The sequence below is a fragment of the Diorhabda sublineata genome, chromosome 9, assembly GCF_026230105.1.
Source record: "Diorhabda sublineata isolate icDioSubl1.1 chromosome 9, icDioSubl1.1, whole genome shotgun sequence".
Lineage (NCBI taxonomy): Eukaryota > Metazoa > Arthropoda > Insecta > Coleoptera > Chrysomelidae > Diorhabda > Diorhabda sublineata.
Genome location: NC_079482.1, coordinates 11,721,802 through 11,781,305, shown reverse-complemented (window position 1 = coordinate 11,781,305; position 59,504 = coordinate 11,721,802). Strand labels below are relative to the sequence as shown.

General features: G+C 30.7%; 2 protein-coding genes across 2 annotated transcripts; one reads left to right on the top strand and one right to left on the bottom strand.

Annotated features, from left to right (window-relative positions):
• Positions 1–15,425: 15,425 nt before the first annotated feature.
• LOC130449065 (glutamate--cysteine ligase regulatory subunit) lies at positions 15,426–43,328 on the bottom strand. Its single transcript, XM_056786718.1, has 4 exons — positions 42,732–43,328; positions 16,616–16,817; positions 16,130–16,450; positions 15,426–15,908 (listed from the first exon to the last, which is right to left on the bottom strand). Exons 1-4 carry the CDS (start codon positions 42,837–42,839, stop codon positions 15,769–15,771), a joined length of 771 nt encoding a protein of 256 aa, XP_056642696.1. The 5' UTR covers positions 42,840–43,328; the 3' UTR covers positions 15,426–15,768.
• A 7,999-nt stretch (positions 43,329–51,327) lies between these two features.
• Positions 51,328–52,128, top strand: LOC130449009 (uncharacterized). The gene is made up of 2 exons (XM_056786641.1): positions 51,328–51,421; positions 51,515–52,128. The coding sequence occupies exons 1-2, from the start codon at positions 51,328–51,330 to the stop codon at positions 52,126–52,128; spliced, it is 708 nt and encodes a 235-aa protein (XP_056642619.1).
• The last annotated feature ends 7,376 nt before the right edge of the window (positions 52,129–59,504 follow it).

The window sequence follows — 59,504 nt, the reverse complement described above, 5'->3', positions numbered from 1 at the left end:
TAGGAGAAAACCAATAAACGAATACATACAAAACACAAAAACCACGGCAGACGAATGGGAAAGACATTTTGAAAAACTTTATAGTTCAACACAAGCTAACGTATCAGCACAGGAATTACCCTACGAAGATGAAAACATCAATGAAATACAAAATAGGATTTTCTCCCTGCATAAAATACAACAAATGATAGCCAGGATAAAGAACAGAAAAGCCCCAGACATCGACGAAATAACAAACGAAATGATCAAATATGGAGGCGACACACTGTATGATGAACTACAATCCCTCTTCAATAAAATACTAGAGGTCAAAAATGTACCATTTGAATGGAAAGAAAGTATTCTGATACGGATTTTCAAAAAGGGAGAAAAAACCGATCCCCAAAATTATCGAGGCATTAGCTTGATGAGTACGGTTCTGAAACTATTCACTAAAATCTTAGCAGAAGAAGTAATGTCTACCGGAATATGTGAAGAACAGCAAGGTTTCAGAAACAACAGATTTGCTATAGATGCTATATTTATAATGCGCCCAATAACTGAAAAAGCCATAGAGTTTAATAAGGCAGCCTTTATGTGCTTCATTGATCTCACCGAAGCGTTTGATAAGATACGCTTAACTGATGTTATAACTCTATTAAAAAAAAGGAACATACATTCACCCCAATATAATAAGAGTTATCGAAAAACTTAACACTGATAATTATACCTTTGTGAGAACAGCAAACAAATTAGGCAATAAAATACCTGTGGCAACTGGTATCAGACAAGGGGATAGCCTAAGCCCAATCCTGTTCAATATCATAATGGACGAAATCATCAACGAAGTAAAGAAAGCCGGGAGAGGATACCGAATGAGAGACAAAGAGATAAAAATAATATGCTATGCTGATGACGCAGTAATCATCTCGGAAGACGAAGATAACCTACAGAAGTTCCTATATAAATTCTAACAAATAGCGAACACGTACAACATGCACATATACATACCCACAAAAAAAAAAAACAAAATCTCTCACAATATCTAAAGAACCGAGAAGATGTAAACTAGCGATCTACGATCAGAGTATAGTACAAGTGATGTCAAATATCTAGGGACAAACGTAACAAGCGATAGATATCTAAAGAAAGAAGTAAAAGCACTAACAACGAAGGCAACATCAGGATACCTTAGAGATTTAATTTGGCGAAATAAATTCATGAGCACAAAATGTAAAATTAGAATATATAAAACTTGCGTAAGGCCGGTCATGACATATGCGATAGAAACTAGAGCGGAGAACACAACCACTAAACGGCTCCTAAGAACAACAGAAATGCGAACTCTGAGATCAATAACAGGATATACGTTACTCGATCGGAAGAGAAATGAAGAAATAAGGGACATGTGCGATATTCAGGATGTAGTAAGATGGGCAAGGAGCCGCAGAAGATAATGGAGAGACCATGTTGACAGAATGCCAAATGAACGGTTAGCAAAAATTGCAAAGGATAAGAAATCAGACACAACTCGACCTCTTGTAAGGTGGTATGAAAGCTGGTCCTCAGCATCCCAACTACTCCTAGCAAACCCTTGAAGAAAATACAGGACCTGTCCTAATGTAAGAAGAAGATATTATATATACAGGTTGATTCATTAAAAATGTCCAATCTGTAGATTCTAGACCTCAGAATATGATGATTCTGCTCAACATGCCTTATGCAAATATTGCTAGCTTTCGAGATACGGGGTGTTCAAAGTTTACATTTAAATTTTGATTTTCGCAATAATTTTTTATGTTTTTACAATTTCTCTTTGAAAATTAACAATTTTACGTTTTTTGGCATGAGGTATCATAATTTGCAATTTAACCTTGCTAATAGAGGGCGCTAGTTACACTTTTTTGTGTTAATGAAATCAAAGTAAACTTTTTTTGAGCTAAACTTACAACTAAAATAATAAAAAAAATATTAAAAACCGTTAAATTCTACAAAAAAGTTACTCCTCTTTGATTCATCTGACTCAATCGGTTTTCGAGTTATTTGCTTCTAAAAAATTCAATAAATTTTAATTTTTTCATAAAAAAATTTTATTTTCCCTTAAATATGTAACAATAACAAATTTGTAAACAAAAAAGCAAATGCTCAAAATGCCCACCATTTACATTTATTAACAATTTAGTAATTAACAGGTGTAATAGTTATTTATCAAATAATGCCTAGACATGACGATTTTTCCTGTACCGAAATCTTTACAACCGCTTAGGTGAAACGGGGTCTTTACGCTCTAAAACTGAGGGCGGTGCTACAAAAAAAAATCACTGCCGATGAACAAGATGAAATTTTAATTTGTGTTACGGAAAATCCAGATATCATTACTCGCCGAAAAATTGCATCCATATCATTACACTCCTTTCAGAATTTATTACCTCAAGATTTACCTAAGCGTCTACAATTTGCCCATTTTTTGCAAGATAAAAAAAATGTTAACCCAGATATTTTGGATACAATTATTTTTACTGATGAGGTAACATTTACCAGGGGGAGGAATATTTAATTATAAAAATAATCATTTATGGGATTCTGAAAATCCACATGCTATGAGAGAAACACATTTTCAGCACGAGTTTAAGGTTAACATTTAGTGTGGTGTAATATGTGGGTATTTAATAGGTCCTTTTGAACTGCCAACCAATTTAAATATACCTCTTTATTTAGATTTTCTTCAGTATTTACACGAATTACTAGACGATATACCTCTCGCTTTAAGACAAAATATGTGTTTTTTGCAAGACGGAGCACCACCACATTATTCTTTACAAGTTCGTCAATACTTAAACGAACAGTTTCCGCATCGATGGATTGGTCGTGGAAGTGAGTTTGCTTGGCCACCAAGAGGCCCTGATTTAAATCCTTTGGATTTTTCAATTTGATCGCAAATGAAGGCATTAGTTTACAAAGAAAAAATTACTTCTCTTCCACGACTGCGACGGAAAATAGAAGAAGCCGCAGATGTAATTAAAAATAATAGACAAGGATTATTTGATATTAAGAGATCTTCACGAAAGCGGATCATAAAGTGTATTGAAGTAAATGGTGGGAATTTTGAGCATTTGCTTTGAAGTTTTTTTATTTGTTATTGTTACATATTTAAGGAATAATAAAATTTTTTTATGAAAAAATTAAAATTTATTGAACTTTTTAGAAGCAAATCTCGATAACCGATTGAGTTACACGGATCAAAGAAGAGCAACTTTTTTTGTAGAATTTAACGGTTTTTAATATTTTTTTATTATTTTAGTTGTAAGTTTAGCCCAAAAAAAGAATCATCATATTTTGAGGTCTAGAATCTAGAGTTCAGAGATTGGACATTCTTAATGAATCACCCTATATATATATATATATATATATATATATATATATATATATATATATATATATATATATATATATATATTAGAATTTACAAAATAGAGCCATTTTTAAAAATTCTCTTTTTCGTTTATTAGATTCCTTTCCAAAAATTTTTGAATCTTTATAATTGAATCTATATTTTTTTTGATATTTCATGGTGCGTTAATGCATTCGATTTTTTTTATCGTATTGATCACCTCTTAGTCTATTTTCTAAATACTGAGATGTTTGCCCTATGTAGACAGCGTCACAATTAGTACAAGGCGCTTGATATTTAATATTAATTCTTTTGTTTTTTTTGGTGTTTTAGATTTTAATTTAGTGAAATATTTGGATAATGTAGTATGTCCTCTATGACGTATACTAATATCATATATATTGAAATAATTAGATAATTGTTGGGAAAGTCCTTGTACATATGGTAGGTAAGAATGTTTTATGTTTTGATGTTTCGTTTCTGTTTTCTTTTTAAATTGATTGTATTATCTGTTTATCCTTAACTTGAATATGTTAGTTATCATTTTTTCCTGATCATTATTTTCTTTCAATGGAGTTTTTCCTTTTTGAATAGCTAAGCATCTAAAGTCAGTATATGATAGTTGGATAGATCTATCAGCCAAACTTATTAGCACATTATCTTTTTTGTGTCATAGGATGACACGAATTGAAGTTTGAATATCTTTGGGACCAAGTTGATTTCGTACACCATTATGTTCTTATGTTATTGTTTCTTTTATAAAATGTGACATCAATAAAATTGATTCTATTATTTTGCTCAACCTCGATTGTGAATTGAAGTTTTTCATGATAAGAATTGAATTTTTTACTTATGTTTTCAATTTGATTCTTTGGTACAGCAGTAATGCAATCATCTACATATCGGAAAAAGAATGGAATATTTATATCAAGTTTGCTTAGAACCGTTTCCTCAAGATCTTCCATTACCAATTGTGCTATAACACTAGAAATAGAAGCTCCCCTAGCACAACCATCAATTTGTTTGTATATTTCATTTTCATATTTAAAAAATGTTGTTAAGTGTGCGTTCTATAGCTTTTATAAATTTTTTTTTAAGGTATTTCTGTATATTAATTTTGTCCCATACTGCTACGTCAGATATAATAAATCTGACAAATTTAGGTTATATTAGTTAGTATTAATTATGTATATGAAATACCAAAAGTTGTTATGAGAGCATTTCCTCAATCAAATGAAATATAGACAAATCGGATTTTAATATTATACTCCTTTAAATATTAAAGTAACCTTTTTAAAACGTGTTTATTAGACTTAATTATACTTTTTATTACTTGAACTTCATACTCAATCTCTTCCAGTTAATTTAGTATTGTTTATAGCCAGCAACTATCTATTAAAACGTTCTTAGTTTTTGAGGATTTGGGAACAAACACAATCCGTTAATAGATTCACAACATTTATATGAAACATTTTAAAAGCTTTAAAAAAACTAGTAATTGTTGCCAGAGCTGTTCGAGCCTTTGACAATGTGATAGACGATTCTCCTTTAAATGCAATATTCTTAGAAGTGGATGGGCTTAGAGGAGATGGGTCTAAAGGGTTAGTCCACAGATATAACAGCGGACGACTATTAAGGATTACCTCTATTGGATCTAGGATGCTTTTCATATGGTGTTATATTGACTTCATAATATTTTGATTGTTCATGAAATCGTTCAGGTTCTCTTCGTTTTTTTTTATAGAATTCTTGTAATCCTTGAAGTTCTCGATTTGCCCCGATGAAGTTAGACCCATTTTCTGAGAAAAAATACAGTAGGTTTGTCTCAATGGCATATGAATCGTTTAAATACTAATAGATATTACTAACCAATTCCAAATGAATCGCCTTTGGGGTAAAACAAATGAAAAGACACAAGTAACCTTTTAAGAGTTTTGCTCCGCGACAACGTCTTTTTAAAATATACTGGACTAGCATAGTCAACGCCTGAAACTTGAACTGAAAAACCTGTAATAAATCTGCTCTTAGGAAAGTTCCCCATTATAGGTTCTACAATTTTGATTTTAAACCTACAGCATTCGACGCAACTATGTACCATCTTTTTGGCTAGATTTTTACCTGATGTAACAAAAGTTTTCCCTAACAACAAATAAAGTCTGCCAAGGTTCAGCATGTATTGACCAAGATGTCCTGATTTAAAAGTCAATTTCGTGAAGTAGTGTTTAGGACATAGTTATCATCTGGTATTTTTGTCGAAATGAGAATTTGACTTACATAAGCGACCGGCAACACGCATAGTACCGAAGTCATCTAGAAATGGGTTTAAATTGAAACATCTGCCCCCTTATTGCCTGATTTTGATTTGAGTAACAATTTATAATATAATATAATTTATAATATCTCATTGACTCGCAGTCAAAGGACCTATAAATTTTTCTATATTACGCGATAAACAGTTGTGTTTGAATCGTAGAATTTGAGCCATGACTTTTTGAAAGCGACTTGAATTTGAAAAACGCTCGAAATTGAATGCTTTCCACTTAAATTTGGCCAAAAGAAGAAAATAAAGCATTTTTTAGTTCCAGAATGATTATGACTTAGAAAGCTAACTCGGACCGTCCTACCATAAACTCAAACCATTAATATTTTTAAAGTTTACGTGAGAAGGTGATAACAAGACTACACGTTTGTGTATTCCCGCAACGCGATTTCTGATAAACGGATTCAATAGGTTGGTAGAAGTGTTTATCCAACCTAAACTAATGTTAAGGTCGGTCAGTCCAATAAACAAAATAGTCAAAATTTATTTAACGGGACAACTCTGAGTTAAATTGTCTCCACAAGATTTTCAATATTTATGACGTAACAAAGACCTCACTTTTGCAATATCAGACTAAGCCCAGCGTTTTCTTTTTACTTTCATCGTTAAATGATAATTCTGTTTCAGCACTGCAGAGTTCTGTAGAATAATCAGAGCATCAGATTTATTGGTTCGCCACTTAAAGAAAACGAATCTGAGGCTAATATATGATAATTAAGATCTCCAGATAACCTTTACGTGCTCTTTCTAGATCGACAAAACCCATGAGCAGATCGTCTACATAAAAATAATGTTTAAGCCAGCTCAAATAAACATTTTATGGCTAAAAACAACGAACTAGTCGTTCCAAACGTGGCCGTGTTCAAATCATACACTGCAAGCTATTCTTCAGGTGAATCCCGCCATATGATTCACTATAAGCTACACTGATAAACACTAACCTCACCTGGCGGTACATTTTTCTACGTCTGAAGAAACTACATATGCATAATACCGAAACCGTAATAGAATAGTTAAAAGATCATCACAGGTCCCTTCATTTGAACATCATTCAATGAACCTGTGGACGTACGCGCCGATGCGTCATATATCACTCTTAATTTCGTTGCTCCACTACCTTCACGTAGGACCCCATTATGAGGAAGATAGTAAGCAATTTCAGCTGTTTCTGCTTCAAAGGAACCCTGGCTTGATTTGATTCAAAACCTTTAGCTCTCAATATAATCTTTATGAAGCTCATGAAAAGTATGATTTTTCACATACCTTCTTCTAGAGAAAAAAATCGATTTTTCGCTTGCTCAAAAGGCTCACCTAAATTTCAATTGAGCTTTTAATCTTGAAACCGACCATCGCTGTCTTTTGGTATGTTCGACAAAATGTTTTTCACAATCGATTCTTCAGTAGACTACTCCCTATTCAGGAAGGGTTTCGATTTGGAAAAGCCTAGCTAATTGCTCTTAAACGTGACAATCTGGTATCGTCTGAGTAAAATTACAAAAGGTTTTTTTTTAACTGTTTAGATTCACTCAATTCTCCTGCAACAATCCATCCTAACTGAGTTTGTAAAATGGCACAATAAATTCCAAAAAATATTCGCGCCAATAAGTGTATAATAAATAATAAATAAGTATAAATAACTCATCTACTAGTTTTAAATCAGAGAGTATACATAAATTGTTCGGATTAATAGGAGCACAGTATAAATGTCTGGAATTACCAAACAATTTAATTTTATTTTCAAGTTGTTATAGCAAGATGATGAATTTGATATTGATATTTTAATTTTGAGACCACGTTATTCACTTAAACCACAGCAAACTGATTTCTTGTTTTGGATGCGCTAATTTTTATATAATAATGACAGCAAAGTTTGATTAAAATCGGACGTGAAAACTGAGTTAAGGAACGTGATCGTATTGCCCCATGAGTTTTTATCAGTTTTCCTATTGTCGCAAGAATTATTATTTGAGCCAGGATCAGAATCAGTGTGAAGCGAATTAAAAGTTTTACATTTACCATATAACCGACAATTTTGTATGTCCGTTGCGATAATACTTTGAGCATAACTCTAACTGTTTCACCCGCCCATTATACTCTGAAACTGATAAAGATCGAAATTTTTTACAATTATGCACATTGTGTTCCTTAGAACAAATCTCGTACTTTCTTGAGTTTGTTTTTCATTCGAATCTCTAGAAGATAACAAAGTTTTGACCTTTATTTTTTGATTACTTAATTGACAGAACCTTCATCTTAACATTTCACCACTATATAAATAACGAAGATATCCCAATTCCGAGTAGACATATTCAATAATTCAAGTGCTCGCAAATGTTTGGTAACCGTATCACTCAATTTTCTAAAATTTGCAGCTGTAGCGCTGTTTCTATCCAACTTTTCTAGACTAAACAAACCTTTCAAATGGTTATGAATTAATAATTTTTTATTTTCAAAGCATTTTCTGACTAAATCTTAAGCAATTTCGACAAACTCTAGAAATCGCGTAGTTCTAGCCAAAATTCGTCTGTAGTTTGAAAGTAGCCAACTTTATATCTGGGTACTTCCTCAAACCCAATATCTCCAGTAAAACTTTGCAAAAAAGCATTCAAACGTATCTTTTCAGAATTTTTTAGCTTTTTGGGACTAATTTCATTGAACAGAATCTTAGCTGAAGCCATACAATAATTCAAAATGTTTGCGCTCTGTGTCAAGCTCCTTACAAATGAATGGCCATATAGTTGGTGTTCAATTTATTTTTTTATGCTCAAAAAACACGGCAACGCTGAGATCAAGAGTTGTTATGGTGGCAATAGTGCGAAATAGTCAGTCGTAAAATGGCTCGTTAGAAATAATATGTTTTTAATGTAATACGAATAAATAAACGTATTCGAACGAAATTCTATTTACTTATTCACACTAGCAATTAATAATTCAACATATTTTTGGTCCTTCCATAGTTGGATGTGTGAATAAGTCTAGTATTATATCAATTTTCAATCAATTAAAATAAAACTACACAAGGAATCAATCCATCCACAAGTTTAAAAAGTGTGCCTATCCAGTTGTCCAGTCAAGTTTCAAGACGGTAACAGCAACGTTCCGAAGAATAACAATTTGGTCGGGTGTGCATTAGACAAGGTCAGTCCGATCCTATTCTTACGATTTTCAACTCTATTTACCATTGTCATTAAGATCATTTTGCAAGAGCGTATTATTTGAATTCTATTCGATTTGTATCAAAAATTATAAATCAGACATTAAAGTATTATTATTAATTGACTTTCACACTAATATAAAAATACAATAAATTATAGTATCAAAATTAATAATTATTTTCTATTATAATGACTAGTGTAAATAATAAACAACTCATTAGAAATAGAGGATCAATAAAAAACGTTTAACAACATTTCAAAAATATATAGTTTCAATTAAGGACGGTATTATCTCGCCTGATTTAATAGATGTTCAATTACGATACGACAACAATATCAATCTAATTCATGAATTTGAAAATATACAAAAATTAATAGAAGAACATTGTACAGAAGAAGAACTTGAAATACAGTTTGAAAAACGAGAGCCTTTTGAAAATAAATATTATAGTAATTTATCATTTCTAAAAGACAAACACACATTTCAAAAATAACAAGTCCTACAGCAATAGAAAATTCTTCATCAATCAAAGATTCATTATCAAACTTCTTACTTCCTAAAATCAAATTACCTGTTTTTAATGGTGAGTATGATCAATGGCTAGAATTTAAAAAGGATTTTATGTCAACAATTGATTCAAACACCTATCTAAATGATATTCAAAAATATAATTTTTTAAACACTGCTCTAGAAGGTTGTGCAAAACGAGTAATCTCTGGATGTGATGAATCTCAAGATTATCAGAGAGCTTGGCAAAAACTTTGTGAGAAATTTGATAAAAAACAGTTTTTACTTGATACACATCTTAAAGCATTGTTTAATATTGATCCTATAATTAAATCAACATTTATGCAATTTAGAAATCTAGTTGATGACATTTCAAAACATATCACAGCACTTGAAGGAATGAATCTTTCCAAAGAAACCCTCTGGGATATGACTATTATTTATATCATTTATAATAAACTAGATAAATTTACCCAGAACAAATGGAAAGAATTTGATACTTCATCTGAATTACCTACATTACACAATTTTCTAGAATTGTTAAAAGAAAGACAAGATGTACTGGAATCTTTGGAAGATGATTCTCAAACACAATTCATCTATCTCCTAAGGAGATTGTTCAAATGTTTTACTACAAACAAATTCAATTTATAAACAACAAAGCATTTACAATTCATCTGTTCTTCTTTCAACTGTCACTTTCAAGGTAAAAGATGACCAAGGCAATTTTCAATTATGTAGAGCATTATTAGACTCTGGAGCCCAATCCAATCTAATAACCGAATCCTGTTGCAAGCGTCTAAAACTAACGTTGATCCCTACCAATTTGTCAATCATGGGAATCAATCAAACAATATCCACTCTCACAAAAAAAAACTTCTATTACCATATACTCGAACTGTAATAATTTTCAACATAATCTATGTTGTTATGTTGTTCCAATTATATCATCAACCACACCCACAGAACAAGTTAATATTTCCTCAATCAATATTCCAAATAATCTCTATCTAGCTGATCCAGAATTCTATTTGCCTAAACAAATCGACATGATTATCGGCGTCACTTTATTTTGGGACCTTCTATTAGATGGAAAAATCACTCTAGGTAAAAATCGTCCAATTTTACAAAACACCAAGCTGGGTTGGATCATTTCCGGGTTGACTTCAAGTCCAATAAAAACGTCTATTTGCAACCTTTCAAAAACCATACCCAAGGATTATCAATTACAAAAATTTTGGGAACTCAATGAAATCAACGAACCTACTTCAATGTCTGAAGACGATCTTCGATATGAAACTCTATTCAAAGAAACCACTTCACGTCATCCTAATGGTCAATTTATTGTTAAACTTCCATTAAAAAGGTCACCTGAAATTTTAGGGAATTCTAAAGAAACAGCTATTAAGAGATTCAAGGTATTAGAGAAACGATTTGAATCAAATCCAGAATTTCATCATCTGTATAAGAATTTCATTCATGAGTATATACAATTAGATCATATGTCAAAAACACAATCAATATGCAACCCAAATTATTACTTTCCACATCATGGCAAATGGGTTTCAAATCATCCTCACATTTTAAAAAACATTTATTCCGAAAATATTCGTAACAAAATTTTGAATTTGGGCGAATCTGAAACCTTAAAAACCCTAGGAGTTCAATGGGATAGTAGACATGATATTTTAAAATACAATATAAACATTTCTTCTTCTCATATATCTATTACTAAGAGACAGATTCTTTCTATTATATCTCAAATATATGACCCACTTGGTCTTCTTATCCCAGTAATCATAGTGGCAAAAATCATCATTCAAAAACTATGGTCAATCAAATTACCATGGGATGAACCTATTCCGCAATACTTACTAGTACTATGGACACAATTCTATAATCAAATAACCTCAATTGAATCAATTAGAGATTCCTCGGATGGCAATCGGATCAACTCATCAATTATTGGATATGCACTGCTTTTGTGACGCTTCGATGCAAGCATATGCTAATTGCATTTATCTAAGAAGTCAAGATGCTCAAGGAAACTATTCTATTCAACTGCTATGTTCAAAAACAAAGGTTTCTCCTTTAAAAACAATTACGATACCCAGGCTCGAATTATGTGCTTCATTATTAGGTGCACAATTAATGAAAGAAATCTGTAGCACTAATTTTCCGACAGTACCTATATATTATTGGAGTGACTTACAAATCGTTCTATGTTGGCTTCAAAAGGAATCCAATCAGTTGCAGCAATTTGTCGCAAATCGTGTATCCAAAATTCAAACTATGACCAATATTACCAATTGGCATTATGTCAATACCAAAGAAAACCCTGCAGACTTAGCGTCAAGAGGGGTTTTACCAGAAAAGTTAGGAAATTCAAAATTATGGTGGTACGGACCAGATTTTCTTTATAAACCTATTGATTACTCATTATCTAATGACACTATTCCAAACATAAATTTACCCGATTTAAAGAAAACTAGTAAAATACTAAAGGTCACATCTATTGAACAATTTCCATTGTTTAGATATTCAAGTCTGAACAAATTGAAGCGTATAACTTGCTATTGCCTCAGATTCATTTCCAACATACAGAAAAGGAAGGAGGCCAGATTAAGTGGCCCTCTTACAGTATCAGAATTAAATCATGCCAATTTCACATTAATTAAAATAGTACAATCAGAATGTTTTCCTGAAGAAATAGCTATTTTAAAATCAAACCAACAGCTACCATTAAAACATAAATTTAATACTCTTGCACCATTTCTTGACGAAAATAATATATTACGTGTAGGAGGTAGATTAAAATTTACATCACTCTCTATTCATACAAAACATCCTATATTACTTCCTTCAAATCACATTTTTTCGAAACCCTGGTCCTCAATTATTATTGTCATCCATCAGACAGTTCTATTGGCCTATCGGTGGACGCAATTTAGCGAGGAAAATATCCAAGCAATGCCCAACGTGTTTCAAATTCAACCCAACTTTTGCTGCATATCCAATGTCCAATTTACCTGATCATAGAGTAAAACCATCATTACCCTTTCAATTTACCGGAATTGACTATGCAGGTCCATTTCCACTAAAGGACAAGCAAGGACGAGGATGCAAAACACCGAAATGTTATGTTTGCATTTTTGTCTGTTTCTGCACAAAATCTATTCATTTAGAATTAGTATCAAATTTAACAACTGAATGTTTTTTATCTTGCTTGAGAAGATTCACGTCCAGGCGAGGAATGCCATCCGACATTTTTTCAGATAATGGCACTACCTTCATTGGTGCAAACAACCAACTAAAAGAATTACGTATCTTTTTACATAATAATCAAGATCATATCAATAATCAATGATAATATACGGTGGCATTTTATACCCCCATACACACCGAATTTTGGTGATCTTTGGGAAGCAGCCGTCAAAAGTACTAAGAATCATTTACAACGCATAATGTATAACAGACAATTTATATATGAAGAGTTTTATTCATTTTTGGTACAAATTGAAGGAATTTTAAATTCACGCCCGCTTTATTCCCAATCCACCAATCCAAACGATCTGGAACCTCTCACACCTTCCCATTTTTTAATTGGTCGCCCTATAACCTTACTTCCTGATACTGATCTTGTGACAACCCCATCAAACCGATTATCACGACTTCAAGATATACAACGGATGAACCAACAATTTTGGACATGTTTCAAACGAGAATATATTTCTCAATTGCACACGCAATATAAATGGAAGGATCCAGCAAAACCATTGCTAAAGACTGGAACTCTTGTACTAATCAAACATTGTAACCAACCTCCATGCAAATGGCCTCTTGGTAGAATCCTGCATCTGTCCCAAGAAAAAGATGGTGTCTCCAGACTTGCAAAAATCCAAACCACTGCTGGAATTGTGAACCGTTCAGTACGTCATTTATGCCCACTTCCAATGGAAGAAGATACAGATATTTAATTATTTTGTGCAATGTTGTTATTTTATGTTCAAATTTACTTTACACATTAATGTATTTATTTTGAAGGTACCCTTCAAAGGGGGAGTTTATGTTCAATTTATTTTTCTATGCTCAAAAAGCACAGCAACGCTGAGATCAAGAGTTGTGATCGTGGCAATAGTGCGAAATAGTCAGTCGTAAAATGGCTCGTTAGAAATAACATGTTTTTAATGTAATACGAATAAATAAACGTATTCGAACGAAATTCTATTTACTTATTCACATTGGCAATTAATAATTCAACATATTCAACAGATGGAAACATAATGAATTTAAAACACAGGAAACTAAGGAACCATTGAACATGTTTTTTGTAGACCTGTAACCTGGCAAAAACAACAAAGAAATATACAAAATAAAAGGACTACAAAACAGAATTATCGAAATCGAACCGCCTCGAATAGAAAATAACACGTATGTGGTCAACAATACTAAAGCTTATAAGAAAAGCAAGGATACACCAGCGACGTGTGCGTTTTGTGGAGGACCTCATCCGGTCAATTACAAAGGTTGATGGGGTGACTAAAACCATAAATTCTATAAAAATAATATCAAATCCAAAACCAACATTCAACAACCGCAGATAATCCTCGATTCCCAAAACCTTTCACTACCAAACCAACAAAGTCAACAGTTCAGTTATGCACAAGCCATTAGAAATCGGGGCATTTAGCAACCAAGAAATGATGAGAGCATCAGTAGGATAAAGAAATTTTTAGAAGAATTCAAAGGATCATTAAATCAACTTAAGCAACAGAACAGTATGTTCTTAAACATATTAACAATGCTAATGAAGTGATGGCTAAGTTTTTAAGAATAGGACTCTGAATCATGTTAAGATACCTCATTATAATGTATACTACACTAACTACCGGGACAATACGGCTCGTACGGATATTGCCGTTCTAGTTAAATTAATAATTATGAACTTCCAAAATACGTAAAAGATGATTTGCCAGCAACCTCATAAAACTTAAAACAATGCCTTAAGAACTAACTATTTCTGCTTTCAAAATTTCTTTCAAAAACTGGGTTCAAACTTTATAGCAGAAGGGAACTACAATAGTAAAAATACACTATGGGGATCCAGGATCGCTACAGCAAAAGGTAGAGAAGTTTCTAGTTGAGAAGAATATGAGCCGTCAGTATAAACTGCACGTAAATAAAAACAAATTCATTTAGCCAGTGAATTTGCATTATAAAAACCGTGAAACTGGAAATATTACATTTATCTGGCAATATAATGTATATCTAAGTATTTGGAGTCATGATTATCGATTTACACTCTCAACAAATGCATGCACAGTTTTCTTTGACTGGGTTATTGAAGTCTAAGCAGTCTTAACACAGAGATTGTGGATAAAATTTGTCTTTTCGTTGAGCTTTTGTCAAACTAGGAATTGAACTAAATTTGTAGTCATTATTGGGTAATTATATAAGTAATTCCTCGAACATCAGTATGTATATCATTGATGTTTATTTACTGGCTGATTCTCATTCTTGCGATTGGGATGTACTACCGATATCAACTTTAATGGAGGCCTAGCACTATGTTCTGCAAGGGGTTTGCTGGATCTTTATATCAGTTAGATTTATTGATTTGGCCAAGCACTTCTTTAAAAATTTCGAGCAAAATAATCCATAAAATCATATTGATTACTGATGTGTTGCCAATCATTTAAAAATTTGAATTATTTAATATTTCTACGATTTCATTTTATTAGGACAAAATCAATATTACAACGCTCTTCAGCTATGAAATTATTCTCATTATTTTGAACTGATTTACTATGTTGTAAATGTTCATCTAGTCCTCATCAGGGTGATTCTTATGATTAACATTATGATAACATCTGATTTAGGTAATCGAATGTAAGGAACTTCCATGCAGGTTGAAAAACTTGTACACATTAAAAGGTCAACGAGACTACACACGATTGGTTTCAGTATAAATAATATAGGTTCACAATCTCATATATCATTAGTTAACATCAAAAATAGTTAATATCATGATTTTAGGAGCCTATCCCCATTATCCCATTAGATAAAAACCAGTTTTTATGTTTGAAATACAATTTTCTTATGAAACTTCCACCTTATAAAAAAATCTACTGAAATATATTATTTGAAATATTTATTCAGTATTGTTCAAGCAATTTTTCAATTAAGCTGAAATTATACAAACCTGCATAATGTTTTTATAACCTTACTACTAAACTTTCACTCTATTAAATACTGAATAAATATAGTTCGCAAATAACAATTACAACAATCAAATTGATACATAATATATCATTTCTCATAATATAAACAACTTATAGCTTACAATATTAACAAAATAACAATTATCTAATATAACACAATAACTTGACTAATCAATACTATCATCATTTAGATACTATTGTTTTATAAAATTCAATAAATATCCCTTGGTTGTAAGTACACCTCTACATTTCACATGTATTGAAAATCGTAAAGCCCACTGCAACAACAAAGGTTTACCAAATAAATTTTGTATTGACTCTGCTGGTAACATATCTAAAATAAAAACAAATGTAAGAAAAAATTCACACATTTTAATTTTCAAATTAGTAAAAGTTAGCTTCTAATAGTTGATTTATCAAAAGAGAACTTCTTTTTTCACACTTTTCAATAGCAAAAACAAAGTTACCGACTATTTACAATAATTGTAGCAGTTCTGTATTTATCTCACTTCGGAATGCAGATTTAGAAGAATTAATAAAATATTAATGACTTACCTGCCGCATCACTATGTGTTAATAATTTAATGTCATTTTCTTTACAAAAAGCTTGTAATGTTGGTGGTACTATACAACAGGTGGCTAAATTTACTTGGATAATACTGGGTTTAACTTTAGCCCATTCATGAAGTGCTTTAAATGTTCTCTCTTCCACATCAGCGACTCCAATTTGTTTAATTTGTCCCACCTCAACTAAATCTTCTAAAACTTTCCACATTGATTTTATTTTTTGTAGATCATCTTTTTCATCCTCTGACGACTTTTGTTTTAAAGTTACTATTGCATCATTTATCGCATCCACTTTTAAAAGGGTCAAAGCTAAAATTGTGGATATCACATTTTTTATTTTAATCTACAGTATTTTATAATTTTTAGTTGTATTTTTACTCATATAATTACAACGATAATATAAATAGATTAACTAAGGAATATGAGAATTAGATACGGGAAAAATGTTTTCTTTAATTGTAAATATGCACTCACCTTTCCCAATAGCTTCTGAAAGTAATGTTTGATTGTCAGTATTCAAAAAAATTTTAAATCCTATTTTTAAATCAGCAAGTTCGTATTCACTTATTTTGAGATTGCTATTATGCCTACTAATAACAACTGATTTATCTGACTGAGAATTCATAGAAGTATATCCTAGACATTCTTTCATTGTAAAATTTATTGCGTCTATAAGCTAAAAAAGGTTGAATACATAAGTATTCGAGATCTCGGAAAATATATTAAAATTAGTCTACTTTGGTGTTTCATTGCCACGTTCCCAAAAAGAAAAGACCTCGTTACATATATATATATATATATATATATATATATATATACATCTATTTTGTAAATTCTAATAAAACTACAAATAATTTTGACTACTAATATATATTTGAGATGTAAGGACTAGGAAAAAATTAATTCCTCATGTTAGAACAAAATTCTAGTTGATATATTTGTGAACATTTAATTTTCTTCAAGTATTGTGCAGTTATTCCTATATAATTTTTAGGACAATTCAGACATGGTATGGAATATATAATATTTGATTTCTTAGTGTCTTTAATTTTGTTTTTTAGTGAATAGAGGTGATAATGTATTGTGTGATCTATGACTTATATTGATGTTATGTTTTGACAAAATGTATTTCAATTTTTCTGATAACTCCCAAGGAAGTAGCGAAACGTTAAGTTATACATATCTAATATAAAAATGTGATATTCCATCGAAGTTTGATAATTTCATCTAAACAACCTACGAACCAAAGAAATTAGAGAAAAAAAATATATGTATCAAATGGTTGAAGAAAACTAGTATATAATGTATATATATATATATATATATATATATATATATATATATATATATATATATATATATATATCAATCAATCAATATAATTTAGCTCATATCAACTCTTTCACAAGACAATTTAAATTCCTTCTCTCAGCATTACATCAGCATCTCAACATTATAATAAGACTGTTTTTAATTTTGTCTAAGTATTTAATTCAACTGTGTTACCGACCATGAATGCTGCTCTACCTTCTAATTTCTTTTGAATACATTCTATCATGTGTGAATTTAATTCTGCATCATTATGAATTATATGACTATTAAATGAATTTATTGAAATATTCACTATAACCGTTAAAAGGTTTAATTTTTGATATTTTGGATTTGAAAAGATTCCATTTCACTGCAGGAGGAGCCATTCTGTTAATACTAGTTTGCTCTACGTTATTTTCGTCTGAACAAATATTATTGAATAATTACACTATGCTATCAAGCTTACTAGAGTTTAATTCGCTCATCAATTAATAATTTCTTTTCACTAATTTTTTTTGTTTTATTACTACAAACTTATTAATTATTACTATCTTTCAGAAAACTAGTGAAAAGGAGGAAAGGCAAGAAGAGGACAATAAGGCACTTACGTTACCGATGAATTGGCTTTGAAAATCTTCTCCCTCAGTTAATTCTCTGTTGTCTCCAACATTCACCTCTAAAGTGCTATTGCACAAATTGCTAGTTTAATACAGTTCGATGAATTCGCACTTAAAACGTTAAAGTCGTAAACTCACTAAACTATTTCGCACGATCCGAAATTTTGTTACGCACTATATGTTCGTGAACTTTTTAGTAATTTTGATTTCCTACAATTTGACTTTATTTTTCTTAAAGGAAATTTCGTTTTTAAAAAATATATTTATTAAGCAATAACAAGTTTATTGTTACAGATATGAAAAGAGAATAATTTTATGAGAATGAGAAATAAAATTTCTCATAATTTGTTGTTAAATAAGAATTTCTAAGAATGTAGTTGAAGTTGAGTGAAGTTGAATTTTATGGATTAGGTGAGGTTGGTTGGTTGTTAATGGCGTTGAATTTTTATAGAATTTGTTTTTACAAAATCTAAAAGATATGCATAAATTACAATGAGGTTATTTAAATCAGTTTTCTTATTAATGCATTGATCATTTTTTGTAGTTTTTTTTTCAGTTTCTCCATAATAACTGTGGCATTACATATTAAATTTGGATTTTCCTTTAAAAATTTTTTGGTTTTATGTAAAAGATCTCTAAAATCAGAAGATTGTTTCGATTCATGAATGTGGTTAGTTAAAATGTTGGTTGCTTTGGCTATAAAATTTCTTTCTTGTTCATTTTGTATAAAAGAGCATACGTAATCAATATTGGCTAACATTAAATTCATTTGTTGTATCAATTATTTGGTTTTTAAATTGTCAAAGTGAAATAATAATGCAATAAATATTTTTTTATTAAGAGCGATATTAAGCGAATTGACAGGTAGAGCACAATTACTAAGAAGCTCTAGAATTGAACTGACTACCTAGTAAAGCGATTTTAGTTTTAGTGATCAGAGACACATAGATTGTTTGATACAAGACTTGATAGCTTTAAGGCCTTATTATAATAAGATACCATACACATTTGGCAAGCGTTGTCAACATTCGCGGAGCTCAATCATTTCAAAATTAAATTCTTTGAATATACCAGCTACACAAAGAACAATAATATTTAAAAGTTATGATGATTTATCGTTAAAAACGTTTATTAGAAGTTTCCCGTTTTCTATTTAAACAAATATTAGGCTAAGTAATCCGGACAGTTTGGAAAAAGCTATGAGCTTGGTTTTAGAGGAAGAAAATTTCCTTTACTTCGCACAAAGTTCTAATAATATAAATACCCAAAATAATATCAAACCATTTTCTAGATTCACTTCTGCGAGAAATAATTCGTACTTTGCTCCAACAAACTCAAAAATAAATCCAAATTTCAATTAACGCACATTTCCTTCGCCACAGCAACTAAATTTCCATACAAATTTCTCACAGACTCCAACGTTTTAAAACTCAGTACCACGTCCACCCGTAGCTACACAACCAAATACGCCTACTTATAACTCCTTTAATAGAAACTCCAGTAATTACTTCGTACAACGACAACCTTATTTCCAAAGATTCAATAATAATTCTGTATTCCAACAAAGAAGTCCCCATCAATTCGTGAATCGTCCTCCCTCTCAAAATCAATATAAACCCGAACCGATGGACACTTCATCAGGAAATACTTTTTTAAAATAAAAAATAATCCTGAATACACAGCCCATAATTATTTAACCAAGCGGTTAATCATCACTTGAAAATTTATTCGAACCAGAGCAACCTGACTATGTTCATCCTCAAGAAACTCAATATTCTTATTATGGTAATGAAATGACAATGTAAATTTTTGTCCGGCCCCGACTTACGAATGTCGAAAATAATACAAGTAAATGCATTAAAAACAAATCTTCCATGTAATTCCTGAAATTAATGCTAGATTCTTAATAGACACCGGTAGCACGAGAAGCTTGATAAATTGATTATAAAAATTTTATTTTCAAGGAGAAATTTAATAAACAAACGGCGTGTTTCTTTTCATGTCGAGTTGCTAATATTCCAGTTTTCAGTATTTTCAAATATGAAAATTTTGGTAGCGGTATCGAAATGCCCAAAGCTCTAGTCACTGTCCGTAATAATTATTCTATCACTGCTATAACAAACGTAAATGAAAAGCCGGTGAAAATCTTGATATAGAACCAATAGATTTAGCTCAGGTTTATTGTGTAGAGAAAAGGGAACTGATGAAATAATGGCCGATCATTATGATAAAATGTTAAAAGAAAATTTGAAAGACTTGACCACTGCAAATCTAAATAAAAAGACGCTACCAAAAAATAACTCTTTGAATATGGGGATATCTTTTATTGTGAAGGCATTCGTTTAACTTTTACGAATCACGTGAAACATAAAATCTCCTATACCAAATCGTATCGCTTTCCTTAAGCTCATTAAGAAAAAGTTAGGTCACAAGTAGCTGAATTAACTAATAGCTAAAAGCTTTTAACCCCGTTACTGGAAAACGCTCTTGGAGAATGGTAATAGTAGTCGGGGAGCATCGATAAGGTACACTATGTTTGAGCTTGGGAACGGGGGGCCCGTAATTTGTACATCACCAAACGGTATTTCTGGCGCTCTGTACAGGTCGGATATGAAAATTCCAGCCGGTTTTCCCGGGCGAAAAGATGGGCTAGAAAACCTCATATGGTACACGAATGAAAACTCTTTGATCGTGGGGTCCGAACCTCAAACCTCAAATAAGAACGGTGTAATAACGACAGAAGTTTTGGAGGTCGGGAAAGCCTCGCCAGAAGTGGCCGAAAGTGCCGGAAAATCTGTCCAAAAAATCTGATATGGTACACAAGTGAAATCTTTTGGAACGTGAGGCCGAACTCTCAACTAGTAGCGGTGTAATAGCGCCAGAAGTTTTTCAGGTCGGGAAACCCTCGTCAGAAGCGACCGAAAATGTCGGAAAATTCATCCGAAAAACCGTGGTATACGCGTCAAACTTTTTTACTTGACTTTTGGGGTCCTAACTAAGAGTGATGTAATAACGCCAGAAGTGTTACAGGTCAGATAACCTCCGGCAAAAATAAGGAAAATCGACGTACTTGTGAAAATGAAAACTTTTCGCTTTCGGCTCAAATGAAAATTATTTTTGTTGGTTTTATTGAAACTATCTGTTTCCGCTGCCTCAAATTAAAAAAAATCATTGGGAAATGATGAAAACTCGCTGAGATTCAATCTTTTTTTTTTCGCGCGTATGACATCATGCCAATTACTCGGGTGAAAATTTTTAGGGTGGGTCGTACAGCGAAGGTCATTATCTAAAAGTTTTCGCTCATAGACTTAATTTCTTTGCGAATCAATAACGGATTTTTTTCCTAATCACAACATTTTGAATTTGGTATCTAGGAAATTTTGTTTATTTATATATTGGTTATACAGCTCAAATCGAATCCTCTTATTATTATATTGCATGCAAAAATATCGTAATGAATTAAAAATTAAATGGGCGCGTAAAATGAACGATTACGTCAACGCATTTTTGAGGAGGAAGCATCATCTTAAACCAAAGTTCTTCAAAGTTTCTTGGGGCACCATGAGCCAATAAACATTACTGAAGGAATTTTCGCAAAGATAAAACAAAATAAAACAGACATTTTATAAAAAAGTTCATGAAAATCGGTTAATAATTAGCACTGTAAATGAATCTACAAAAAAAAATTAGAATCCCATTTTCATAGCGGCGCTAAACGGCCGAAAATGAGTAAGCGGCATGAAATCATGCGCGCGAAAATAGAAAAGATTATATTTCAGCGAGTTTTAATCGTTTCCTAATGATTTTTTTTAATTTTTTATGTAGCCCGCTCTGGAACTATAGATTTTTAGACGTTAGATGAACAAACAGTAGACAATAGTACCCAATACCTCCCATCAGAGACATTCCAGATAAATTAGGTGAAGCAACTTATTTTTCTACAATATATCTTTGTTCAGGTTTTCATCAAATTCAGGTATGCGAAGAAGTCATAGAAAAAACCGCATTTAGCACTGAGGAAGGGCACTATGAATTCCAAAGAATGCCTTTTGGTTTAAAAAATGCCCCTTCCACGTTTCAAAGAATAATGAATTCAGTTTTGCAAGGTTTATAAAACAAAATTTGTGTTGTTTATCTATATACAGTACATCACTACAGGAACATATTGAACGATTGAAAAAGGTATTTGAATTACTCAAAGTAACTGGAAAGTACAATTAAAACTGTTTAATATTTAGGCCACGTTATCACATGAGAAAATACCTCTGCGATAAAAAATTTTCCAATACCTCGAAATACGAAAGAAATCAAAAGCTTTTTAGACCTCGGTTATTATAGGCGATTCATTCAAGACTTTGCAAAAATTACTAAGCCACTTACTGAATATCACAAAAAGAGAATTAAAATCATACACAATGACGAATTGTTTTAACGTTTGTCCCTGTACTCATTTATTCTGACTTTAACAAATCTTTTGTGTTTACGACTGATGCAAGTAATTTCTCTATTGGAGGTATATCATCGCAAGAAGTACCTCGTGACAGAGCAGTTGCATATGCACCGAGAACGCTCAACAAAAGTGAAACTAGGTACTCTACTATTGAAAAGGAACTTTTAGCTATAGTTAGCTATAGGGCATGCAAACATTTCCGTTCTTATTTGTATCGCCGCTCCTTCATTATTTACACAGACCACAAACCTTTAACTTCTCTTCAGTCTCAAGGAACCAATTCAAAATTAGTCAGATGGCGCCTAAGTCTCGAAGAGTATGACTACTACATCATGTGTAAAAAAGGTGAAATCAATACCAATGACTGTTTATCACGCTTATTATTGGAAAAATTTAAAATCTCTCATGTTAACAGAAACCGCTACTAAGCCATTTCAGATTGTACACATAGAAATATCAACTTTCTATGGAAAATTATATTTAACTCTCACAGATGCTTCTTCAAAATTCACACAAGCAATTTTTATCGAAGGCAAGGACGCTGTTATCATTAGTAAATCTTTAATTAAATATTTTACATCTTTCGGTGTTCTACAAACTCTAGTTCTAGACAAAGGAACCGAATTTAATAATAAAACAGTAAAAGATATACTGGCTCTCCATAAAATTGACGAACACGTCACGACCGCAACTAACCCTAAGTCCAACTCAACAGCTGAACGTTTACATTCGAAAAATTAAGAATATTTAAACAAATTTATCCAGATGATAAAAACAATTTAATGAACTATGCTATACTAGGCTATAGTAGTACTCTCACAGCTCAACAAACTTTACACCATTTGAACTTACTTTCGGACATACTGATATACGAAGCCCTAACGAAATATTTGACTCACATTTGTTCTATAATGACTACGCTGAAAAGCACAAAAAAAAACTGAAACATGTATATATGAAAAGATAAATAAAACTGACAAAAAAAAGAAAATATATACAAAAGGTAATGAACAAGGTGACGATAACACTGAATTTAAGTTAAACCAAATCGTTTATAAACAAAACCCTAGACGGCGAAATAAAGACGAAATTTTCGTAGGTCTCACGAAATAACCGCAAAAAAATTATTTAGAAATCGGGTCGAAATTATTAGACATTCAAATAAAAACTGTATTGGAGTAAATGGTGGGCATTTTGAGCATTTGCTTTGAAGTTTTTTATTTTTGTTTACAAATTTACAAATATTTCAGAAATAATAAAATTTTTTTATGAAAAAATTAAAGTTTATTGAACTTCTTAAAAGCAAATAACTCGAGAACCGATTAAGTTACACGAATCAAAGAAGAGTAACTTTTTTTGTAGAATTTAACGCTTTTTAATATTTTTTTATTATTTTAATTGTAAATTTAGTCCAAAAAAAGTTTACTTTGATTTAATTAACACAAACAAGTGTAACTAGCGCCCTCTATTAGCAATGTCAAATTAGAGTGCAAATCATGATTCCTCATGCCAAAAAACGTAAAATTGCAAATTTTCAAAGAGAAATTGTGAAAACAGAAAATTATTGCAAAAATCAAAATTTAAATTTAAACTTTGAACCGAATATCGACGACGGCATTTTTTCAAGAAAGGACATATTGCGCAATTTAGGAAATCTACAATGTCATTAATTGAATTATTAGTACGATATTGTATTATGAAACATTTAGTATATTTCATCTCGTTACGTTCAAAATATTAGTTTAGTTAGAACTTTTTACAAGTTATTGTTTTGATTTTATCAAATATATTAATACAGTACGAAAGCGGAACAAAATCAAAAATATTTTTCCCAGGAAGAAAGGGGAAAATGGATAAATCACATAAATCAAATGAAAGTTGATTTATGTAGAAGTATTTAAGTAGAAAAAAATAGCCAGAACTTTTTTCGCTTCTTCAAGATATCATCAAAATATGAATGTTTCAAAAATACATTCATGACCGAGGTTCTGAAATCGCAAATTCATATTATTTCAGTCACCAAAGGAAAGTATATACAGGGTGATTCATTAAGAATGTCCAATCTCTGAACTGTAGATTCTAGAGCTCAAAATATGATGATTCTGCTCAACTTGTCTTATGCAAATATTGCTAGTTTACGAGATATGGGGTGTTCAAAGTTTAAATTTAAATTTTGGTTTTCGCAATAATTTTTTATGTTTTCACAATTTATCTTTGAAAATTGGCAATTTATTTATTTAGATTTTCTTCTCGAACATTTACACGAATTACTAGAGGATATACCTCTCGTTTTAAGACAAAATATGTGGTTTTTGCACGACACATTATTCTTTACAAGTTCGTCAATACTTAAACGAACAGTTTCCGCATCAACGGATTGGTCGTGGAAGTGAGTTTGCTTGGCCACCAAGAGGCCCTGATTTAAATCCTTTGGATTTTTCAATTTGGTCGCAAATGAAGGCATTAGTTTACGAAGAAAAAATTACTTCTCTTCCACAACTGCGACGGAAAATAGAAGAAGCCGCGGATGTAATTAAAAATAATAAACAAGGATTATTTGATATTAAGAGATATTTACGAAAGCGGATAATAAAGTGTATTGGAGTAAATGGTGGGCATTTTGAGCATTTGCTTTGAAGTTTTTTATTTTGTTTACAAATTTGTTATTGTTACATATTTCAGAAATAATAGAATTTTTTTATGAAAAAATTAAAGTTTATTGAACTTCTTAGAAGCAAATAACTCGATAACCGATTCAGTTACACGAATCAAAGAAGAGTAATTTTTTTTTGTAGAATTTAACGGTTTTTCATATTTTTTTATTATTTTAGTTGTAAGTTTAGCCTAAAAAATGTTTACTTTGATTTAATTAACACAAAAAAGTGTAACTAGCGCCCTCCATTAGCAATGTCAAATTAGAGTGCAAATTATGATTCTTCATGCCAAAAAACGTAAAATTGCCAATTTCCAAAGAGAAATTGTGAAAACATACAAAATTATTGCAAAAATCAAAATTTAAATTTAAACTTTGAACACCCCGTATCTCGGAAGCTAGCAATATTTGCATAATGCATATTGAACAGAATCATCATATTTTGAGGTCTAGAATCTACAGTTCAGAGGTTGAACATTCTTAATGAATCACCCTGTATATCATGCACACAAACCGCAATTTGTACACACATTACTACCAAGGGATTACGATATTCGTTTTCAATTCTGCGCTCTGATCCAAGGAAAGTGGGATAAAGACCCGTTTTTACAGGAACTATACTATTTTCCGATGAGGCAACATTTTCTTCCAAAGGAAGCGTCTCATCACAAAATTGTCGATGGTGGTCTAACAGTAATTGTAATAAAAACTCGAAACCAATATTCTTTTAAAACGAAAGTATGGTGAGGTCTGTACAAAAATAAATTAGTTGAACCTTTTTTTTCGACATTCCTTAAATGCCGCACAAAACTTACAATTATTAGAGAATCAAGTAAGTGATATTTTGTACGACCTTCCATTACAAAAACGTATGACAATTTGGTTCCAACAAGACGGTGCTTCCATTCATCGTACATTAAACGTTAGAGTACTCCTCGAAAATATGTTTAATAAGAAGGTATTCAGATATTTTTTGACCTCCTGGGTCTGCTGATTTCCTTCCCCTTGACTTTTTAATGGGGTTACTTAAAACAGCAGGTTTATCAGCGAGGACTATTTGATGATGTAGACCATTTGGAGAGGATTATTTCTGGAGAATGCCAAAAAATTACTCCAAAATTATACGGAAAGTAATACATAAATATGACAAAACAATAATTGAATGTTTACAAAGAGAAGGTGTATATGTGAAAGCTGTAAGACATTGAATTAAAATTTAAATATGTTTGTTTCTGTTTAATAAATATTCTTTGTATGGATTTTTCAATTTATCAATAATAAAGAGAAAGGTTATCATATTTTTAACAGGCAAGAGAGATAAATTGTATCCAGCCTAAGAAATTAATACGGAATGAATGACTTTATAACATTTTTCTAAAATGTAAAAAATAAAGATATTTTACTCTTGCACAAAATTCAAATTTTTTGACAAACCTCGTATACTGCTTTAAAAAATTGATATCTGATGGTTTCATCTCAACTTTTGAACCATGCAGAACTTTTTATCAAGAATAACTTTTTTTCATAAAACCTCTAATAAAAAAGTTTTCCATATGGCTCCATTATATTCACACTGACAATTGGTATTATTATATTTATCAACAGATCACCGACATCATGAATATCAAAATAAGAATAAAGACAAAAAAAATGTTTTAATAAGAAAAAAGAATTTTTCCTTAGTTCTTGCATCTCAAATATGTAGCAGTAATCCAATAAATTATTTGTAGTTTTATTAGAATTCGCAAAAAAGAGCTATAAATTTTACTTACGGAAGTGGACCATTTCTAAAAAAATCTCTTTCGTGTATTAGATTCCGTTCAAAGAATTTTTGAATCTTTATAATGGAATTTATGTTTTTTTGATATTTAATGGTTCGTCACAATTAGTAAAAGGCACTAGATATATAATATTACTTACTTTTGTTTTTTGGTGTTTTAGATTTAAATTTAGTGAAATATTGAAGAAGAAGATGGCGGCGCGTAAGGAGCCTCCTGATAAGGCTGGTGAAAAAATTATTAAGTGTCATCCCAAAGGGTTACAACGTTAATTTGTTTATTGTGTGATAATAATTATCACCTTAGTGGTTTCAAAGCATTAAACAAAAGTATAAAAAGAGAATTGTGCTTGTTAAGACAACTTAATGCGGAACTCACGATAAGGATGTTTTAAAAGAAAAAAGTAATGGACAACCTCAAAAAACCTTCGCTGGAGTTTCTAGTAAATTCCCTAAACAACAACCTCAGAAAAGACCTAAAATAATTATTAAAAAAAGGAATGTAGAAGATAGTAGTGATATCAAGAATACCGTGAGTCATTACCTTATAAAAAATAAACCTATCAAAACTAAACGCATGCACATAACTAAAGAAAAGGATGAAGAGAGTTTTGAGAAAGGTAAAAAAATTCTTCCAAATAAATTAAACAAAAATTATACTATTGAGAAAGAAAAATTAATGAATTTTGATATGGAAAAGTTGGAATCAGATATAAATGAGAGAAATTTTAATAATTTTACTGAAAAGTGCAGTGTCGTGCATATGTATACTAATAATGGCAAAGCGCTATTGTGGAAGTGTCATCTGATATGTATAAAACTAAAGATAATGGTGATAGAATTTTTATTGGTTATCAAAACTATAAAGTATATGATGTTATTAAGGCTGGGCCGTGCTTTAATTGTGGAAGGTTTGGGCATAATGGTAAAAAGTGTAGTAATATCTCGGTATGTCTAAAATGCGTTGGTAGCATAAAACAATAGAGTGCACAAATAATATAAATAAGTGTGCAAATTGTATTTATCACAATGAGCACTTTAATACGAATTTTGAAACATCGCATGTAACGACAGACAGCGCTATGTGTCAAGTTTTGAGGAATAAAATTAAAAGATATATAGAATCAACTAATTATCCCATGATGCCTTCAGTACCAAGGTACATCGGGAAGGTAGATAATTTTCATCCTTTACTAACAAGAAGCATGTCAGGTCTTTTGGATCGTTCTACATCTATAAGCAGTGAACTCAATACATCAGTAACTACAAGCAGTTCAAGAAATAGTGATGCATAATCTTCTGAACAAAGAAATGGATAATTTTCAGGAAGAAGATTATGAAGTATTAAAAAAAAGAATTTATTTTTAGGGATCTGTTAACTTTTAATACAAATTTAAATTCCACTGATATTCTTATATTATATGTTAATATGAGTTTAAATTATAATTTTGATAAACTGCAAATCTTTATAAAAAGATTAAAAAATAAACCAAAAATTATAGTATGTTCTGAAACGTGGAATTTAGATTATTATCAATATTACAATTTACCTGGTTATAAAATTTTTTACAATAATAGTAAAATAAATCAAGCAGATGGTGTTGTCCTGTATATTAATGAGAATTTAAATGAAACTACAATAACCATGGGAGGCTGAATATTCTTCATTCAAAAATTTCTTTATGCAATAATATAAATATTGAAGTTATTTTATACAGATCTCATGACCTGCCTAAAACTGAATTTGTTCAAGACTTAAAAGCTTTTTTGTATGATTGTCAAAATATTAAAAATCACTTAATCATAGGAGACTTCAATATTAACTTATTACAATTAAATATGTTAAGCCAAGAACATTTAAGTAATCTTTTGGAAAGAGATTTTTTTCCTTGTTTTCGGGATATAACAAGGCCTTCAGATAGTGGAAAAGGAGGCTCTTGTATAGATAATATTTTTATCAAAACTAATGTTCTTGTTTTTAAGCCCATTAGGATAAGTATTGTATTTCCTGATCATTACCCCTTATTTTTGCCTATTGAAGAATTACCTTATAAAGAATCTGATAATATTAGCTATAATATTAATTACAATAAATTAAAAAATGAAGCTAGTAAAAGTAATTGGAATGAACTTTTACTGTATGATCCGAGTATTTCAATTGATTTATTAATTAATGAAATTAAAAGTTGCATTTTCAACTCCAGATTCAAAAGAGCACATGAAAACAAAATAAATAATCCAAGCAAATGTTGGATAACTAAAGGTATTATGGCATCATGTTCTACAAAAGAAAAACTTTATAAAATTCGGAGATTAGATCCTAGCAATGAAAATTTGAAATTAGAATATAAAAGATTTGTTATAATTTTAGATAAAGTTATAGCAGATGCAAAAAAGAAATAAGATGCCAATTTAATACAAAATATTAATATTAATCTAAAAATGGGTAAGAATTATAAGAAAAATAAAAAAATTGACTATATTGTATCTGATACTGAAACTAAAATTGATAATTTAAATGATGTGGCAAAATATTTTAATAGCTATTTTTGTGACTTTGGTGAAAAATTAAGTAACAAGATAAGAAATGCATATAATCATGAAGTCATAATGCCAAAATTGAATCATAATTCATAATAGTATTTTTATACATCCAACCAATAAGTATGAAGTTAAAACTGTAATAGATAAACTAAAAGACAAAGCAGGAGGAATTGATTCTAGAATATTAAAAACAATTTCTGAATATATTGCTGAACCCCTAGCATACATTTTCAATCAATGTATTGAATTATCCATTTGGCCAGTTTCTTTAAAGAAAGCTGAAATTGTTCCAATATTTAAATCCAAAGATAAAAGTAAAGTAGAAAATTATAGACCTATATCATTAATTTCAAATGTGGCAATGATACTTAAAAAAATTGTGCATGATAGATTATTTAATTTTCTAAAAAAACATAATAAGTTACCAAAGGAGATAAAGGGAAGTTACAACAATAACGTATTATGTCCTTTATAACTTATACTAATATCCTGTCCTGTATATATGGTAAGGAAAAATGTTTTAAGTTTCGTTTCCGTTTTGTTTTTCAATTGATTGTAGTATCTGTTTATTCTTATCTTGGATATGTTATTTATCATTTTTTTCGGATAATTATTTTCTTTTAATGCAGTTTCTGGTTTTTTAATAACTAAGCATCTAAAACTCAGGATCTGATAGTTGGATACATCTATCTGCCAAATTTATTATCACTGATCTTTTATGTGACATGAATTGAAGTTCAAATATCTTGAGGACCAAGTTGGTTTCCTATACCATTCTGTTCTTATGATATCGTTAATTTTATATAATGTGTCATCAATAAAATTGATTTTATTATTTTGTTCGATTTCAATTGTGAATTGAAGTTTTTTATGATAACGATTGAATATTTTATTTATATTTTGAATTTATTGAAATGGAAGCTCCCATAGCACAACAATCAATTTGTTTGTATATTTCATTTTCATAATTGATGTATATTTTGTGAGTTCTATAGCTTTAATAAATTTAATAAATTCGTTTTGAGGTATTTCTTTATATTCTTTAATTTTGTCCGATTTTTTATTAATATATTTTTCACAATGGTAATAGGAATATTTGTATATAAAGAAACCACATCTAACGAAATAAATACATATCGTCCCTTCAATGGTAAACTCGCGAATCTGCAAAATCTCAATTATTCAGGGGAGCAAAAAGCAATTCGATTTGTTTCCCTAAAATCAGTTTTAATTCTTTTTAAATGTTATTTTTGCCTATAATGTATAACTTGAGGCTATTTTGAAGGCTATAAGAGCAACTTTGAAAATTTTCGATTTTAAAGGCCTAAAACGCAGATTCGTTAGTTTACTGTGGTACACATTTGGTAATTATTGTAGTTTGACAGTAAACTAGCGAATCCGTAATAATTATTGTTCCAAATTTAATGTTATTATTCACTCAATTGTCGGTTTTTATTACACAACTTCGCTATACTAATGCACAATAGTTTTAGGGTACATATTTTAATATAAAAAAAGTACTTAGTCAAAACCAAATACAAGAACAAATTAAAAAATATTTATCGTTATCAAAAATTAAATCTCAAAACTAAACGTAAATTAATAATTATAAGATCAAATTAAAAAATACAAAATTAACAAAAATTAAATCTCAAAAATCAAGTTAGATTAATCCTTAGAACTTATTATTCAGAATAATCAGACTCTTCCAGCTGATCTGGTTCTGGCAAGTTGTCTCTTGCCAATTTATTTGTAGGTAAATTATCATAGTAATCGTGATTGACTTTGGGTATCACTAATTCATCACAAAGTTTTTTTAAGTCTTTCTTTTTTGCATTCGAAATCGGAATTCGAGAAGAATACAGTTTTGCAGGCTCTGATATTATTACAGGACGCCCTCGTAGCTTCTTCAAAGTACATTTAGTGTATGACGTATCGTTGTAACTATTTTAAAAAAAAATTGTCTCTGGAGCCGATTTTTCATAATGCAGCCACACTGCATTGCGAAACTTAAGTTTCTGACCTGACTCGTCTTGGAAAACAGATTTTTTAGATTGGTTAAAATCTATGAAATCATCGTGTAAAAGATACGTGACGTCATAAGGTCTTGGATTTGATCGTACTGTTCTTATCACTTGTGCCCAGCCTTCTGGGGTGTATATAGGAATATTTTTCGATTTCTGCTCTATCTTACCGTGAATGGAGTCGCATTCCATTTGGGTGTGTCCAGATTCGAAAAACTTGTGATCTATCACCTCAAGAACAGGGTGTACTTTTAGTAAATGGAGACACATTATAGAAAAAGTTACGTTCTTTTGCTGCCCTGCACAATTATCTGACATCATTCGAACATGCCTTATTTCTGGTTTATTCATTATAAAATTGTAAATACAAGTAGAAATTTCCCCACTTCCCCGCTTTCCTTCAGTTTCATCCCAAAGGTAACAGGTAGCATCAGAATTTCCTAAGTTATATGTCGTAAGATTGTAAACTGCAAGTTTTCTGACATAAAACAGAGGCCCGGCTGCACCCTTAGGAGTGTTAAGAACTGACTGTAAGTCAAAGTTAAACGCCAAAACAGACGTATCTTCCCTTGTTGTTTCTCTATCCTCGTCCCTGCATTGACGTGCAGCTTCCTTGCGTTTTAAATGATCACCATGACTATTGTTTTGGTCATCATTTCCCTCTGTATTTTTATGAACCTCACAGGTTTTACAAAAATCTTTTTTTGGTTTATGGAATGTTAACTTGTATTCTCTAAACACCCTCCTGTACTTTTCAAAACACACGGGCTTACTAGAAATTTTCTCACACTCCAGTTTATATAATTTATACATAGTTTTAATTGTTAATGAAGAATCAAGATATTTATATTCTGATTTTTTACGGCAGTAATGGGATTCCACAGAAGGAAAGGAAAGAATATGCTGCCTAAAAAATTTCTCTGAATTCTCATCTGTTTTTTGTGGCGGTGCCTTCTTTCCTCTCATATCAGGTAGCATTTGGCCTGTTTCACTAACCTTAGCTAAAGCACCCCTAATAGTAGCTTCTGGAATATTTAGAGTATCTAAAAAATAATTCCTGCAGACGTTATGTTTCTCCCCTTTGTATGTTAGAGAGTAACTCTTTGTTGCTTTCCTTCGAGACTCATGATTCGTTGTTTTTCTTTTTGGAAGATTGACAGTCACATGTTTTACAATAAATTCACGTTGCTGGTATAAAGTATCTAACCCGTGAAATGTTTTATAAATTTGTAACCTGCCATCTTCAGGAATTAAATCTTTACACTTGTGTTTAGGAAGATTCAAGCAACGAGGAGCTATAATAGGTCTAGCAGGAATATTTTTACCAGTAGTTGGTTTATAAGATTTTCCCTTGAGTCGATTCGCTTTTTCAACACTTCTTTTCCAGAGAGTAGGGTCTGATACCTTCCTTTTCTTCGGTGTTGCCTGTTTAGACGGAGAAGTAGTTTCTTTGTTTGATATTATTTCCTGTGGTAATTCATTAATATTTTCTGTAGCACCTGAAAAAAAAAGGTTTCAATTTGAGCTAAAATTAATCAAGGTTATGCATACTTGTTTCCAAATCACTCAAATTATCCGATGGAGGTTGGTAATCCTTATCAAAAACCGAACCGAAGGAAGGAATAGGTGACGATTCTCTAGAACCTACAAAAGAAAAATCATTACTTTTGTCAAAACCTTGCCGAAATAAAACTTTTATGTGAAGTTTGCAGAGTTGTAGGTACAAAATGTAGATCAAAATTACTTACAAGGTAAAGGCAAAACACGCGAAGTGGATGGAATTGGCAAATCTTCATCTACTGACGTTTTCTCCTCAGTTTTCTCTAAAATTGCAAAAAAAATATATTTTTAGTGCTTTGATTATCACCACTAGAAGCTTCTAAATTATTTAATTTACCTTTTTCATGTTGCTTTAATGCCATTTCCACTAGCCTCTTCGATCTACTCATCATGTTTTCAAGAAACTTCACTATTTAAACTTAACCGATGAATTAATTTCAATACAGCACCAACAAACGAAAAAAGCATTAGTGCTTCCACCCGAAAACGCAATATGCAACTAAATGTTAATCTATACTACAAAATTGTTTATACAATGCTTCTTATCCTTAATCATGATAGTTTTCTTTGAAATACATTGTACTTCGTATACGGTATACTTACGTTTGTTTAATTCGGATTTTAAAATGTATACAAATTTATACTATCTTGTAATGTTAACAAAGAATAATGAATAGTTGATACATTTAGGTATTTGTTTATAATAAGTAAAAACCTTAAGCCGAACTTGACTTGTAAAACTCGTACAAAATGTAAGTTAACAAATTAATAGTTATTTGAATACCTATTAAGAATTTTTCAAATTACTTAGTCTTAGGGTCAAAAAATCGTACTCATTATCATTTATAGTAAAATATCGTTCTTGAATTCATAGTGCTGTAACAAATAAAGACACACGTTGAAAATTTATCCAAATCCAAAAGCGCAATAAAAATTGTTTGTATCCAAAAGAGTAAAATGTCCATAAGTTACGCGAGTTTACAACACGCTGATAACATTTACGAAATAGCTCACAACAGTAGACTAACGAATTCGCCTATTCGCGAGTATACATTGGTAAAGAGATGCATGTGATATTAAAATTCACTACGGTAAAGTCACCAATCTATAAATTCGCTACTTTACAGAGGTCGAAAAACAAGATTCACGCAGTTAGGTGAGTTTACAGTGGCAATATCTAGTATAACGAAACGAGCTACAGATACGCGAGTCTACCATAGTGTGTATTGGTCATCTTACATCCAAATGCACCAATAACCCCAAATTCGCAAAAATTGCAGATTCGCGAGTTTACCATTGTAGGGACGATATTCATTAGGAATTTTGATACTTTCAATTTTTTCTTTGAAATCTCATGTGTTTTTTATATATATTTCTATTTTGGTATAAAATTTTTTTCAATATATTTTTCAAATAATTAGATAATGGGGTAAGAGGAGTTTGAATTCTTGAAACAATCGATCTAAGGGGGAACGTCAGGCTTGTGCAGCTTTGGTAAACCATATATTTTAGGGGGTAAGGTATTGTGAATTTTCAATTATTTGTATCTGATGGCGAAATAAAAAGCTGTTCTTCCCATGATCGAATTAGATCATTATTATTTTTTTTTTTATAAGAATTCGTAGGGTCTTGTTTAATTTTCTTGTAAGTTGTAACATCATTTAATAATTTCATAATTTTATTATTATAATCTTCTAGTTTCATAATAACAGTTTTATTAAATTTATCTGCTTTCAAAATTTTGAAATTTCTCTTTTGATTTGGTTTTGGTTATATATTGAGGTTTGATATTGCTCTGTTGAAGTTTGTTTTTCAATTTATTTTGAAAATTATTGATAATATTACAAGTATTAGATCTTATTTTGTTTTGAATTTCTTTATTTATATGATTGGTGTTGCATTTAATATTACATAAGATATTTGTTACGGGTAATTCTTTGTCACTAGAAATATTTTGTGCATAATTGGGACCTAAAGATAAAACTTTTTTTACTCCATCTGACAGATCACCTACATCATGAATATCAAAATAAGAATAAAATCAAAAAAGAAATTTGTTTTAATAAAAAAAGTGAGTTTTCCCTTATTTCTTACATCTCAAAAATGTAGCAGTAATCAATTAAATTATTTTTAGGTTTATTAGAAATTACAAAATAGAACTGTAAATTTTACTTAAATTATTCAGATCTTTCTTTTAGAAAATTATCGAAACAACTAATTTTAAAACAGAAGAAACTTAAAATCAAGAACATTTAGAAGAATAAATGTATATAAAAGGTCTAAGAAATAAGAGATTAAAGAAATTTATATCGGCATGGATGAAACCAAACAGAATCTGAAAAATTACGAAAATATCCTCCACAAAATTGCAGAATAGATTAGCGAAGAATTTTTCTACTCAGATGAAAAAAAGATAAGTTGATACCTACATTTCTTAATTTAAAATTATCCTATATAAAATTTACAAATCACGTTTTATCTAGGTTTATTTTCCAAATCATACAACTATCTAATACCGATTCAACTACTCTGATAAAAAATTAAAAAATGATTTAAAAAATATCACAGTTAAAATAAATGAAGTAATTCCTATTAATATTTCACAAAAATTTGGAGAAAAATGTCGAGAAAGAACTGAATCACTTTTTAACAAATGCAAAGAGAAAAATATTGAGGAAATTGATAACCTAATATCAAAATAACAACCTATTGCTAAAAATACAAATGAAATAAAATCAAAATGTATCGAAAATTCAGCTGATACTGTCCAGATGAAGTGAAAGAAGTTTTATCTATAGGTCCAAATTTTGAACAAAATATTTCTAGTTACAAATAATTACCTGTGACAAATATCTTAAGTAATATTGAATGCAACACCGATTATCTAAATAACGGAAATCAAAATAAAATAAGATTTGATACTTGTAATATTATCACTAATTTTGAAAATAAATTGAAAAACAAACTTCAACAGAGCAGTATCAAACCTCAATATATGAAGAAAACCAAATCAAAAGAGAAATCTCAAAATTTTGAAAGCAGATAAATCTAATTAACTGTTATCATGAAATCAGAACATTGTATTAATAAAATAATGAAATGTTTAAACGATAAGACAACTTACAAAAAAATAAACAAGACCCTACGAATACTTATTAAAAACAAAATAATGATCTAATTCGATCACGGGAAGAACAAAGCATGACATTCCCCTTCGATCCATTGTTTCAAGTATTCAAACTCCTCTTACCCTATTATCTAATTATTTGAAAAAAATTTTATACCAAAATAGAAATATATATAAAAAACACATGGGATTTCAAAGAAAAAATTGAAAGTATCAAAATTCCTAATGAATATGTATTTATTTCGTTAGATGTGGTTTCTTTATATACAAATATCCCTATTACCATTGTGAAAAATATATTAATAAAAAATCGGACAAAATTAAAGAATATAAAGAAATACCTCAAAACGAATTTATTAAAGCTATAGAACTCACAAAATATACATCAATTATGAAAATGAAATATACAAACAAATTGATTGTTGTGCTATGGGAGCTTCCATTTCAAGTGTTATAGCATAATTACAATTAGTAATGGAAGATCTCTAGAAAACTGTCCTAAACAAACTTAATATAAATATCCCATTCTTTTTCTGATATGTCGATGCTTGCATTACTGCCGTATCAAAGAATAAATTCAAAACATAAATAAAATATTCAATCATTATCATAAAAAACTTCAATTCACAATTGAAATCGAACAAAATAATAAAATCAATTTTATTGATGACACATTATATAAAATTCACGATATCATAAGAACAACTTGGTCCTCGAGATATTTGATTCAATTCATGTCACAAAAAAGATCAGTGATAATAAATTTGGCAGATAGATGTATCCAACTATCAGATCCTGGGTTTAGATGCTTAGCTATTCAAAAAGAAAAACATAAAAACATTAAACTTTTCTCCTTACCATATGTACAAGGACTTTCCCAAATGCTATCAAATTATTTCACTAAATTTAAATATAAAACACCAAAAAACAATAGAAGTAATATTATATATCAAGCGCCTTGTACTAATTGTGACGCTTTCTATATAGGACACACAACTCAGTATTTAGACAATAGTCTAAAAGGTCATCAATACAATCAAAATAAATAAAACTGCATCAACGAACCATGAAATATCAAAAAACATAAATTCAATTATAAAAATTCAAATATTCTTGGGACGGAATCTAATACACGAAAAAGAGAATTTTTAGAAATGGTTGACATTCATAAAAATGAAAAAGCTATAAATGATGAAAAAGAACTGAATCATCTGGGACTGAAATTATGGTCAAGTGCAATATAAGAAATATGTATAAATGTATAACAATAATAAAATTTACTTTACAATAATTAAGGTTTGTTGTGGCTTTAGATTGTATTAATACTTGTAAAAACTTGAAATTCAAAATTCATAATAACGTATGAAAGAAATGTTGATTCTGATTACTATAATTTTTATCTAACTTATAAAAATTCAATGTCATTCATAATCTAACCAATTAAAATATAGTAAAGATTCCTATAGTAACCAGAATCAATATTTCAATTAACAATATTTTTATCATACGTCATTTTGAATATTGAATTTTAAATCCCATGAATTTCAATTTTTCACAAGAATTAATACAATTTAAATATACCGCATATCTTAATCAATTTTTGTAAAAAAAATTTTTATTGTTATACATATTTCTTATATTGTACTTGACCATAATTTCAGTCCCAGATTATGAATACATAAGTATTCGAAAGCTCTGAATATATATTAAAGTTAGTCCACATTGGTGTTGTCGATAATAAAAGATCGTAATTTTTCAATTTTTTTGTTTGGGATGAATGCATGTTTCCATTATTCCAATTATTCAAATATCCAATTATTTAAAAAAGAAAGAAAAAGCAATTTTTTAGCAAACTTCCACACCTTTATATTAAATTCTGATTACCCCCGTATAAGAGTTGAAAATCTCAACTCAAAATAAACTGGCAACAAAGGAACTAGTAAGATCAGTTTTTATGAAATTCGTCAAAAGAAAAAAATTTTTTCATTCCAAAACCAAATTTTAGAATTGCTACAAAGATAATGTGGTTCAGATGAAAATTTAAATTGTGTGTTCCTTTGAAAATTCGCGATATATGTGTTTGTCTTATAATCTTAATATACAAGTAAGTTTTCAACAATTTAGAGTATTACTATTTTATGAACAGGTTTCTTTTGATATTTATTACAGCCTTGAAAATTAATGTAAATTCGTTCAAAAGCTTGTTATAGTATAAAAAATTCCCTAAATTAATAAAATTTTCTTATAACTACTACCACCATGATTGAAATTTTTTTTTGTATTGCAGAAAATTGATTTTCTGATTTTGTTTTTTATATAGGTATATATACAAGGATATATTGAAAAATTTTTAGCCTACTATAAAACCAAACAAAATTTCAATGTCAAAATATTTTATTACTCAACATATTCTCCTCTTATATTTGGATACATTTATTACAGCGAACCTGCAACGTCTCTAGACCTTTAAAAAAAATGTTTCATCTTGCTCTGCAAACCAGACCTCCACAGCTTTTATTACCTCCTCGTTGGAAGAAAATTTACGAACTTTTTTTCAGTTGAGGAAAGCTATGATAGTCAGACTGAGCCAAATCTGGTAAATAAGTACGTGTTTTAGTAATTCAAAAACTAAATCACAAATTTTTTGCATGGAAACATGAGATTTGTGTGCAGGTGCATTGTCTGCAAAAACAAAACACCTTTGGATAGCTTTCTGCATCTTTTCTCTTTAATTTTTTCCCGTAGAGTGGTCAGTAATTTCAAATAGTAATCTCCAATTATTGTTCAAGAACCAGAGTGTCGTCATTCCATCGATTGTTGCTTTGTTTGTGGATCGTAGAAATGTACCCAAGTCTCATCCATAGTAACAATTCGGTTTAAGAAGATTACATCATTTTCAAATCAAGCACAGATCAAACGTGATACTTCTACCTTTGCACGCTTTTGGTCAACATTCAAACATTTGGGGATCCATTTTGCAGTAATTTTTCTCATGTATAAATTGACGTGAACTATTTGATGAAGGCGTTCGTATGAAATATTCAGTGCTTCAGATATCCGTTTTAGCCCAATTCGACGGTCTGATAATATCATGTCATGAACTACATAGATATTTTCGGGGTCTAACACAGCAACTGGCTTTTCCGATCAGTCACCATCTTCAATGGAAAATTTACCTCTTTTGAAGCTTGCAGTTCAATTTTTCTCGGTCGCATGCGAAGGATGTTGACCACCAAGGGTATTAAGCATATCTTCGCCTATCTCTTAGCCATTAGGACATCTTTTTTCTTTTAATTTATTGCGTAACTCTGGTTTACTTTTTTGACGTCAAACTTTAGACTGACACTTCTAATAAGTTATTGTTCTTTGCTATGGTAACGCAATATTTTGTTTATGCTTGGAATTGTTCTAGGCTAACTAGATATCAATATATCCTCATATATATATATATATATATATATATATATATATATATATATATATATATATATATATATATATATATATATATACATATATATACATATATATACATATATATACATATATATACATATATATACATATATATATAATATTTCTTCAATTTCTTATTTCTTAGACCTTCTGATATATTAATGCATCAAACTATTTTGATAAAGACTTAAAGAAAACTCGAAATATCAAAATTTTCAAACAGAAGAGACCTAAAATCAAGAACATTTAGATGCATTATATATATATATATATATATATATATATATATATATATATATATACAGTGCTTTTCAGATAAAAGTATCCACCTTTAATAACTTTTGTAATACTGGTATTTAGAAAAAATCCAAAAACACGTCAATTTATGTTGGAAGGGGCAAGCATTATGGCATATTTAAACTTACTGAAAAAGCCACCCCCTCACCCCTAGCAGCATTTTTTTAAATTACTTGTCATATTTTTTATGTAAAATTTGGATACTCCTCTTTGAGCTGATTTCAAAAATGTATAATACTTGTAGGTTAAAGTGGTTAGTTTATGAGATAAACAATTTTTCTTTTAAGAGCACAAATTTTACTTATTATTTACTTTCACCTTATTTGCCTGTACTAAAATGGGTTGTACAACAGTTTAAACTCTTTAATCTTTTTAACTGTGCTATTTATTCTACTTAAAAAATCCAAACAACAAAGAACTCTACTTTTTATTGTCGACATTCATTTTCTATCCTCTCTCGTAAATCATCCAGAGATTCTGGTTGGGTAGCATAAACTTTTGTTTTTAAATACCCCCATAAAAAGAAGTCTAGGGGTGTTAAATCCAGTGACCTAGGTGGCCACTCCATCATCTGCCCCCTTCTACCTATCCAACGAGCGGGGAATGTTTCGTTTAAAAATTGTCGGACAGGCATAGCATAGTGTGGGGGAGCTCCGTCTTGTTGAAATACCAGTAAATCTTCGGAAAGGTTATCATCATTTTCTATTATTGTTGTAATACGTGGGTCAACCCCTTCCCTGAGTAACTCAAGATATGATTCACCATTTAAATTTCCGTTGATGAAGAAAGGTACGACAATGTGGTCACCTAGGATACCACACCAAACGTTTAACTTTTGGGGAAGTTGTGTATGGAATTCACGCATAATATGTGGATCACTTTCAGCCCAATATCTACAATTATGCCTACTTACTAAGCCATTTAATGACCATGAGCATTCATCAGAAAAGCAAATATTGTTTAACAATTGTGGATTGTTATTGATAATTTGCGTCATTGATTCGCAAAACTCTAGACGACGATCAAAATCATCTTCATTCAACTCGTGCACCAACTTAACTTTGTATGGGTGGTACTTGAATTTATGTAGAACTCGGAAAACTGTAGAAGATGAAACACCGATCGCTCTACTTATTGTTGACAACGATTGGGGTTGCTGAACCTCTAAGCTGACTTGCCCTAAAATTGCCACTTGGATTGCTTCGTTATTTACGAGTCCCTCTCGCTTATGCACTTTATTGCAAACAGACCCTGTTGTGGTAAATTTCTCCATCAGTTGAATTACATACTTATGAGTTGCATGTCTTCCGTCATGTAATTCGTTAAATATTCTAGCAGCAGCTCTTGCACAATTATTATTTTGGTAGTATAAACCTACAATTTCAATTCTTTCTTGCAAAGAGTAAACCATTTCAGAGAAACAAAATAAATAATGTATCAAATTACACTATCAATAGTGACTACAAATTCTAGTTGACAATGTCAAACTTTAATAAAAAGTAGAGTTTTTTATTGTTTGGATTTTTTAAGTAGAATAAATAGCACAGTTAAAAAGATTAAAGAGTTTGAACTGTTGTACAACCCATTTTAGTACAGGCAAATAAGGTGAAAGTAAATAATAAGTAAAATTTGTGCTCTTAAAAGAAAAATTGTTTATCTCATAAACTAACCACTTTAACCTACAAGTATTATACATTTTTGAAATCAGCTCAAAGAGGAGTATCCAAATTTTACATAAAAAATATGACAAGTAATTTAAAAAAATAAAGGGGATGCTGCTAGGGGTGAGGGGGTGGCTTTTCCAGTAAGTTTAAATAATCCATAATGCTTGCTACTTCCAACATAAATTGACGTGTTTTTGGATTTTTTCTAAATACCAGTATTACAAAAGTTATTAAAGGTGGATACTTTTATCTGAAAAGCACTGTATATATATATATATATATATATATATATATACTAGATTTCTTCAAGCAATTGAGTATAATTTATTTTACAAGTACATTAGTACATTATTGTACACTATTAACCAAAAAGAGGTGATTTGTTGTGTGTTGTAAGTAGATTGAAAGCACAGAATCAAAGGATCACTTCTTATCAATGAAGGAACACCACCCTACTCCAACCCTTCTCACCATAATAGCTTCAAAGTGAGATCCTAATCTTTGAAAATTTTCAAACCCAATGCAGATTAACACACGAACCATGTATTTTGATAATTGTAGGTATTTCTGCTCCTACTTACAGCTTAGTGTCTATGTATTTCTGAATTATCTTCAAATTTGTTTTGCCAATAAGCTTACCCCTCTCAAAAAATTTGGCTTTATAATTTGGCTGTCAGATCTAATCAATTATCATGCAAATGACACATGCCTAGCTATTAAAAATGCAAAACACTTATGAAATTATCAAAATATTTCAGTGCTATAGAATCTAAAACAGCAAAAAAAATTTAGAATATATCCAATATTTAGACAATAAATTGAGAAATATACGCAAAGATTAAAAAATAAAACCTCATTAACAAACTATAAAGCAGCAAAAAAGGAACATTCATTAAAAAACAAGTAGAAAACTCTAAAACAGTCAAATACAAGAAATGGATCATTTGTAGAAATGATCAAATACACAAAAATATCTGTCAATGATAAAAAAGATCTGACTAATTTGAGTAGAATAAATTGTAATTTATAATTAATGAGTACAAGTTGATTTCATTGTCAGGTTCAAGTTTGATATTGGAAAAAAATTCTGGAATATTCATATTTACTTACCTCTTCTGACGTGTTCTGATTGGGTTTTTTCATAATATCATTAATGTACAATATATTTCCAGTGTCAACAATAACATTGTGAATACTTTCTAAATTAATATTAGGCATAATTTCTCAACTACAAATCTACAATGATTTCGAATTTGATACTCTTTATCAATGGAGTAACAGACCGACACTTTTCAGATTCTTATCTCACCTCACAAAACATACACAAGGATGTGTTCTGTGTCTCACCTATAGAAAACTGACTAACAAGAGTCCATAGATCGAAAATAAAACTGTAGTATTAATAGACAAACTCCAATGCTCGGTCGATTCATGTGAAAAATAGCCATTGGTCGCATTCACCGGACGAAACCGTTGTGCAACTGTGTACAACACTAGCGGAATCGTCCGGTGACATATACGCTACACACTCAACACGTTCTGAAGCGGACGCCATATTTCGGAGAGCATTTAATTTGTGTTAGGTAGCAGTAGCGGAAGTGAAATTTGTTGAATCGACTGTGTTCTGTGATTAAACATCAAATTGTAACCTTTCTTAGGAGTATGGAGTGTAGAAGCATGGTATAAATAATAGGATATTAGAACAGTGACAATTTTAAAACCATTTGAGGCAATTTTGCATGCCATCTAGTTACTTTTACGCTTGATCTTCATAAAAATGACCCGTAGCTTAGTGCCAACTGAAATAAATAGCACTATTTTCAACAACTAAATTTTTTGGAAAGATCCCAACTAAATGTGAAGTTTTCTTTATCTTCGAAATTCGAACCGAAAGTACATTGTTGCCGATTTTACTTTTTATTACGAAAGTGAAACTAATTACCTATTCGATAGGAATCTTTACAATAGAAAGATATGGCGTATTTTGAAATATCATGTTTCTAATAATGTTATAGCATGTATTCATCTCGAACCGAAAATAAACTTAATACTAATTATTTGTCACCAATTTCAATGTATAAAAAAAAGATTTTTGTAATGAGTTCGTGTGGCACTGGCAAATGAAAAAATAATTTTTCATTAATCTGTTAATCACTTAAATTTGTATGTGATGAATGTATTTTTGAAACATTCATATTTTGATGATATCTTGAAGAGGCGAAAAAATAAGTTCTGGCTATTTTGTATGTTTTTTTTAACTTTCAGTTGATTTATATGATTTATCCATTTTCCCCTTTCTTCCTGGGAAAATATTTTTATTTTGTTCCGCTTTCGTACTGTATTAATATATTTGGTAAAATCAAAAACAATAACTTGTAAAAAGTTCTAACTATACTAATATTTTAAACGTAACGAGATGAAATATACTAAATGTACCATAATACAATATAGTACTAACTTTGTAGAATTCTTCAATTGTGCAGTATGTCCTTTCTTGAAGAAATGCCGTAGACGATATTCGGAACTTACTAAATCTATTTGTTACTTATAATTCTAATTTTTTAGCATGAAGGTTCTAACAGGTCAGAGGTCGGTTGGGCAATAAACATCTTTTATGGCATTACTTAAAGCTTGGAGTTTCAGATAAATTGTAAACAGACGGATTTCAATATAGAGTGGGATTGAAATAAATGAATGTAAATAAAAAAAAATGTTAGATTTTGGCACAAACGTCAGGAATCACGGATTTTTGCTCTGAGGTAATTGCATCCTTCATATTAGATAACTAAATAAAACACTAAAAGTTTTAGTAAATGAATTTATTAGAAAAAATCGAACAGAAATATTAAATAAAGTAACAATAATAACTACACTTTTTATGAAATTGTTGATATAAAATTATAATAATTATAGACTGAGTGTTTGAAAAAATTATCAGAAACTACAAGTAGTACGGTCCTGTATATATTCCTTGTGAATTTTACAGCTACAACATTGTTAGTGGGAAATTCGAATGGCCAACAAATTGAGCAAATTTATTGTAATTTCAAAACTTTTGCAAATTCTCAAAATGTTTGTTAAAAAGTATGATTGTGTTGCTTCGGAGCATTATTCACATTCTAATATTTTTGTTTTCTGGAAATTATTTTTTTTATAACCAGTACCCGACCCATTTGGACTATGTATTATCAAGAAAATATATACAAAGTAGCTCTCAATTTTGACCACAGAAAGAAATGGACAAAATCCACTAAACAACCTGAATTTCTGTTAAGGAAACTGTAAAAACCTAAAAATGTAGTACAACATGTAGAATCTACTCGCAATGATCTTTAGATATTCTTGGGTCAAGTAATCACATTTACTATTGAAACACCTACTATAAATAAAAACGTTGATTATTATTGGTTATTCATTATTCTTTAATCAAACCACAATCCACACAAATATTTCAATATTCGCCTTTTATCCAAAAAAAACCTTTTATCGAAAATATAATCTACTGTGAATGGACCTTGAAAAATGTACGACAATTTTTTGCATCAGTCTTAAACCATCTCATTATATATGATAATATATAATATTATTGATGTTCTAGTTTTCGAATTTTTTCATTAATGTCAGCTAGGGACCAACAATTTTATAAAACATTATTCTTCATCTGGATCAACGCCACCGAAACGTTGACGTAAAAAAGATTGTGTATTGATTTACCAAAAAGAAAACAGAAAGAATATACCATAAGAAACATACAAAATATATTGGTTGTTCAGTTATGCTGAATTATTGATAATTTATCATTTATCATTTTTTTAGTTTTTAATGAACTTGAAAGTTTTACAATATTTGAAAATCTGAGTTCGCAATAATAAATTGAAAATGTATTGCCTATGACTACAACAGATTGCATTTGTTGCATACCACTCGGGAAGAATTTTTTCTATTTTTCCAACAATTTTCTTTTTCAAATTTAATATTATTTTATTATATAAAATTTTCTCTATATTTTTGTCGAAGCTATTAAGTACTATCATGGTGAAATTTTTCAATAATGTTGTTGAAGTTTTCAATGCACACTTATTATTTAAATAATAATTCTTATAGAATATAAGAAGCTCTTGTCCACTGTTTATGTCATCAGAAGCTTCTAAACTGACTTTACAGTCTTTGTAATTGAAGCGAACATTTTTTAATTAAATAACCCCCAAAATATACTACAGAACAATTTTCTAACGTCGCAATATCATTTGAATGTACCTCGGAAGAGGAATTAAATTGAAAATTGAATTGGTGGATGAATCCGTTTGTTCGGATGATGATTCTTCTTCAACATTTAATGGAGCGAGTGCTTCATTGTCATCTGTTGGTAAAAGCAATATATTATCAGAATCATCCAGTTGACTGCCTGCATTAGCACTTCTAGGTCTCTGTTATACCCTCCTCTTAGACGATAAACAGGAAATTGATTTTCAAGTGGATCTTGAATTAGTCTGCCTGTGAATAAATAATTGAAACCCTTTATTTTTTTAATCACTTGCAAATTGTTTAACGGAGTTAATGGTGAGAAGAAAACCATCAAAGCTATCAGGTCTGGTCCAATTTCCCTTTTTTCCAACTTTGTATAGATTTTCCAATAAATCATATCCTAAGCTTAAAGCTGCTAGCACTTCTGGATTCGTATCGCTCAAAACACGATTACAGGGCTTTGTTGAATGTAAACGTGTACTATTCATGGTTAGAACAAAGTTAGTCGTGTTTTTAGCTGTACTTGAAATAAGTTCACCAGTTTCCAAAGATGTCATTATGGCAGAATAAACTCTGTGACTCAACAATTGGGCAGCTAATTAAACCTTCATTTTTTCGAAAGAATTCGGATTGATGTGCTTATCAGTCAGTTTCAATAAGGCCTTTCCTGTTTTGCTTCTTTTATCAAGATCATAAACTTTTTGAATGTCAGAAAAACATAAACTGCCCATTAAATATGAAACTATTGTTCAAAAAATTGTTTCTAACGCATTTCAACAGATGAGGAGCGTAATATTTTTTCTCATTATGAAAAAAATAAGGTTGGTTTTTGTTAACCCCAAAATGCTTTATGAGTTTCTGATTGGTAGTGGATAAATCACATACTATGCCTATAGTGTCTAGTTTTGTCTAAGTTTTTCCAATACCTTGGTAATTATACACCATAAATAAGCATATGACACCCCACCTTTCGATACAAAGTAGGCAATAGGAATTTTCCAGTTGCTATAGATTCCTCTGATCATGAGAACTAGAGCTTCACTGGCAGGGAAAGGCTTTCTTCCAAACTCGCCCAGATCTTCTAAACCCTCAATTAAAGCTGTTTTCATGTTGTACTCAAGATTCCTCTTAATAGACATTTCGTCGAACATCAGAATACATTTCTTCTCGTAAGGCAGCATCGTATCCGCCTTTAAAGTAAGGTGCATAAAAATTTTATTATTGAATCCAGGTTTGGAACGGAAATTGGCAACCCAAGATTTCAATGTTGATATAGCTGGCAAAATAAACCTTTTTTATCGCAAACATCTGTATGTCTTAGGTCCTTTATAAAATAATGACAGGGCAGTTTTCTTTTCAGATAGTAACCATGGGGATTTCATCTTATGTCGTAATTGCATATTCACAAGAGATTTTGTAAAATTCGTGAGAGCTCCTTCAACCACTCTTCATCTTCATGGTTACTGATAGAACTATCTGTCATGTCAATGTTTCTGGAATGAATCGGGGCAATAAAATCACTATTTGAATATGTTTGTGGATATGAGGAAACATTCAATTGGATTATTTGTTCATCTAAATTTTCCCTATCCGATTCACTTTCTGAACATTTATCATTTTTGTAGCGGAATGGTATAGCAGTAGTAGGCAATCTTTTAGATTGACAAATATTTTCACTGAAATGTTTGCTGCAGATCAGCTTATTTCTTAGTGATTTCTGGCTTAGATTTGCCAAAACAGCATTACCTGAAATAAGGAATATCAATGTTAACATACATATTTATTGTAATGTTATGGTAAAGTATTTTTTTATGCTCAAAAATTTTATTATTTCATTTCAATAACGGGCATAAATGGAATAACGACTAGTAGTACCCTTATGTGTAAATTCCCTAATTGTATCTTATATCATTGTCGAAATGACAGAATTTTCCCGAATTGTGTTAAGATAATTCCATACCTGTGTATCATTCTCAAAAACAACTACACATCATTGAAATTTCTTGGTACGCTCACAACAACGGTAAAAACACTCTCATACTTATCTTTCTTATCTACTAAAGACCATTCAGAAGAATTTTAGCAAAACCAGAAATAAAAAATATATATAAAGATAGATATAATGGCCTCATCCTTACCAATAAGTGTACAAACTATCCCAGGACCGGTCTTGGTTTCACGTTGGGGAGCCAAAAGTTATAATAATGGAACATATTATTTATTGTATTATCTATTTATACTTTTTGGATTGACCACAAAATAATATAGAAATGTTAAAACTGAGCTCATTGTTGGGTTAAATATAATTATATTACTACTGGTACTAATTTAACAAAATGATTTTATTCACAAATCTGTTATAGGTAAATCAAGCATGAGTCATATATGTTTGAAATTATAACCCATTAAAGTGCAATACAAAAAATATATCCAAGGCGTCATATTTAATATAGTTATAACGTTACAAAAAAGACACCAACTACTATAGTTGAAAATATAAATTGCTCTTCTCCAAGATTTTTTAAAAATAATTAATTTGTTCTATAGTTTTAAATCAATATTATCAATATTTGTTGTGATGATAAATTCATTCATAATGTACTGAATAGAAAAATGTACTTGAGGAGCTTGTTGCTACCTTCAACTTTCAGAAATTATATTTTATAATGAGACCATAAATGCATACAAAACCATATGTTACTTTAATGATATAATAAAAGCAGGCAAAAGGTCTACTTATCTGAACCAAGTATGTAAGGTCATAAAAGCAGGTACTTACTAGCAAATAAAATTATCTCTTGTTAACTGTGTTTTTTGCAATATATATAATAAAATTGAAGCTAAAATTCATTTTTATTGAAAATATTCAACAATCATAAGATGGTATATGGCATTGCTATATTCTTACCCTTTACACTTAATAGATACGAGGACAAAAATGAACAGTTTTTTTTCGAAATTGTAAGCTGTAGCATTTATACATTAAGCGCCTCTTATAATTTGAATATATTAACTAAGAGAGTAGTGATGTATATTAATTGTAATAATATCCACTTACCTTAAAAATGAAATATATATCCAAATTCAAAGATTCTCAAATAAAAAAATAATCCAAATGCACAACCAAGGAAACCCAACAAACACAATACAATTATGAACTCAAATTGCAACTTTGCTATAGGCTCCCAAAATAAGAAATAATTTTGGCGCCATCTGTTATTGGGGTAATTCGGCAACCAAAGCTAAGAAAATACGTAATTCAAGCTACGACGTACAGTAAGAAAAGACGTGCTGCCAGCTCTCCACTGCCATCTGGCGTCCACCTCGTCAAATGATATCCTCATAGGGTTAACCTACTATCCTATTCTTTATACCAGAGGTGGAGAACCTTTTTACCATTAGCGGTCACATTTAAATTAGACAGCAATAAGAGAGCCCCCATAAGCTGATTGACCTAAGAAAGTGACTTTTGTGAAATTATTATAGTTTTTCTATAGATTTAACAATTTATTGCATTATATAGAAAAAATCGAATATAATACTACAAAATTCTAAATATAATATACATATAAAATAATATAAAAATATTATAAAAAAATACAAAGATATTTTTTTATTCACTAAGTTAGTGACTTATTTGACTTTGTTTTTTGTTTGACAGTAATTGTATATTTGGATTAAGCTTCGTAGCACACAGCTTTAATTATTTATCCTCTAAATGTGCATCTGTAATTTGCGTTCTTAAATTTGTTTTTATTTTTGATATGAGAGAAAAAGTTGTCTCGCAACAGTAGGTACTTCCGAAGCAGGAAAGTAAACGGCGAGCATATTCTCGAAGGCATGGATATTCAACAGCATTTTTCCAGATTTCTATGGGATCCTTTTTAGCATTAAAAAGGGATTTGATGATACTATCTTTCCCTAAATCAATTAACTCCATATGTAGTTCTGCAGGAGCCGCGGATATATCTATTAAATGTGGTTCATAGCAGGAGCGTGCTCGTCAAAATCAGAAAATCTATTAGTATACTCTTTATTTTCACAGTTCTGCTCATTTAACATTTTAGCTAGCTCCAGGAAGTGTTGTGCAGATATTTCCGATCGACAAAGCAATGTTTTGAAAAATGATAAATTTTTTCTAAACACTTGGATCTTTTGCCACATATCATAAATATACCTCGTTTCACCTTGCAGGCAAATATTTAAGTTGTTTTGTTTTGTCATCATATCAGACAAAAATGCAAGGTTTCTGAGAAATACTTCATCTGATAGATCACAATGTTTTCCTTGTTCTTGATAAAAGTTTGTCGTCGAAAAGACAAACTTTGAAAAAAGATATGCAGGATTGATTATGATTAAAAAATATAGAATTTGATATGGGTATGGTTCGATCCGAACTTATTTATATAATAAATCAATTTTCTGAAAAAAGCATAATTGATTTCTGAAATTCTAAAATCTCCGAATAAATAATTTTTCAATTACCTGACAATTCTACATTTTTTTAATTGCCAATATTCCTTCTAAATAAAAAAAGAAAAAAATAAGAAAAAAGAAAGGTGTGTACTAGGTGGCAAAGGGCCGCACAAGAAACTCGCGGAGGCCGCAGGTTCCCCACCTATGCTTTATACCTCTGTGTATCGAATGGTGTCTGTTGAAAGGAAGCAAATTAAGGGAGCGCTATAGTAGCAAATAGAAGAATTTTAAAAAGAACGCCACAAACTATTAAAGTAGGATGGTAAATTAAATTATTTTTTCAAAGTCATACTTATATCAAAGAAGCTATTAATATACAAATTTATTCGCAAATTGTACATAAAATATATAACTGCTAAATTCAAATAATTTCCACTTGCTATACTTGTTTGATTACTACTTGGAAGAGCCTTCTTGTATTGAAATAATGATTACTTTCTTGAAGTTTAAATATTTTATTAATATATAAAGTAAAATTGCTTGCTACATTTCATATCATTTTCAGCGACAACTTAGACAACTGACATACATGAAGCTGGCTGCTTACATTTTACCAATTAACACTCCTCCTCGATTAAAATGTTTTTCTCCAACCATCAAAAAATGTTGACATTTTTGTACTATTTTCAGGTGCAAAAGCCATCAATTCCCTTACCGTACATAAATTTGCTCGTTGCTTAGCAACACTTTTAATTCTAGGATTAAAAACGCTACTTTTAATCCTATACCTTGTTTTTAAACTAGGAGTAAATTGGATTTAAGTTGGCAATTCTGATGACTTCTGATTGGCTAGATGGCAGCCAGTTTCATACGATACTTTTTACACATCTGTGACAAAATACTTGTCAATACCTAACCTAAAAATATTTTGTACTTGTTTTCCGTAAACTTTGTTCATTCTTCATTTCTGGTTATTGTGCATTGCTTTATTTCAACTTAAAAAAACAGTTCTTATCAGAACTCATTGTATAACTTTTGATTAAATATGGATGCTACTCCAAGTACCAGCGGACTTTCTTCTCCACCAAAAAGGCGGAAATTGATAAGTTTGGCTCATTTATCACTAAACAAAAAACAGAGTATGACAAATTTGTATAAACAAATTTTAATTGATCAACCAAAAATCAATATCAAAAATAAAACCCAAGCTTTTAACTAAGGATTATCTACAGGTCTTAAAAGCCCATCAGGAAAAGGTAAATGTCTTATAATTCTTCATGCTGAATGTGAACAAGGATTTGTTAAAGACGCATTACTCGTTTTCGAAAGTAAAAAAACTGGAGATTATCATGAGGATATGAATGGGACAGTGTTTGAACAATGGTTTTCTGAATTTCTAAAAAAATTGCCAGATGGTGATGTAATTGTAATGGACAATGCATCCTACCATAGCAGTCGAATAGAAAAGGTTTCGACAACATGTTCATTGAAAAAAGATATGCAGGATTGGTTACGATTAAAAAATATAGAATTTGATATAGGTATGGTTCGATCCGAACTTATTTATATAATAAATCAATATAAAGAAAACTTCAACACATATGTTACTGATGAAATGGCACAACAAAATAATAAAGTTTTGTTAAGGCTACTGCCATTGTTAATGGAAGCATTCGATAATGTTAACAATATTAATTGGCAAAATTGTATTGCACATGTATTAAAAGAAGAAAAAATGTACAAATTGGATGGGATTATGGATGATCTTCTAGAACCTATAATTATTTCCCTGTCTAACGATACTGACAGTGATTCTGCAACAGATACTGATGGTGATAATGTTTAGATTTGCATTTATTAACAGATTATTTTTTACACAATAACAAAATAATATAAAAATTGCCTTCACTATAAGATTTTAAACAGCAGAATATAATATATTAGTAATAAAAATCTAAATAACTTTACTCACATTTAATAATTATGTAATCCAAGCTGCTTATTTAAGTTTAAATAAAACTGGTCATTTATTGTTTTACATAGTAAGTAGTACTAATTTTTATTTTGGTATTATAATTTGAGGCATGTCTTTTCAAAACGTAAGTACAATTTTGCCCTAAATTTAGTTTTGTGGTTTTTGAGGAAATGTCATGCACATGCCCGGAAAAGTTTACAATAGGTGATGCATGGCACTCGCTACTGAAAAAACAAATATTCAATTTAGGGCGCAATGGCACTTAACAACGTTTTAGAAAAGCAGAAATTGATAAATATAAAATTTTCCTTATTATAAAAACATTTATCATTTCCTAAATCTACATTCAAAACAAATAAATTGTTAGAAGACTCACAGTTAAATTTACAACCATTTTTACTCAAAGTTGCACCTTTATACCTGATTTATTATCCAAAACTACTTTGAAATCATACAACAATAATTTAGACACAGATATTAAATTATGTCTCACACCTTGTACTATCAGTGCATCTATCTTTTTCCCTTGACATACCCCTTGAACTGTCCCTTTTTTCTTTGCATACAGCACTTCATTGTTCTTTGCAGTTCCTATTTTTACTTCTGATGCCAAATCCATCACATTTCACATGTAAGGCTCCATTTCACCTATTACCATATGCTGAGTGCACCCTGAGCCCAAAATCAACTTGTTAATGCCTTTAGTAGAAGGCACTACACTGCTTAAAGCTATAAATGTAATTTCATTCATTTCATTTGCTTGACTTCCGGTACCTCGACTTTGACCTCTAAGATGACTTCTACGAAAACCTCTTCTACCTCTAAAGTTGCCTCGTGGCGACTGATTACAATCTGCTAACTTATGTCTGGGTTTTCCACATTTGTAGCACACATATTGAAATGTATTAAAGGATGCATCAGTTTGACCACTATTCTGTCCTTGTTTTGATTTTACTTTTAATCCTTCATCAATCAAACGAGATTTCACAAAGTCCATTGTTACACTGGTGTTCATAGTTTCAATCACGGTTATCACTGCCTGGTAAGTAGTCTCTTTTTAGGGCAAGTTTTGTGAAGACACTTTTTCTTTGGAGTACATCTTCTAGTGAACTTAGAATTTCCTTAGCCGTTTTCGCATCTTTTATTATGTCTAGATGTTTATCACTCACACATTGCACTATTATTGACTTGTATTTAGCATCGTTTTTTTTTTAATTCTGATATTTCTTTATCTGAAGTGAAATCGGCTATTGTTTTTTCAAGTGTATCTTCTAATTGTTTTTCTGTAAGTAAAGCTCTTACTCTAAATTTCCAATTGTTGAAATTATCTGAGTTCAATTGTAGTACTGTTGAAATATTCATCTCGATTTGATGAACGTTTCCCTCGCTTTTTGACTGGCTGGCGTCAACTACTTAATAGTTTCCAATATTACCTGGGTCCATAACCTGTTTGATTATTACTTAGAAGAGCCTTCCTGCATTGAAATGATGATTACTTTCTTGAAGTTTTAATATTTTATTAATATATAAAGAAAGATATGCTTGATACATTACATAACATCTTCAGAGACAGCTTAGACAACTGACATATGACATACATGAAGTGGCTGCTAACATTTTACCAACTAACCATAATAGCACTACTTTTGCGAGTCTTCATATTATAATTTGCTGTTTACAGCTGGACACTTTTTCAACTAATCCAACCATGACGGTTCCCCTTACCTCTACCCTCCATACTTTGGAGAAAAATGATTGAATTCGCTTATGAAAATAAGAAAAATGAATTGGAATTGCATGAATTATTCTCTATAATTTCGTTTTGAATTATAATGACAATTTTTATATACGTATGAAATTCAGTGAGGGAACTAAATAAAGGACCTCCCCATTTACCATTTAATATAACACTTGTTAAGTTCAATAAAACCTAAACATCATCCGTTTTGAAGTTATAATTGTCATAAACTAACAAGACATAGAAAACAAAAAAGTCTTGACAGCGAACGCTTAACATGTTCCCGATCGTTACCACGCAAGTGTGTTCAAAATTGTGAGATTATGATTGTAGTATCCCCGTCTTTCTCTTGAGGCATTAATAGCGTTATTCGTTAATATTTCATTTCCCTATGTTTGATTGTGAATTAGCTTATATGCTGCTGCTATAAACTTGGGAGTGGTGTTATTTGAAGCCAAAGTACAGTTGCGATTTTTGAGTATGTGTACATTTTAGAACATTAAAGTTGGCTTTCTAACGTATAATAGTTTTGAACTGTGTTGTATACCTGGTGACCCATTAGCGTGTGGAAGTGCAATAACTTACTTAAGATAAAATTTACTAAAAAAAATTTTAAATAAAAGTTGTTATATTTTCACAGATACACATTTCTAAAATATTTTGAGGTATCAGCCTTAGCCTGATACTATTGCAAATGTAGATCTAAAATCAGGATCTAACTCCATTGGTTCTGAATATCCAGCAGTGACCCGAAAAAATTACAACGTTGCCATCAATAAATGAACCTTTTTGAAAATCCTTCAAAATATTACTCGTCGTGCTGGTTCCTTTCGAGATTCCTTGACGCGTTTGAGATATTTCGAAAAATTAAACACACTCGGAATGGCATAAAGTTTTGAGACTTTTCATTTGCTACCAGGTATACCTTGGTAATCTGATGATAGGAAATGTTTCCCACATAATCTACTTGTTCTGAATAGATACCAACCTTCTCTGCGTATGGCTCTTATCCAAAGTTGTGAAATTTCTGGAGGTTTAAAATGGAAACTACAAAAACATTTTTAATATTAGAAATATTTGTAGCAAAAAATATCGAAAACAGATTTAAGTATGAAAAGAAAGAGCATTGTTTGTGTTATGCACGTTATTGCAATTATACAGGGTGGCCCATTAGTGTGTGGAAGTGCCATAACTATATAAACAATATAACAATATAAAATGTACGAAAAAAATTTTAAATAAAAATTGTTATTTGCACAGGTACACATTTCTAAAATAAAAGTATACAGGATTTCCAGCCTAAGCGTGACAACAAGAAGTAATGTTTTTTTAAATAGGACACCCTGTATAAGTATTTGTTTACCATCGAATTTAGCGCAAAGTTCTGCATCTAGCCTTGTCTTTTCTTTTCCCATAAATTGTGACGTTGCTAAGTTTGAGCAAAAAATATGAAGATTTGACAAAAATTGCTGCACTAAAAATGGTGCCTAGTAAACGTTATTAGTGAGAAGTAACTAAACTTGTTTGGTAAGTACGAAGGTAGAGGATGGCTGAAATGTCAGAGTAGAAGTTTCGTTTGGGGTTTGGGGTGTTTTTTAGATCAGGATTAATTTAGGAGATTTCAATTAGCAAAAAAAGTACATTCAATATATTATTTTACCATCTTATAAAACTATTTTATCCCTTCAAATTATGACTAAATGTACATTCTAAAACTGACTGTTTTTAAGAAAATTGGTGTCTACAAAACTCACAATAAACAAATTAAAAAAAAAATAACTAACAGCAGAACTAAAAACTTTAGATAACTATTTTATTAAATAACCACCATTTACTTTCATACAATAATGTATGCGATTTTCAAAAGCTCTACTAGCACGATGTAACATATTGGCAGCAGTTCGGAAAACCTCCTTAATTTTATTCTTCATGTCTTCCTTCGTAGTCGCGGGTGTAAGGTCTGGTGAACGAAGTGGCTATTTATGGGGCCCTCCTCTACCTGTCCATCGTATGGGAAATTCATTATTTAAGGTAAGGATGCATTTTGTTCTTAGATAGAATTTTTTGGACGACAGTACGTGTGTGTCTTTTTGTTTTGATAATTGTGAAAATCGAAAAATTGGAGTATCATCATCAATGTCAACCGTGAAAAATTGGACTGCAAGCTTCAAAAGAGGTAAAAATTTTCCATTGAAGATGATGACCGATCGGGAAGGTCAGTTTCTATGTCAGCCCCCGAAAATATCTATGCAGTTCACGACATGATTTTATCAGACCGTCAATTGAGCTAAAAAGAATATCTGAAGCACTGAATATTTCATACGAACGCGTTCATCATATAGTTCACGTCAATTTGGACATGAAAAAATTGCTGCAGGTAGAAGCATCGCGTTCGATCTGTGCTCGATTTGAAAACGATAGACTTCTTGAACGATATTGTTACTATAGATGAGACTTGGGTAAATGTCTACGATTCAGAAACAAAGCAACAATAGATGGAATGGCGACACTCTGGTTCTCCAAGACCTAAGAAATTTCGTGTCCAAAAATCTGCTGGAAAAGTTCTTGCTTCAGTTTTTTGGGATTGCCATGGATTAATCATGATAGATTTTTTGGATAAGGGTAGAACAATCACTGGAGATTACAATTCGATATTTCTGACCACTCTACGGGAAAAAAATTGAAGATAACAGACGCGGAAAGCTATGCAAAGGTATTTTGTTTTTGCAGGACAACGCCCCTGCACACATATCTCATGTTTCCACGCAAAAAATTCTTGATTTAGGGTTTGAAATACTAGAACACCCCCCTTATTCACCAGATTTGGCTCCGTCCGACTATCATCTCTTTCCTTAACTGAAAAAAGTTCAAAAGGTCGTAAATTTTCTGCCAACGAAGAGATGATAAAAGATGTGGGATTCTGATTTGCAGAGCAAGAAGAAATATTTTTTTTGAAAGGTCTAGAGACGTTGCAGGTTCGCTGTATTAAATGTATCCAATTAAAAGGAGAATATGTTGAGTAATAAAATATTTTGACATTGTAATTTTGTTTGGTTCTATAGTAGGCTAAGAATTTTTGAATATATCCTCGTATTACAAAATATAAAGCAAGACTAGTTGCAAAAGGATTCATCCAAAAGTACCTATGCACCAGTTGCCCGTTATACAACTGTGAGAACATTGCTAGTGGTAGCAAATATTGAAAATTTAGAAATTCAACAAAGTGATAAAGTTCTGCCTTTTTATATGGTGCCATAGAAGATCAATACCTTATCTGCAAATATTTTAAATCCAAAACAACAAAATGTCAGGAGAGACAAACAAAAAACGGTTAAAAAAATCAGCTAAAAACTTTTTGAACATTTTTATCTATTTCTTACATGCCCTTTTATTATTGAAAAAGTTGTTTTTTGTCTCCTTTATGACCTTTTAGCTAAGAGTTAAGACATTTTCCAAAACTCATGTGGTACGTATGAGGGATTTTTTAGCTATATTTTTCCATAAGTTTATACAGTTACTAGTATTTTATATTGAATTAAAATTTAGTTTAGTACGGAGCTTGCTTTTTCTTAATCTAATTGTAACTAAGTTCATTCTTTTAATTTTTATAAGTAAGGCAGGGCAAAGAGTTTAAAAAATGGTGATATGTAGAGTAAATTGTTGGCTTCCTTCTTTGAGGGCCTAGCAGGTAATGTGATTGTATCTTTGGCTGCACTATGGCACAATTTTACTTTAATTTCGCCATCCAAAGATTATGAATTTGCCTTATATCTACCACGCAAAGGTCTCCTGCTTTTTTTCCATGTTTGAACGATTTGTAAGTTTCTATTCTCGGGTATTCTACATCTTTAAAGAAGCCATAGGAGTAGGAAAGGAATTGATATGATGTTTCTCTTCTCTTCATCTTTTCTATCGCGAGGTGCATGGAGTCTACCTCCATCTGAGTGTTGCCTTTTACGAGATATTTTTGAATAATGGTAAAATTCTAAGTTTTACCAAATTTATGATCGCGTTTGAGAGTTGAACGTTTCTATTTTGATAGAGTATAAGATGATAGTTTTATCTTTATCTTCGTGTTCTTCAAGAAACTTAACAATTATAGAAGCAAACTCACTTGCATTTGATCCTCCATCAACCTCGCGCCAGAAAAAGCACCAGCTTTTGTTTGATTTATTATTGCTGATTGTAAAATAATGCACAAGAAGTTTAGTTTTGTATTACATTGTTGAGACTTTTGAGAATGGGGTGAGCATTACAGATTCCATGTCCATAGTGAACACCATGCATCATCAAAGAGGTCTTTCTTCATTTCCTCTCTTCCTTCTTGTTTTTCTATCATACAAAGGTCATATGTCTCTTTACAATCCTATGTTCAGCTCGACGAAAACCAGATTAAATAAACAGATGGACACCTTTAAATTTTGATTTAACTCTTTCCATAGGCTAAAAAGGTCGCTTTTGTTAGTAAATGACTCCGCCAAGTACTCCTTGTTGGATGTTGGGAGGGGTTTTCAAAAACGAAACCATGATTCCATAAGTGTTGCGCTTGATGTTACTCTTTCTCTTTACGGAGCTTTCAGGTAGCTGGATAGGGCAAACACTTTTCCCCCAAGATTTCAAAGTTGTCGGCCATATACATAAAGTGTTGAGGAACATCGTTTTACACACTCTTACATGAGTATTCTTCAAAGTTATCATCATCTTCTCCTTCTTGTGGCACCATTGTGACATTATTAGAGGTTTCTTGGTTTTCTAACGCGAGAAGCACAATTCTCTCGGATCATTCACATATTTGAATAGAATCTCTTTTTTAATAAATATTGACTACTATAAAATCACGACTTAGTTACTTACAGTATTATATAGTAATGAACAGGCACAAAATAACACAATAATAGAAAATTAGAAACGACGAATCTTCAACGCTGGTTCTTTTATATTCTTGTGTTCTGATGACTCCTTAGAAGCATCAAAGATCCCATGAAACCAATCCTGATCCTTGGCTTTAGGACCATTTTTAACGCGCCTTTCCTATTCATCCATCGTACAATTGCTGGTCTAGGGTCCCATGAACATAGAGCAAGCATATTAAAATAAATATATAGGTATAAATTTTCAGTTTCAAGCACGTTTTCGATCGACCGCTAGATTTCAAAATATTATCACAGCTAATCAGACGCTCAACATCAGTACTGTGAGGCTTAGCAGCTGCAATCTGTGTAAACACTTTAGTAATATTTGGTTAATGAACTAGTTCAATTAATTTTTTTATTACATCTTCTAGAGGTAAATCAATCAAGTGTGTAATTCCATATCAATTATTTCATTGTACTTCATAGATAAGTTTGACAAATTTAGATCTTTAGCACTCACTTTATGCAAGTTTTCAATGACCAAAGATGTATCAAACGATGTAAACTGTTTTAATATTAGCACAGTAGTCTGGTCTTGACCGATCCTTTGCAGTGTATAATTTATCAACGATTTTAAAGCTTTAAAACTTATAGTT

Coding starts and splice junctions, on each gene's coding strand:
- LOC130449009 (XM_056786641.1), top strand. CDS start 51,328: ATGGATGCTACTCCAAGTACCAGCGGACTTTCTTCTCCACCAAAAAGG. Junction 51,422..51,514: donor ATCACTAAACAAAAAACAGA/GTATGACAAATT, acceptor GATTATCTACAG/GTCTTAAAAGCCCATCAGGA.
- LOC130449065 (XM_056786718.1), bottom strand. CDS start 42,839: ATGCCTAATATTAATTTAGAAAGTATTCACAATGTTATTGTTGACACT. Junction 16,818..42,731: donor ATCAGAACACGTCAGAAGAG/GTAAGTAAATAT, acceptor AACCTTTTTTAG/CTTATAGACGCAATAAATTT. Junction 15,909..16,129: donor AACACATAGTGATGCGGCAG/GTAAGTCATTAA, acceptor TTTTTATTTTAG/ATATGTTACCAGCAGAGTCA.